This window comes from Euphorbia lathyris, chromosome 4 (assembly GCF_963576675.1).
Source record: "Euphorbia lathyris chromosome 4, ddEupLath1.1, whole genome shotgun sequence".
Classification (NCBI taxonomy): domain Eukaryota; kingdom Viridiplantae; phylum Streptophyta; class Magnoliopsida; order Malpighiales; family Euphorbiaceae; genus Euphorbia; species Euphorbia lathyris.
The window spans coordinates 43216116-43288204 of NC_088913.1; the positions used below are offsets into that span (position 1 = coordinate 43216116).

At 36.1% G+C, this 72089-nt stretch overlaps 2 protein-coding genes across 3 annotated transcripts; one reads left to right on the plus strand and one right to left on the minus strand.

Annotated features, from left to right (window-relative positions):
* Positions 1 to 18627: 18627 nt before the first annotated feature.
* On the plus strand, positions 18628 to 20457 carry LOC136226981 (serine/threonine-protein kinase-like protein At3g51990). Its single transcript, XM_066015699.1, has one exon. The coding sequence runs from the start codon at positions 18844 to 18846 to the stop codon at positions 20248 to 20250; it is 1407 nt and encodes a 468-aa protein (XP_065871771.1). The 5' UTR covers positions 18628 to 18843; the 3' UTR covers positions 20251 to 20457.
* Positions 20458 to 32008: 11551 nt separating this feature from the next.
* Positions 32009 to 46371, minus strand: LOC136226373 (protein transport protein SEC31 homolog B). Of its 2 annotated transcripts, XM_066014827.1 has the most exons (23): positions 45731 to 46371; positions 44482 to 44536; positions 44266 to 44388; positions 41714 to 41810; positions 41596 to 41632; positions 40532 to 40637; positions 40399 to 40456; positions 39309 to 39406; positions 39044 to 39163; positions 38620 to 38662; positions 37684 to 37793; positions 37482 to 37609; positions 36797 to 37352; positions 36543 to 36635; positions 35904 to 36089; positions 35607 to 35820; positions 35048 to 35157; positions 34744 to 34923; positions 34216 to 34347; positions 33865 to 34135; positions 32932 to 33164; positions 32696 to 32846; positions 32009 to 32269 (listed from the first exon to the last, which is right to left on the minus strand). In XM_066014827.1, exons 1-22 carry the CDS (start codon positions 46045 to 46047, stop codon positions 32745 to 32747), a joined length of 3369 nt encoding a protein of 1122 aa, XP_065870899.1. In that variant the 5' UTR covers positions 46048 to 46371; the 3' UTR covers positions 32009 to 32269; positions 32696 to 32744. The 2 variants fall into 2 exon arrangements, with proteins under 2 accessions (XP_065870899.1, XP_065870898.1); XM_066014826.1 differs by lacking the exon at positions 32009 to 32269 and having other exon boundaries at positions 32362 to 32846.
* Positions 46372 to 72089: the final 25718 nt, after the last annotated feature.

Here is a 72089-nt window from a genome sequence, read left to right on the forward strand (position 1 = left end):
CCATCTCCTGACAGTTGAAACATAACCTGCCCTGTTGCTAATGTATTGCTCAACAATTTGTTCTTGGCTAAGAAATGGCCCCTTAATGAAGGGCTCTATCAGCATTCCATAAATATGCCACATCAGCTAGAAAATGCATAGATAAATTAGACTCCAAACATTCATAGATAGATTAGAACCCAAACATAGACAAATGCATAGATTTATAGCAACATCTTACCGTGGCAGCAGGAAAGGAAGGGCGGGCAAGTAGATGGGGAAGAGATACCCTCCCCGAAGGACTGATATTAGGATGATAAATCCTAGTCCTGAATATGAACTAATAATAATAGTAATTTCATGAGTGTATATACATATGTATATGAAATTGTATTAATAAGTTCGTGTTCTTACAACTAGAGGTGTGAAGGGAAACTGGACAAGGAGGTTGATAACGTCTCTGTATACACCTTCTTCATAAGGGGTGTATTGAGGGCCCTTGATCATGATAGACCATTTCAGATGGTCGCCATTCTCAGAACCTGCATATATATAGCAGCAAACGTATGTGAGTTAGCAGAAATAGAGATGGAAGAAGAATAATGCACAACTTTTGGGTGAGTAAGATACATACCTGAAATATTAAGAAGCCACCTGGGTGACTCCTGTCAGATTTTGGTAAACTCCAACTCAACCCGATGATGGAGGCGCTTAAGTTTAGAAATGATCGGTATAACTAGGGTACGTATACTGCTGGGTTATGGACTTTTGAAGAATGTGGTAAAAGCTTTATTTTATACCGTGGGTGGGTAAGCGAAAGGTCTAAGTAGGGGAAAGGGTAAATGAGTTATTAGGTCTAAAGAGTTTTTGTACGTAATTAATGAAATGCATTTGGTTTTGCAGATATCAAGACTTGGGGATTGTTCATATGAGTCATTAACGAAGTAAATGTACTCAGATGAACGTGCAAACTCACAATAACTTTAAGCAAGCATAAAAGTTGAGAGTAAACACTTAGCTACCAAAATTTGTGTGGTTGAGCGAACAACCTTCGGTGAGGTGTTTATTCGGTATTTCCCTTAAGCTCGTTTAAGCTAACATGTCTCCCTTTTACTTAAAATTATGACCTTTACCAATCAGATTGCGGCTTTTGAGCATCATTTTTTATTTGCTTTCTAAATGCATGTGATTACATTTGTTTGATTTGTGTCGCTCACTTGGTTAAACCGGAATGTTTTCTAGTTCGGCTAGTTCATTTTCGGGTTTGGTTTTAGTTTACTTAGGAACAAGTAAAGTTTTAATTATGAGGAGGTTTGATAGGGGTGAAAACCCCTATCTTTTGGTACGATTTTCGGGATTATTTTATTTCATTTTGAGTAAATTAATATCAATTATGTCATCTTTATCTTACTTTCATCCACTTTTAGTTTTTAGGAAAAAGTACAAAAATAAACCTTGTGGTTTTGGTCATTTTCAAATATAAACTCTGTGGTTTAAAAATTTGTAAACTGGTACATTGATGTTGATTTTGTTAGAAAAAGGATCCAAAAAGACTAACAGTGTTAAAAAAAAGTTGATGTGGCAGTCAAAGTCAAAAGATCTGAAGGGTAATTTTGTCCTTTAATTTATTTTATATTTTATACTTTATTATATTTTTAAAATTCTAAACCTCACCCAATCCCTAACTGACACCTCATTTCTCCTTTTTCTCTCACATTTCTCTCTTCCTTACTTGTGATGCAATGGTGAAAATCTCAAAACGAATCCGACATTGATAGCCATAGTCAGAACCAGCAAATTTCTAAGTGAGAAAACAGGAAACATTCCCCTTTTCTTTGATTAAAGCATAAAAACAAGCAAAGCAAAAAAGATGGGAATGAGTAGTAGAATATTAATAATGGACAGTAACTAGCTAGATGGATCCAATAAAGAAGAGATTAGAAGCAATATCCACCATGTGTTTGTTTGAACTTCTGAACAGAAAAAAAGCAGGAAAGTTTTTTATTTGAATAGAGTGACCAGAGGTCATGGGTTCGAGTCTTAGAAGCGGCCTCTTGCCAATTAAATTGGCAAGGGAAGGCTTGCCCCCAATACACCCTTGTGGTGGGACCCCTCCCCGGACCCTCGCTCAGCGGGGACGCGTAATGCGACCGGGCCGCCCTTTTTTTTTTTTTTAGAGTGAGTGTAATTTGTTGATTTTGGATGGAGATAGGAAAAGAAACGGAGCAGCAGGAGCTTTCCAAATCGGTTCCGACATCAAGGTTTTCTCAAGAATCCAAAAATCTCCTTGGGTGAAAAAATTTGAGTTTTTTTCCTGTGCTGGATCTCAAGAAGAGAATAAATACAAAGCATTATCCTACTCTATATAGATTCATTGTTCCATTATTTTTTATTCGATAACCTACTCCTTACAGAAAAAATCTAACCATTGCTGGATAAAGTAGAAGACAAAGAAGAGGCTTGTACAAGAGAGACATGTGAGAGAAAGAGAAGAGGTGAGGTGTCAGTTGGGGATTAGATAAGTTTTAAAATTTTAAAAATATAATAAATTATAAAATATAAAATAAATGAAAATACAAAAATGCATGTTAAGCCCAAAATATACCTAAATTATCATTAGTATTTACATCAGTTTTGCTTCGAATTCATACTATTTATACCTGTTTAGAATACTTTTACTTTCGAATATGTTTCTTTCTTGTAAGGTACCTAAATATTTGGTAAAATCCAAATAGGAACGAAAAGAGGTTAAAAACAGAATAAAAACCCTACAAAAGGAGTCGAAGACGACAAAGATCAAATACACCAAAGCGAGGACGAGGACGAAGTCAAAGACAACGGAAATTACTCCGTGTCGCGACCGCGGATCTCAATTCTTGGTCGCGACACGCGTCGCCAGCTTCTCCCCTTGACATTTCGAAGGCTAAAATATTTGCTCCCCCATTCTCGGCCGAGAATTTACATTCTCGGCAAGTTCAGAAATTCCTGGAGAGCCATTCATACACATTCATTTTCGACGAAACGCGTTCGTTCGGGTGGATAGAAATGTCCCTTCACATAGGATACGACCCTTCACAACGGACACGACACTTCAATCACGACTCTTCAACATCTATAAATAAAGAGTTGATGGAGAGTTGGAGATATATAGAAAAAAGAGAAGATTAGTATAGAACTAATGCAGAAATTCTGAGTCAAGCGATTCAGAGTTAAAAGTTCGATTCTGTAAAAAGCAATATGATGTACACACATTGTTTATTAAATAATTACAAACACAGTAGCGTTTAGAATTGTTCATATTAGTTTACATTTTGGTAGTAGCCGATCGTATCTCTATTACGAAGTTACAACGAGAAGATTTAGTAGAGGATCCGCCCCGGAGTCTGACAAACTCTAACGAAACCCAAGGAAATGATTGACAACCTGTTCACTTGCAAGCCGTCGAAAGTTTCCATGCTTCTTGTTCTCTGTAAACTTGTATCAAATTCATATTCATCTAATAAAGTTCATTCTATTCGATAGATTTTTATGTAGCACTTTGGTAAATGATCCGAAGTGAGTTCTGGTGTTTTCATTAAAACGTAGTTGAATTCAAAATCTTTACAAGGAAACTTTGTTGAACACTTAGGCAAATTGATATCATCAGTAGAGTATCAATTTGGTTAAGGTAGCAATCTAACCCGACCGTAGGAGGATTGACCTCAGTTCAAAGCCTTTAAATTAGAGGAATCGACGTTTATTTCATTGTTATAATTTATACAAAGTTTAAAGTTGTTTTCTTTGCTTAATGCAAACGAATACATTTGTTTACTTTTCTAAAGAACTAAACATTTCTGTTTTGTAAATTTATCCCTAAATCAGAAGTGATTTCTAATATTTGTTATACTCTAATCTAATTCTTATTCTAGCAATTTCAAAACCAAATCCAATTAAACGATTTTCCATATTATAAACCTTAAAAGTAAATTTAACCGATTCAAAATAAGTTTGTTTTGTTAAAAAGTGTTCCCTGTGGGATCGATATCTTTTATTACTACAAGCGTATACCGTGCACTTGTGGAAATCGCTCAATAAGTTTTTGGCGCCGTTGCCAGGGAACGCCAAAATTTTTAACAAAAATTTATGTTTTTCGTATTTTATTTCGAACCTTGGTTTATAATATATTTATTTATTTATTTATTTTCTAGTTTTATTTTTATTGAGGATGGTCACTAGGACTAAATCCTCGTTGTTATTTAATGTTTGCAATTAGATGTTTGCAGATAAAAAATTCAAGTTGTTTTCAAAGATAACCTGGAGATTTGATCATCAATATAAATGCACAGAAGGAGTCTACAGAAAAGAAATTCAGTATACAGATACATCAGAGAGGAAAGCAAATTTTTGAAATAGGATGTCAGACGTGACATATGACTTTTCCAGAAAAATTTACCTCTTCCCAAACACTTTTACCTCTTTTCTATACACTTAACCCTTCACCAATATCATATCTCTTTGTTAAGAAAATATCAATTCCTACACTAAACCCAAATAATTTCCCTTTTTATCATTTCCTTAAAACACCTACATTTATCTATCTAAGAAACAACCGATCAACTCTTCTCAGACAGATGAGCAAGTAGGATGAAATTATCTTATCCACCAGAAAAGAATTGTATACTTTTAATATAGTTTTGAAAGTTTCGGTTCATGTGCGTAGTTTTTGTTCGAGACCAGAACCAGAAGTTCGGACATTCAACCGAAATCACTAGATCCTTAAATTGAGAAAACGTAAAAAAAAACATCTTATTCCCAGGTAAGTTAAATAGACAGGACCATTATTTAAAACCGGTCTAGGTAATTGATTCTGTCCATAATTTTGATTCTCCTTGAGAATTCTTAAGGATTATCACATTTTTAGTTTTTAGTTTTTTATATTTTAAATTCTTACATTTCATTTTAGTTTAGTTTATACATTAATCTTTAGTTTAGTAATAATGGTGAGATTAGAAATAAAAAATTTTGTGATCATTGAAAGATATTCAAGATATGTTATGTATCTTAAATATGTGTAATTGATTAGGAAAGTGTCTTTAGATTTAAAAATCTCAATTGAATTAAAATCACACATAATTTAAGTTTCTGATTGTATAGAGATTTTAAAACAAATCTCTATAGTGATTTTTATTTGAAGTTTTATAAATTCTGAACTTACTGAGAATTTTGATTCTCAACTGAGATTTTTGATTCTCCACTGAGATTTTCACTTTCAAAGCATTATAAAATTTCTGAACTTACCGAGAATATGAATTCTCAGTTGAGAATTCAGGATTCCAAAATTTCAAGGGAAAGAAAGGAAAAAAAAATTTCTGAACTTACCGAGAATCGAAATTCTCGGTAACTTCAGCAAAATCATGAAATTTTCAGAGAGATTTTCTCTCTGAAAATGACTTGTCGCGACCGAGAATCGCCATTCACGGTCGCGACACGGGCGGTATCAGACCATTATTCTTTCTTTTCTCCTTCAGTTCATGCACCATTGCTGACTATTTCACAAAAATTAAGATTCTTCATGTTCAAATGGTGTGAATTTGTACCTTTTCGCCACCAACAGACACATTAATTCATCCTAATATCATTATAAATAATTAGAGAAGATCAGATTTCCATATTTTCATCTCTTTCAGCCAAAATCTGATATTCTTCTCCAATTATTCAAACCTTTCAAAAAAAGTTCCAGAGACTTTTTCCTTTTCTCAAAACCATGACTTCCAAGCATAAATCTTCCAAGAAGATTACTACTGCACGCAACAAGCGTCCTGATTTATCAGAATGCTACAGTGCACCATTTCCCATTTACACACATGATGAAGAACGAAGATATTATAAAACTATTTGTTGTATATAGTTTGTATATAGATTTGTTTTTTGTGTTTGTTCTTTATGTAATTTGTATATATGTCTTCTATATTTTTAATAAAACTATCAAGTTTGATTCTTTGAATCTTTTTGCTTAATATACGTTAACCATACAAGTTATACGAATACATCCGAATCTAAGTTTAAATGAAACAGTATAACTTTTAAAATGAATCTGTAATTATTTTGGAATCTGTATTCATTTCAGAAATGTTTCTGAACATCTGACTTTTCATATATATTACATACTAATACGGTATAATCATTAATAACTATTGAACAAGTTCATGAACATTCATTTTATATGATAATTCTAAGTTTTGTTCTATACATATGTTTTTCAAATTTGATAACATATCAACTTTGATTCTTTGGTTATTTTTGATTAGTATATGTTAACTATGCAAGTTATTAGAATGAATATGTATATAATATTAAAATGAAACTGTATAACCTTCAAACATGAATGTGTATATGATGTTAAAGTGAATCTGTATATCATTTCAATAATCTGCATAAGTTTCAATGTTTCAGATTTAATATGAATAAGTGATTAATAATTTGATTTGTTTAATTTTCATTTGTTTTTTTTTTTGTATATAGGTTTGTTTTTAATCTTTCTTGTACATATGTTAATATTCATTTATGTAAATATGTGTTATGCAATAAAACTTTGTTTCATTTTCATACTTTAATCTTATGTTCTGGTTTATGTCTGTTAAAATTTATAAACTATTAGCAACTGAATCTGTTCATATATATTTTCAATGCTAATAAGTTATGATCATTATTACCTATTGAACATAATAATAAATTTTCATTTTCATGCAATCATTGAGTGTAATTTTAATTATGAAATTATGAACTTATATCGTATTGATTATTGCATATATCAGTATGAACTTATTAAAATAAAACATACAATTTTTCATATGAATCTGTATCAATTAGAATAAGGTTAATGTTTAAGGTTAAATGTTTCTTTATTTGAATGACTCTATATATATGTTCATCTGGAACAGTATCACCTTCACCATGAATTTGTCTATAATAATAAAATGAATCTGTCAATAATTTAATTAATCTGTATCAGTTTCAATGCTTCAGTTTTAATTTGCATATGTGATTATACTACTTAAAGAGTTAATATACTTATCATTCTTATTCCTTTCACTCTTAAAAAGTTCATATGCATTACATGCTTATTCATTTCACTTACAAGAATTAATGCACATTCATGTTTAAGTTCAATTCACTAACAGTGTTAATGATCATTTATGATTCATTTAATTTAGTTCGGTCATTAATCGATTCATTAATTCAATATTTATCAAGGCTAAACCTTTGGTTTTCTTTGCATTTAATGTTTTATTTTGTGTTTTTAAGTTTCAGGTATACATGTTTTCATTTATAGGCCATATTTGCACATGGATTTTATCAAAACGGAGTTTTTTTATTCGCGACACGCGACCTGTAGACAGGGGAAGATTCGAATTTTGCACGCAAATTACCCTTTTTCTTATTCCTACGCTAAACTCCTAAACACCTAAATTCATACCTATATATACCTTACACAAACCTTACATCACCTCCTATTTTTCCCAATTACACAAATCCAAACTCTTCCCAGTACAATTAATTCCACACCATATCACCTTTACTTTTACCAAATTTTTACCTACCAAATTTTTACCTACCCAATATACTTATTTCCCAACCACATCCTCCTTAGCCTAACCCTCCAAATGCCTAGACATAAGAAGATTACTCTTTCCCATGCTACAAAGGAATGAGAGGATTACATTTCGGAACTCGGTTCCAATTTATGAAGTTGGGGTTGACGAGATGCGTATTTAGTTTGGATATCATACAAAATAGTTTATTGTTAAGCCATCAATTTTCAAAGCAATCCGGTTTGGACATAATTTGCCTAGTTTGGATGGATTTAATCCTAAGAATACTACTAAGCATGCTCATTAAAGAGCGTTGGTTTTCATGGTAGTTAGCGGTGGATTACTTTTTGACAATTGAGTCCATGTTTCCGTTTCAACCAATAAGCACGTTACTATGCATACTTTGATTACGAGTTTTGTTTTGGATGCTACGAGTATTATGGAGCAGTTTTCAATCACTTACTCCTAATAATTTTCCGATGTTGGATTATGCCACAACTTTTACACATTCATTTAGTGGTTAGCCACTGTTGGCTGGTTTTGCAAGTTCGATGTTGGTATCCTGAGTTCACATTGTAATGGTATTAAAGAGGATGGTAATGCACAGACACATTTTGGTAGGAATGACGATATGCATGACGATGAAAAGGATGAAGAAGGTGCGGAGGCGGAGCATGTTGATGCCTACACTCAAGCACAAGGACATGCTGGTAACGAGCACAATGATCAAGTTAATTTGCCAAGAATTTTGAACCAAATGAATGCACACAACCGTCAAATGAATTTGCGGTTGGCTGCTATTGATGAATGCAAATCACCATATTAGTAATTACCGCGGTGGATGCAAATATACATACTTTAAGGAGGGAGCACACGTCAACATGACGCCGGTTATTATCATTTTTTCCGTCGTCACTACATTATGACCACACCGTCTCCACCGGGTTCACCTTCACAAGAATAGGTTTTATCTTATCTTTTCTCAACTCATTTATCTTTTATGTTATTTTTTATTAAGTTTGGTACAATTTCTATTTCTATTTCTATTTATGTTGGATACACTCTTTTTCATATTTATCTATTTTCTTTTCGTATGATTTATTTCGTACAATTTTTCGTGTTTTATCCATTTTTGCACCAATGAGGACATGGTCCAAATTAAGTGTGGGAGGAGATATTGCATATATCATTTTATTTTTAGTACGAATAAATGCAACGAATAATTTTTATGCAACGAATAAGAATAATTTATAAATGCAACACTTGTTTTATGCAAATGCAACATATATTGCAACACAATTTATTTAACAATATTTTTCATAACGTTACATTTTTATATGTTTAAAATATTTTAACTTATGATTATTTTTAGGTTATCATTATCATTAGAAATGATATTTCTATACGGGCAATATTTTTAAAAAATTCCATAAATCTCTGATACGATTTTAAGTAAAACGTCTCGAGTAAATGTATTTAAATAAAAAAAATTCTTTATATTCAATCTCTATTTTATATCATGCAATTCATGATAAAATAAATCTTATTTTAAATTTTCAATTAGGTTTATAGGCATTAAATTGAACTAACAATTTTTAGCTCGGTTTGATTTCGTCTTACATTAACACCAATTGAAGTTTTTAAGGAAACTTTAGCCATAATACATGTTGAATTTTAAGTCAATATAGGATGAATGTGCTATCTTTCTTTTTCCCAATTTACAATTTAAATTTTATAATTCATATTAATTAATCAATTAGTTGGATTCTTAACTTTTGGCCACGATTGAGACCAACCTTATCACAATCGAGGTATGAAAGGAAAGAAAATTAAGTACCGTTTACTTTTGGCCACGATTGCGACCACCCTTATCACAATCGAGATATGGAAGGAACGTTTAAACAAAAATTAAGCGTGTTTAAGTTTAAAGTAACGATTGCGTCCACCCATGGCATGGTCGGTACCTCTTAAGCGAACACTAAGCAATAAAATACGTATAAGGTTACGATCAAGACCACCCTTATCTCGGGCGTAACTAAGCAAATAAGATTAACCCAAGTACTTATTCATTTAATATATTTAATATATTAGTTTAGGTTTGGGAAAGGAAATTTGGTGCTTTGAAAATGCCTTGAGACAAAAGACTCAATAACATGCGTGCTTATATCGTCCCGAATACTTCAGTTTTAAAATAAAGATACAAGACGAATGATATATCGCCTTTATACTAGTTAGTTTGATATTTTACGTATAAATTTGCCATGCGAAGTTAGTCTTTTCGGCTTAACTAATTTAAAAAGTAATACAGAGATATATGTTTTATTTTTATAAAGAGATTAGTTAAAGAATAAATTCAGTGAAATTTTGCTCGGGACTAGCAAAAGATTAAGTGTGGAGATTTGTTAAGCCCAAAATATACCTAAATTATCATTAGTATTTACATCAGTTTTGCTTCAAATTCATACTATTTATACCTATTTAGAATACTTTTACTTTCGAATATGTTTCTTTCTTGTAAGGTACCTAAATATTTGGTAAAATCCAAATAGGAACGAAAAGAGGTTAAAAACAGAATAAAAACCCTACAAAAGGAGTCGAAGACGACGAATATCAAATACACCAAAGGAGGATGAGGACGAAGTCAAAGACAACAGAAATTACTCCGTGTCGCGACCGCGGATCTCAATTCTCGATCGCGACATGCGTCGCCAGCTTCTCCCCTTGACATTTCGAAGGCTAAAATATTTGCTCCCCCATTCTCGTCCGAGAATTTACATTCTCGGCAAGTTCAGAAATTCTTGGAGAGCCATTCATACACATTCGTTTTCGACGAAACGCGTTCATTCGGGTGGATAGAAACGTCCCTTCACATAGGATACGACCCTTCACAACGGACACGACACTTCAATCACGACTCTTCAACATCTATAAATAAAGAGTTGATGGAGAGTTGGAGATATATAGAAAAAAGAGAAGATTAGTATAGAACTAATGCAGAAATTCTGAGTCAAGCGATTCAGAGTTAGAAGTTCGATTCTGTAAAAAACAATATGATGTACACACATTGTTTATTAAATAATTACAAACACAGTAGCGTTTAGATTTGTTCATATTAGTTTACATTTTGGTAGTAGCCGACCTTATCTCTATTACGAAGTTACAGCGAGAAGATTTAGTAGAGGATCCGCCCCGGAGTTTGACAAACTCTAACGAAACCCAAGGAAAGGATTGACAACCCGTTCACCTGCAAGCCGTCGAAAGTTTCCATGCTTCTTGTTCTCTGTAAACTTGTATCAAATTCATATTTCATCTAATAAAGTTCATTCTATTCGATAGATTTTTATATAGCACTTTGGTAAATGATCCGAAGTGAGTTCTGGTGTTTTCATTAAAACGTAGTTGAATTCAAAATCTTTACAAGGAAACTTTGTTGAACACTTAGGCAAATTGATATCATCAGTAGAGTATCAATTTGGTTAAGGTAGCAATCTAACCCGACCGTAGGAGGATTGACTGCAGTTCAAAGCCTTTAAATTAGAGGAATCGACGTTTATTTCATTGTTATAATTTATACAAAGTTTAAAGTTGTTTTCTTTGCTTAATGCAAACGAATACATTTGTTTACTTTTCTAAAGAACTAAACGTTTCTGTTTTGTAATTTATCCCTAAATCAGAAGTGATTTCTAACATTTGTTATACTCTAATTTAATTCTTATTCTAGCAATTTCTAAACCAAATCCAATTAAACGATTTTCCATATTATAAACCTTAAAAGTAAATTTAACCGATTCAAAATAAGTTTTTTTTGTTAAAAAGCGTTCCCTGTGGGATCGATATCTTTTATTACTACAAGCGTATACCGTGCACTTGCGGAAATCGCTCAACAATGCCCCTTACTCTTTGACTGCCACCTCAACTTTTTTAACACCGTTAGTCTTTTTGGACCTTGTTTGCTAACGTAATCAACCTCAATGTACCAGTTTGTCAACTTTTAAACCACATAGTTTATGTTTAAAAATGACCTAAACCACAAGGTTTATTTTTGTAACTTTACCTAGTTTTTATTCTCTTTTGTAGCACTTTGTAACTTTTATGCCTAATTTATATCATTTTCAATAAAATATTATCAAATTAGATTAGAACTTATTTTGACCCAATTTCTACTTAATTGATTTACCAAAAGCTAATTAAATTGACTTAGTATTTAAGAGTTTTTTTTGGTGAGTTAATTAATTAGATATTGGCTTTGATCTAATGGGACTTTGATGGAGATTTTTAAGGGCATTTAAACCAAGGGCAAAGCTGACCAACCAAGAAAGAGAGCCAAACACGAGCATGAGCCACTGAAGGCCAACTGGCTAGCCCCATCTAGAAGCCATCCTTCCTTTAAAGGCCATCTCGGCGAGCTGGACTGTCACGTCCGTGTCTAAATTTCTAGAATTGATATATTGATATTAATATATTTTATAAATATTGGGTGCGTGATTTTTATTTGGTGCTATAGGAAAAGTTTGGAGTTAATTCGATGGTTTTAGGTGTAAATTAAAAGTTTAGGATAAGTTTTAAAAGATTATAGAAAGATGGAGGATCAAACTAGATATTTTCCAGATTTGAGGTATATATCTCAAATCTTTCTAGCGGTGATCTTCATCATCTTTCTTTCTTTTTCCTTCTCCTGTATCTTCAGTTTTCTCTCGACCGTTTCTCCACCGTTTCTTTGATTTACGGAGATTCGACCGTCCGAATCACTTGAAATTTACACCATAGCATCCTTACGCATAGATCTAAGTCCTAACCGAAGAGTTTTTGAGTTTCGGAAGTGTTTGGAGGAAAAACGTCTTAGACAGAATTTAGAGGAGAATTGAAGGGGTGTATTTTCTTCAATTAGCAGCCAAGGTAAGTAACTATCAACTATATTTTGAGTTTTATTTATATAAATATATATATAATCAAAGAATTTTCAGAAATTGATATTTTAGGATTCTACGGGAATTTTATAAAATTGGGGTTTTTCACGATCTTGCTTTTTATTGTGAAATTATAGTTCAAATGAACTATTGACTATGTTTATATGTGAATTACAGATTTTACTTGGTTATGTTGATTTGAGGTTTCGTTGGTTGATTAACTTTGGAATTTTATTTGATTAAGGATTGATATTTTGGAGAATTGAAAACTTGTGAGCTTGATTATGATCAAGTGAATTATATACATATATGTTTTTGGTTTCAATATATATATATATATATATATATATATATATAGAATAAAATGTTTGGTATCCATTGAGAGTAGTCCGGTTGGGTGGATTTAATTCTAAAGACCATATTTAGTGAGAAATATGGCCTGTGTACACAGTCTGAAGACCTATTGGGTATGGCAGTGAAGTGTTGGGTGTTGGTCCCTTGTAACGTGACAATATTAGTTTGAAGGGGTGTTAGGAACTATTTAAAAAATTTTACGTTAGGCTGACTTATATTTAGAACTTAGACTTTTTCAAAGTCTATTAGCGCAGTGGTACTGAGTAAGTTTTAGATGCAAGCTTAGTCAACAAGTGACTAAGACTGAATCTATCCTTGAGTCAGGAGATAGCACTTGAGTCTATTCCTGAACTCAGCTTGACAGTTCACTCAACTCAGCTTATGTTCTTTTTAGTGTTTAACTAGGCAGTATTATAGCAAGCAATATGTTAAGGAGATAAGGGTTAGAAAGATATTACTCAGCAGACGTATCCTGGTTCGGCCTCTCCGCCTATGTCCAGTCCCCGAAATTCCTTCCGAGCTTTTCAGAATCCTCTACTGAGCTCTTTAAAGGTAGAGCACAAACCTTTTACAATAGCAACTGAGTATACAAGAGTACCTTCCTCTATTCCTCTACTCAATCCTATTTCTACAGCTGAGTACTATGACCGAGTACTCAGCTTCTCCTTTCTATACTTCTAGAAATGATAAGTGTTTTCTGTTCTAAACAATAATTGCTAAGAACACTTTAGATGAACTAAAATCACTCTAGACTTTTACACAAAGATTGGAATTGGTGTAAGGTTTGTTTTGCTTTTCTAATACAGAACTTCAAGTATCAATTTGGTCAGCGTTTCGACTTAATGAAGATATGCATCGAATGAAGCGTTTGAGTGGCCTATTTATAGTGACACTTGATGCACCGGTAATTTTGAATTTCGAAATAACCGTTAGAGGGAAACGGCTTCCCGTTGCTTTCACTCAGTACATGCTCAGCGTCCTCGGCCAATCACATTCTTGTATCTTCTGTCTTCGACAGTGCTCAACAGCTTTCCATCAGGCTGGACAGAATGTTTCCACATTTCTGGCAAAGTCTTCCAGACAGCTTCCTACGTCTTCTGAACTTTACCCAAAGTAGAAATACTTTGTCTACAAGTTTGTTCAGGTCAACCGCTGACCTAACTTCCTTGTCGCACAACTCAGCAGCTTCGTCTTGAAGCTTTTGGTCGAAGGCTTCTCGATCCTTCTCCTTGCTGGGCTTGCATTTTGTTCAGCTTGAGCTGTGTTTTGATCTGCTTGGGCCGTGTGGCTTTCATTCGGTGACTTGGGCTTGACTTTCTCTTGTGGGCCTTTGGGCTTTGTAACTTAATGTCTTATGAATTAAAATACTCAACATTGAACAAACACATTAGTACAAATAAATCAAAGCATTTAAATTTAATGTGTTAGAATATTTTTATCATGGAGATTTAATTCTACTTAAATAATTTTGTCAAATCAAAATCATGTGGAAAGGTGTTTCAACATTGGGTAAGACCATATGGGATAGGCAATGTTAAGAGACGTCTCGTATATGTTGTGAATTGTGATTGAATTATAAGGGGATAAACTCAAGAATGGATACAAGATTATATATTTTTGGTTTTTGGTTTAATACCTTGACTATATTATGAACTTTAGTTTTGAGTATATTCTATAAGGTTTTGATTAAATCCTTTATAAATGTATATATGTAGCTATGTTAACTAAAGTTGGTTTTTATAGCTGATAGTTTCTTATTGAGATTTTTGTCTCATCTTTTTCCAAATGTTTTTAATGTTTTTTTTAGGCGAGGAAGTGCAAGGTACCGAGAGGGGTACTCGATCCTAGGGAGAGGTTCGGTTACAGCTACGAGGTGCAAGTCGTCTCTAGGGTATTGCATCCATTTTGTCATGTACATATATGTGGATAGTATATGTGTAAGGACGCTTGTATATCTTGTTTTTGGCAGTGTCCTTTTGTTTGGTATGTATTGTCTACATATATGTATATATAATTAGCTGAAGTTGAGAACTTGTGGAGTAGTGTGATATGGGTTATGAGTAAGTCATAACTTGTCTATATAGGTGATGCTGGAAAATCAGATTCATATCTGAACATTGTGATGCATTTTTCGACCAGATATAGGTCGTATCTGTCATGGAGTCCTAAATGAAAGTTCTTTATTTTTGTCTTATGTTTCCAGGGGTTTTTGAATCGCCTTAATCGGACTCCGTATGAAAAAATTATGCTGGAAATGATATATGTTGGTCATTTTAGCTTTAAACCAGATTTTGGGTTTTGTGTTGATTTTTCTCCTTATTTGAGAGATACTGCTATTGGTTTATATAATAAGTCAGTGGTAATGTCTCACCGTCTTATCTGATCTTATTTTAGGTCGGGTTTGACATGGACTAGCCAGCTGGCATTCTGAATCAGTCAAATGACTGATTCTTCCCCAAATCAAACATGTACCCTCACAGAGATATCTAGCTGCTGTATTTTATTTGAATTTGAGAAGTTAGGATTTGTTTCCTTTGCCTATTTAAAGACCTTGGGTGTTCATTCCCAAGGCACCATGTAAAAATCATCAACCAGCAGTCTGTAATTAGTTTTTAACCTAGTTATCTATAATTTTAGATTTCATTATTGAGCATCCATTGTTATATTTATAAACTCTAAGCCTTCGAGAATCATTCATCTTCTTCCATCCTGCCATTAACATCTGAGAAAGCTCCGCCCGCCTCTATACCACAAATTCTCAAGTCCTCATCTCCTCCAAGTTTAGAAAGATGATTGCTTGAGTTGATAGGTTTCAAAATGGATCTTTATCCTTTTATCTCTATTTACTTTTATAGATCCTTAAATGAATTCTGAAGGGGTCGTAATCTTGTGAGTTATTTAATGTCCGCATAACATATTGATTGAATCATTCAAAAGTCCCAATATCTTCAAGGTTCATATTGTGAGTCTAATCTAGTTGTCTAACCGGAGACTGTAGGTATTGGTGACACCACAGTAACAGACCCGAATTTCTGAACCCTTAGAGTTAGTTACGGCCTGTAACAAAGGAATTGTGTGCAAATTTAGTGCCCTAGGAGGATGAGTTGGTTCAATCTTTAAGTATGTGTTTGCCATATTGAATTCCTTATAATCATCAATCGAATGCTTCTTGAATACTTGTATTATCGTACCATTACCATCTACATTCTTGGGAATTTATGAATTACTTTGGATCACCTTAGGAGTAGATTAATATAAAAACAAATTCAAAAATCAATTTACCATCGCCTAAATAACGATCCAAAACCAAGTAGTCTGGTACTTGCAGTATAAATCATGTGGATTCAATACCTGGACTTTCCAGATTATTACTTGATAACGACGGGGGTACACTTATCCCTTAGTGAGTCTTTGAGCATTAGCTCGAGGTGCATCAGATGGCTTCTACGAGATTGAACCAATTTTGGCAACTAGTTTATCTGCCAAAAGGATGCAAAGCTATTGGGTTCTAAAAAAGTGAAGGGTTGATGGAAGTATCAAAATATCCAAAGCTTGTATAGTCACTAAGGGTTATAGACTTTGACGAAACCTTTTCTTCTATTCTGAGGTTCGCATCAATTAGATTGATTCTAGCCAGCATGGCAAGTTTAGATTTTGGGCTATATCAAATGGATGTAAAGACTATTTTTCTTAATAGAGAATTGGATGAAGAAATCTACATGGAACAACATGTAGGTTTCATCGAACAAAGATGCGAGAAAAATGTTTACAAATTGAATAAATCAATTTATGGCCTCGAAAAGTCTTCTAGACAATGGTACATTCGATTTCATAACGAGATAATAACAAATGACTTCTAAATTATTGAAAATTTGTCATCTTATTGTTATATGTTGATGACATTCCATATGTGAACCAGGTGAAAGCTTAGCTAAACTCAAGTTTTAAAATGAAATGCATGGGAGAAGCGATGTATATTCTCGGAGTTAAGATTTCGATAGACCGTTCAAAGAATTTGTTCACCTTGTCTTAATAAACATAAGTAAAAAAAATTCTCGATCAATTCAATATGTGAAATTTCAAGCTCATTCATAGCCCAGTGTCAAAGGACATGATCCTTATCACTAATTTGTGTCCTAAAATGCAATAAGAAGTTGATCGTATGAAAAATGTTCCATATGCTAGTGTTGTGGGTAGTCTTATGTATGTTATGTTGTGTACTTGGCCTGATATTTCTCATGTCGTTAGGATGGTAAGTAGATATTAGTCCAATCCTGGAGAAGAACATTGGAAAACTGTGAAAATGATACTAATGTCTCTTAAAGCTACTGCAGATTACTCATATGTGTTACAAAGTTTCATTCTTCTGATGCAACCAGCATAAATGGAGTCTACACTTCAAGAGGTAGCTCGTGAACCTACTTATTTATTCAAATTATTTATGTTATAATCTTGATATTTTTGTTTGAATTTTTCCTACTTTATTTTATTTGGATTTGTATTAGTTCGTTTTATTTCAACTTGTATTAATTTGTTTTATTTGAACTTTTGCTACTTTGTTTTATTTGGATTGTATTAATTTATTTTATTTGGATTATATTAGCATGTTTGTGTAAATTCTTGTATTGTATTTATTATAGTGTGTGGTTTCAATTTTTTAGTACGTGGATAGAAGTATTGCAATGAGAGGTGCAAAAGGCAAAAACAAACGCTTTTAGACTTTGAAAGAAGATAACACTCTTGCAGTTGCTTTGTGATTTAGCTACTAATCCACATTGGAAGCATGATAATGTATTTAGAAATAGTTAAATGGTTCACTTGGATGAGGTCAATGGCAAGGCCCTTCAAGGTTGTCGTTTGAAAGTTTTACCACACATTGATTCTAGTTTAAAAAAAAAACTTGTTACCAAGTTTAGAGTTATTGTTCAAATGCTAGGTACACGTGAGTTCAAGTGGGATGATGAGAAGAACATGATTTCTGTGGAAAGAATGATGCACGATGAGTATTACATGATATGATGATTATTTTGTATTAGTTATATATTTTTCCTTAACATCATAAATGTTTCTTTAAAAGTGATTATTTATATGAATTTCTTTTGTTGAATTGTTATACTTATTCTAACCGCAAAAACTTGTATAGACAAGATTTTTCTCATTTGAATTTGAATGCCGATAGAGATTTATGGCAAAAACTATGCCACTGAATATCGAATGAGGGTTTTGTTGATGTAGTTAGCAATATGGAAAAAAATCGCTTATGTTCAAGTTATGATTAATTCAAGTGATGAGAAAGATACTACTGTTAGTGGTAATGAAACCCAAACAGTGGAAAGTTCCCATTCATCAAAGAAAGTGAAGGAGAGAAAACTTCCAAACATAAAAGGGGTAAGAAAGGAAACGATAATTCTGGTAGTTTGAACCGACTAACTTACAAGGTTTCATGAAAATCATGAATATACATCTTTCTATCATTGTAATGTCTCTTTTTAATGAACGTGAGCAACAAGTGGACGATGATTAGGGGTACAATATTTTCTTTGTGAAATAGATTAAATAGAATCATTCATTTCCTTTCTCTTGCGGGATATTTTCAATTACTATATGCAAATGAAAACATCAGTTTAATGTGTTTTGTTTTGTATTTGAAAAATAAAATAAAAATGAAAACAATTTGTGAAAGTAAAGTAATCCTCATGGTCAAATATTTATTTACTAGTACTAGTAGTATGATGTAATAAAGTAAAAGAAGAGTAGAGTAAGCATATGTTAAGGCATGAAAAGAGGCATTGGGATTCCAATTAGGTGGGCTCTCTATTCGCTCGCTAACCAACGAGTGAGTATCAATTCAATTCTTCTCCCGTCCCTTTACCCCATTTCCCCGTTTCGTCAGCTGCCACACACTTCTTTCTTCTTCTTCTCCCAATTTTCCATTTCCATCTAATCAAATGTCAACCCCTTTTCACTGCTATATCTCTCCTTAATCTCCATTTCCATCTTCCAATAACCCATTACTTTACACCTCCCAATTGATGGGTTACCTTTCTTGCAAGGCAGAATCCGCTATTGCCGTCTCCAACCCATCATCTCAATCCAAACAAGATAAACCCATTAAGATCCAGCAATTTCACTACAGTGATCTCGAGGCCGCCACTAATGGTTTCTCCGACCAGAAATTGTTGGGTAAAGGCAGCCATGGCTGCGTCTACAAAGCTGTAATCCGCGGCCGTCATGTTGCCATCAAAAAACCCTCCAGATGTCTTGAATTTGGCCAGGAAGTCGACAATGAGATGGAGATCTTGTCCAAGATTCACAGTCCTAGATTGGTAAACTTGTTAGGCTTTGCTAATGATACTAAACATAGATTGCTTGTTGTTGAATTTATGAGCAACGGCACTCTTTATGATGTTCTTCATTCTAATTCAAGACCCCCTAATTGGGCCCGCAGAATTCGATTAGCTCTGCAAATTGCTAAGGCTATCGACATTTTGCACTCACTTAACCCACCAGTAATTCATAGGGATATTAAGTCTGCAAATGTTTTGATTGATAGGAATTACAATGCTAGATTGGGTGATTTTGGTTTAGCATTAAGGTGTGGAAGTGATGATGATTATAGACTTAAGTCAACCCCACCTGCTGGTACTATGGGTTATCTTGATCCTTGTTATGTCACTCCAGACAATTTGAGTACTAAAACTGATGTCTTTAGTTTTGGTATTTTGTTGTTGGAGATCATTAGTGGGAGAAAAGCTATTGATGTTGGCCATTCTCCTCCTTCTATTGTGGATTGGGCAATTCCACTTATCAAGAAGGGGAAACTCGGATTTGTTTATGATCCCCGAATTGCCCCTCTAAAGGATCTTATAACTCGAAAGCAATTGGCTTTGATTGCTGCTAAATGTGTGAGATCTTGTAGGGAGAGGCGGCCATCGATGAAGGAGGTAGCAGATTGGCTTACTTCTTTGAGTAAATTGGTTCCTCTTCATTCCTGGAACGGGTTTAACAATCCCTGTATGATGGTGGAGACAGTGGGACGTCCTGTTGAAATGAGAATTCCCCAGTTTGGTATGAAACGGGATAGTATTGGAGAAGACAATTTTGATGGTGCAGATGATGAACTTGGTGTGAAATCTGTGAAGGATTCACGCAGAGTGTACTCGGATCTGGGGTTTCGGAGCAATCTGATGGAACTCATGGCTGGTGCAGAGGGGGAGACTGATGGGGTTGAATCTAATTTGAAGTCTGGAAATAGAGCTTCCAGTTCTAGGTTTAGTAGTGCAAGATATAGTACTAAGGGAAGACCAAGATCCAAGTCTCGTGTAGACGACAAAGTTCTCATTCGAATGAGAAAAAACCAATCTGCAGATGGTGGTTCAGATTTGTTTTCGGAACAGGATGGTGCGGTTGCTCTTTCAAGATTTAATACCGGAGTATGAAATCTAGTGAATTGTTGGGCAACTTCGAAGGTCATAAGCTTCTCGCTTGTGAATTACATTGTTTTGTTTTGTGAGTAGTTCATTGATTTATGAGTTTACAATTAATCAACAATCTTCATTGAAATTGAAATGGTAATGTGTTTTTAAGTTTGACAAAGGACACATTGCTTGTCCATTTTTATATAGGCGCTGCTGTTTATCCTGTCATTCGTTGCATCTTCAGTAGGCAATACTGATGTATGATATGCTATTGCTTTTCAATTAAAAAAATGTTCATTCACAATTCTTCAATTAAATATATTCAACACATTAACTCAATCCAAATCTTCAAAGAAAGAATTTGTTACATTAATCAATTAAAGAAGTTCTCTCCTGATTTTTGGTCAAAGAAAAAGTAGAAAGATTCACGAGGATTACAACAAGGATCATCATACTTTCCTTTTCATGATAGAGAAATATAGATAATAGATACATTTATTTTGCATTCAAGAACTTGTAGCTTATATCATACTTGCTCTTTTTCCTTATGATTACTACCATTATGGTCTTCCTTTGAACATAAGCAAAAAAAAAATAAAAAAAAAATAAACATTTTGAGGCTGATTTTGGTGGACTGAGTACCTCATCATCTCAACACGTTAAGTTCCTGTTTTCTATTTTTTATTTCTGGTCACATTAAACTCTTAATGATTAACAGGGTGTTTGGTATTCTATTGGGATTGGGATAGGAATAAACAATGTTATCACAATTGGACCGGACATCAAACCGGATTGGTGACTGGGTCACGGGTCATTTGGTCGGACCGGATGGCTTAGATTGATCGAACCAGATGATGTAATAAATAAATAAATAAATAATATTTATATATATTAAATATATATAATTAATTTAAAATTATTTTTATAAATTATATATATCCAAAGCAAATTATAAACAACTTTTGGTTTGTTATTTTTTGTGAATTTGAGACTTAAATATATAACGGATAAATATAATTTAGAATAACTTGAAATATGTAAACGTATTCTATGACATGCGATCTTTTTATCGGTATATTATAAACTCAAAACGGACAAGTGATGAATGAGAAATTGATGCTTAAAGTGAACCACTTGAAATGCTTTAGAAGAAGATAAAAATAAACTAAGCATTCTTATCCCACATAGAAAAGAAATGAGAATATTAATTAGTAGAGGAAAGACTCTCTCACGTGCAGAGGGTGCAATCGATCTATCATCGGGTTAGGGGCGCACACACACGATGTGGGTGACGTGATGAATGCCACATTGGAATGAGCTCTCTTGGCCTCATTTTCCTAAATTTATATAGAGAATTTGTCTCTTTTTTTTTCTCTTAATTTTTTTTTTAAATAATAGCTCGGTGTGAACTGGGTTCACCGGTTTCCGGTTTAACCATTGGTCGAACCGATCCACTGCCGGTTCACACCAGTTTTCAGAGGGTTCATTAACCTAGTCAATGCCATATTGGAATGAGCTCTCTTAGTCTGGCCTCCTTTTCCTAAATTTATATAGAGAGTTTGTCTCTTTTTTTTCTTAATTTTTTTTTTAAATAATAGCTCGGTGTGAACTGGGTTCACCGGTTCTCGGTTTAACCACCGGTCGAACCGGTCCACTGTCGGTTCACACCAGTTTTCAGAGGGTTGATTAACCCAGTCAAGCTCGGACCGGACTTCCTACCGGTTCCCGATCGAACCGGTTCGACCAGCCGGTCCAGTCCAGGCTTGATAACATTAGGAATAAGGATAAAAATATGATAGTCGATAATTATTATTCAATATTTGGTACGTGCGATAGGGATAAAAATAATACATTTTACTATTTTAACCTTATTTAAACTACATAACATTAATTTGAGGGATAAGATTGACTTTTTCATCCTATTAAAATCGCAAGAGCTTATCCCACCTCCTTATACCACTCCCCTCTTGAGTATAGGATTTAAGCTTCTTATACCACTCGCCTCTTGGGTATAGGATTTAAAAGATAAGACTCATATCCCTCTCTTATCTCCCTAATCTATCTCTAAAACAAACATGGAATAATTCATCAAAGGTTTAATGTTTTTTCTCCCAAAAAATAAGATCACATGAACTTGTATTCTAATGGCATTAGGATAATATTTATTAAATATATATTATATTAGATATGAGATAATGTTTGATAAATACAATTATTATCTAAATAGAATACCTAAGTTGGTTAGGATTAACTAAACCTAATTGAATTGGGATTCAATTAATTGAACACTGTAAATAGACAACCTTGAGATTTTCGGCCAATACAAAATAAGAAATAAGATTTTTTCTCGTCCCTCATTCGACTAAATTATTTCCTCTATTCCATTCGTTTCTTAATTCATGTGGATACAGTTAGAGGTAATCTATACTTGATTGCTATTTGGTTTATTACTAGCTTTTGGTTTTGGTTTTTGTTTTTATTTGTGTTCATGATTGACGTGGCATCCACATGGACACTTCGTTTGCAACGGTAGATAGTTCATCAACCAAGGTACATATGTCCAATCCATCTTTATATGAAATAACGATTAACGAATATTGGGAAATGGAAATTGATAAAATAGATAAAAAAAAATTATATTTCCGCTACGTTTAGGTTTGTCTATTTTCCTTCAAAGTCAACTTGGGATTGTGTATCATGCGTCTCCAACTCGATCACATGCTCAAGTTCCACCATCACTTCTGCTTGTTCAGAATGTAATTCATTTCATTCTTGAACTTCATTAAGTTTGATCGTGTTTCTCTTATCCATTTCCAATAGAAACTCCTTTTTCTAGCAAAACATCATGTTTGGACACAAATTCTTTCTGTTCATCTGAATGATTAAAAACTAATAACCAATAGTTTCTTTTGGGTATCCAATGAATATAGGATAAATTTCATCAATGGTGTACAACGTTTGTCCCATTTCACACTTTGGTGTACAACCTTTAATTTGTCTCACTAATATGTACGAACTTATAGGTGACCTCCCACTGTGGTGTACAGCAGGTAAAAATGACCGGTCAACGCTTAGTCAACGCACCACCTCAGCTTTGACCGGTCAAAAAATCAAAAAAATTTAACCATTTAATATAAAATTACTTATATGCTCCTACCTCTCCATCTATTCATCTTCTTCCCTCCATTTCTTTCTCTCTCTTCAAATTCTCTCTCTAACTCCTCTCTTTCTCTCTCTTCAATTAAATTTAGAAACATATATATAGCTATAATTGTACCATAGAAAACACTAGTAGCTATCATCATTTCTGTTATTTTCATCTCTTTTTAGAATTTAGTTTTTAGAAAACAGTTAATGTAATGTAAGCTTTGTTTGCCTTGAAATAAATAAAAAAAAAAAGATAAAGAAGAAGAACAACTTGCCAGATCAGCTACTCTAAAAGGAAATCAATGAACAAGCTAGAGATGCATTAAATTGAAAAAAAAAAATCCAAACAACTACGCACCAAATTTTTCACTGTAAATTTAGTTTAGTTTGCTCAGGAAGCAATAGAATAAGAAAAAAAATCTTCATAGAAGGCAAAACTTTTATGTATTGTTGTTTCTTCAATTTAACTCTCACTCACCGTTAATCATCCGCCACCATTAAAAGAGGTGGAAAATTTTTTTGAGTTAAAATCGATGCAAAACAAAAACAACAAATTAGGGTTAAAAATGAAGAAGAAAATATCAGACATATATATTTATGAAATGAAGAAGAAGATAGAAAAGAGCATACCACTGGGCTTACGGGAATGGACAGGAGGACAAAAGTGCCGTTCCCCACCCTTTAATATATCTTTCTTTTTTATTCCCATTAGAGTTTGATTGAAGGGAGAGAAAGAGGTTAGAGAGAGAGGAGTTAGAGAGAGGAGTTAGAGAGAGAAATTTGAAGAGAGAGAAAGAAATTTGATGAGAGAGAAAGAAATGGAGGGAAGAAGATGAATAAATAGAGAGGTATGGATATAAAAGTAATTTTATAGTAAGTGGTTGAACTTTTTTGACTTTTTGACCGGTCAAAGCTGAGGTGGCGCGTTGACCGGTCATTTTTACCTGTTGTACACCATAGTGTGAGGTCACCTATAAGTTCGTACATATTAGTGAGACAAATTGAAGGTTGTACACCAAAGTGTGAAATTGGACAAACATTGTACACCATTGATGAAATTTACCCAATGAATATACACTCATCAAACTTAGGTTCTAGTTTGTCTAATATAACGTGTTTAACGTTTGTTGAACATCCACGAATCCTCACAAATGAGAAACTTGATTTCTTTCCTATGAACAATTCAAAGGGTGTAGGAGATGATGATTTAGTTGGAACGCAATTAAGGACAAAAAGAGCAATTTCTAAAACATAACCCCAGAATGATTTTGGGGGAGTTGTAGAGCACATCATGGATCATACCATATCTAATAAAGTGTGATTCCTCCTTTCTGAAACACCATTATGTCATGGTGTAAAAGATGGAGTCCATTGTGATAGAATCTCGTTCTCTTTTAGATAATCTAAGAACTCGCCAAATAGATATTCACCACCACGATCAGATCGTAATGTTTTGACTTTCTTTCTAGTTTATTTTTCTACTTCATTCCTAAATTTGTTTGAACTTTTCAAATGCTTCAGACTTATGTTTCATCAGATACACATATCCAAACCTTGAATAGTCTTATAAAACTAATAAAATAGCTAAAGTTGCCCCAACTTTGTGTAGGCATAGGTCCACACACATCTATATGTATTAGTCCTAATACTTCTTTCACCATTAAGCAAAATTCACATGTCCTTATTGATTCATAATCAAAATGGTCTAAGAGTCCATATGTATGTAAATTAGATATGTGCTTCTCACTAATGTGACCTCAATCATTGGGTAGCGGTTATAAAGTGACCAAATTATCCTGGTCACTGAATAGTGATCAGGATAAATAAACAATAAATAATTGGTAAATCGTAAATTGTACATTATTATGTTTTAATAAATATAATAATTTTTCCTTATTGATTCCATCAAAACTATATTTAATCAACGAACATAATAATGCATGGCTTCAGTTATCGAGTTTTGATCGCTGAATAGCAATCATATGACAGACATATAACCCCGATCACTGGATAGTGATCCTGAAAAACATATGACAAATAATTGACAAACATAGTATCATCTCGATCACTCATACACAAGTAAATTCAAACAGAAATAAGTGGACGTCACTACGCGTTTCGATCCTTTCAAACTGCCAAGTAGGGTTAATGTTATAATCCTATATATGGCTACGAGTTCGACAAACCTTACAAGCATCATCAAAAGGCTTGAATAGATACAGTTAACAACTCTTCAAAGCAATCATAAACACGAACACATGGAGCAGGCATTTAGAAGTAAAACAATACCGATTTATCGGGCTGGATAGGGTGAGATTACGTCTCTTTTCTACATGTAACCGAAAACCGAGCTTAGAATCATCGCATACCACTTTTTTTATCTGAACTAACCTAAAAGGCTCAATTTCGAATCAATTTGGTGTCTAATCAAACCGTCAAATTGATTGGTGATTATTATCTCGCACCGTCGACACACAAGTAGAGTGGGAGCCATCGAAGACGAAATGTTAGTGATATGCGGGCGTCGCGCATTGTTCCAATAGAATCATTATGTAGTTATTTAAATTATTTTTAAATTTTTATGTAGTTATTTAAATTATTATTTTTGTAATGGAATTATTTACAAATTATTATTTTTGTAATTTTTATATAGTTATTTAGATTATTTTTTATTGTTTTTAGAATTGTTTTACATATTTATTTAAAACATATCCATATTAGTACTTTTACATATTAACAGTAACATGAAGTCATGGTTTTACTGTACATTAATAATCAAATAACAAACAATAAACATCACACAACAAATCATATAGGAAATGAAAAACAATAACAGCACATAGCAGGTAAACCAAACAGACCCTCAATTTATCACATTTGATCTATGAAAAAGTGATCCAAGATCACCAGTTTACGCAAAGCACGAGAACGACATTAAATAGAATAATATCAAAAAATTATGGATATTGTTCTAAGGGTTAAGGTGTAAAAACACCCCTAACGTTTTGGGTTAGAAACAATTTTACCCCTAACAGCTAAAATTGTGCAATTTTACCCCTAACGTTGATAATTTGGGTCAATTTTACCCCTATTATAAAACACAAATATTTTTGTTCCTTATTCTGCACCAATTGCATATCAATTCGTTCTAAAAAAGGATTTCATGTTTTTTATAATTTAATAATATAATTGGAAATTAATATTTGTAGATTCGATGAATTTTTTGAATTTTTTGAATTTTTTGTCCAATTTGTACAAAAGACAGTATATTTTTATTTGTTTTTTATTTTTTCACATATTAACATATGTTTGTGCTTTGTTACTGATAAAATGACGCACGTGTGAAGTGTAGATTACAAGATTCATGACTGAGAATACAGTTTGATGAATTATTTCTCAAGTTAACCCAATTTATCAACGTTAGGGTAAAATTGTACCATTTTAAACGTTAGAAGTAACATTGTTCCTTCCCCAAAACATTAAGGGTCCGTTTGGTATGCCGTAATGTAATGTAATCAAGGTCGTAATGTAATCAAAGTTGTAATGCAATGGAATGGAATAGTGATTCTATTACCATGTTTGGTTGACAATTATGATGTAATGTAATAACCATAACAATACTTATATTTTCCTAATTAAATGCAATCATAAAATTTTATTTACATAATTAAAATCAAGGAAAAACAAGAAAAATGTGAAAAATCGAATCGAATCAAATACAAAATTAGATTAACCGAAACCAATAAATTAGTATATAGTTTTTCGCTTTTTCATATTTTTTTTTACATTTTTCTCGTTTCTTTTAATTTCCATTTTTCACCGTTTTTCTATTTTCTCAATTTTCCGGTTTTTCATTTTTTCGGTTTTTCGTTTTTTTTTTCATTTTTCTCGTTTTCAATTTTCATGTTTTTCTACTTTTTGCGTTTTTTACAAAAATGAGAGGTGAGATTGAGAGGTGAGATTTGAGAAATGAGAGGTTAGATGACAATGTAATGAGAATTCAAGTCATTTTTCTATGTAATTGGGATTACAAGATTTCTTCAACAAAATTTAACTCAAGGTTTTCTCATTCCATTACAATGAAATTGTAACATGCAACCAAACATGGTAATGAGCCTTCAATGTAATGGTCATTCTATTACGAAGGTCATTACATCTTACCAAACGGCACTTAATGGTATTTTTGAACTCTTGTTCTAATTTACCTCTAATTGTAAAAAATTATCTAGACGTGGAACAGTTTTTGACTAAGAAAATTACAAAATTAGCATTTAACTACTTATAGTGAAAAAAAAAAAAAAAAAAACTCAACTCATATAAGGTAAGGTTTTTTCTTACCATAATCTGTCCACAACAGGATTGGAGCAAAAAAAACAAAAGTTGCTCGAGCACATGAAGATGAAGGGATGAACATTGGTGGTCGTTGTAGAGAAAGAATGTTACAAAGATTTGCAGAGATAAGTTAAAAGAAAGGGCTTAACTCAACTGGTTTAAATTGGTCATTTTACCCCTTCAACTTATCAAATGTCCTATTTACCACCTTAACTCAATAAAAATGGTATTTCTCACCCCCTTAACTTGTCCAAATTGGTCATTTTACCCCTTCTCAACTCATCAAATGTCCTAATTACCCCTTTAACTCTATAAAAGTGGTATTTATCACCCCTATGATCCTATTTACCCTCTTATAAAAATGGTATTTCTTACCCATTTATAGTACAAAATTAGTAGGACTTATTCAAACGAATAAAAATTACAAATAAGAACATTAATATAAACAAGTTAAATACATTATATGTAGGGATAATGTAATAAAATAGGCCTATGATTTTTGGGGAAGTATCAATTTAGGTTCCACGTACAAAATAGCATAAATATAGGTTTAACGTTTAAAAAAGATTATCAATTTAGGCTTCGATAACAGATTGTAAGGGGTGAAAAATACCACTTTTATGGAGTTAAGGGGGTAAATAGGACATTTTATGAGTTGGAAGAGTAAATGGATAAGTTGAGGGAGTGAGAAATACCACTTTTATAGATTAAGGGGGTAAATAGGACATTCGATGAGTTGAGTGGGTAAAATGACCAATTTAGATAAGTTAAGAGGGTTGGGGGAGCATTATACCTAAAAGAAAGAAGGGTAATTAATTTATTAGTCCCTATATTTTGACAAAACACACTGTTTAGTCCCTATATTTTCAAAAACACATGGTAAGGTCCCTAACCTTTTTCTCAGTGAACCGTTTAGTCCTTCCGTCTGTTTGTTAGATTTTTTTATCGTTTATGACTTCGGAAATGACTAAATTACCATTTACTATTTACTTTCAAACTTCAGGAGATGAAATCCAATTTAGAAGAAAAAGCTATTTGTACGAAGAACAAGAAAAAGAACAGACCCAATGTTACGAATTTGAACGATTAAGAAGAAAATCAAGAAGAAGAACACTCAAAGTTGATTTCAAATGCATTAGAGTTTAAAGAAAAGGAAAATAAAGGAAAAGAAGAACGCAAATCCAAATTGACTAACAGAATCTTTATGAGAGTCTAACGGTAGGGACTAAACAGTTCACCGAGAAAAACGTTAGGGACTTTACCGTGTGTTTTTGAAAATACAGGGACTAAACAGTATGTTTTGTCAAAATATAGGGACTAATAAATTAATTACCCAAGAAAGAATGATATAAGGATTTTAACCCTAAACCAACAAAAAAAAAAAAAAAAAATCTCGAACTAAATTTAAATAATTGAAAATTTCCAATTTCAAGGTATGAACTTTATCTCTCAAATACAGAAATCTAAAAAAAAAAAAATAGATTGTTGATATGATCAAAGTTGGCTTACAATCACAAGGAGATGAAATTTATACTTCTCTAACAGTAAAGAGTAAATTACCTCAAAACAGTAACTAATTAAAGATAATGAAATAGAAATAGAAATGTTAAAAATGTGAAATATACAAAGAAATAGTACTTATACCCGTAATTCTCTCATTTACACATATGACTCACCTTGCAACTCAATTTTGAGCAGGTTCACAATCTTAAAAAATGAAAAACATAAAAGTTGAAGCAATTTGAATATCATCAATATAATCTCTTATAAAGAAATTATGCTCAAAATACAAAAGTGTTGAATATGAAAAATATCGTGAAATGATTTGTTTTGCCTCCTTCTAATATTTCGATGAGTCAAGTGATTGACTCAGCGAGTCAGGACGTATTTTGATTCATTATGCTAGTTTACAACACCTAATGCTCTACTCTGTGTCTCCCTTAACTCACTTAACTTGATGTCTCTCCATAGTCCGCTTCTCTTCTTCATCAATTTCACGAGACTAGATCTAAGCCAGGTCAAAACCCTGTGTGGCGCCGAGATTTTTCTGAATCCTTAGGCAACCAATTTTTACCGAAGGGGTCTATCCTCTATAAGCGTCTCGTTAATTCGTCTATGAGTATTCTGTCTCGGAAGGTCTCTCTGTGTATAAACCTTACCTTATAAAGGACATGCACTATGGGCTAAATGTCCATACTTTCCATCCTATGGAGACATTCATCTCCCTTCATGAAGGTCGAATGCTCGACTCTCCTAGTCCCTAGTGGACTAGGATGGATCGTTTAAACTAGTACCAACAATTGGTCTAAGGGTTGGCGGAGATCTGACGCCAAATGTAGTCCATGTCCCTCTATCACTGTTCGAAACGAAGGCTGTCTGGACCGCCTAGGCCCCACCTATCGAAATTGAGAATCCGTCTCGATTTTCTCCAATTAGTCCCTCTAAACTTTTTATTGACTCCTATGCGATTTTTAGACGTCTGGCCTCCGCCTAGACCACCTAAACAACAATGAATAAAAGCATTTTTTATTGTAAATTTATTTTTTGGTTTATTATAATTTTTTAAGTTGTTTCAATGATATTGTTGTTGAAATGTTGATGTTTGCACATTTTTAAATATACAGCAGTGCTCATCTGGACCCTGAATGACCAAATGAATTTGGTCATTCACCGTTAGATTCAGACTTATAAGTCTGAATCTAACGGTGAATGACCAAATTCATTTGGTCATTCAGGGTCCAGGTGAGCACTACTGTTTAAATATATATGTTATAAATATACATGTTTTTCTATATTAAATAATTTTATATTATTATTTTTAAATAATATGATACATATTTTAATTGAATTTATATAATTTGTTGATTAACAAATAAAAAATATAAAAATACAAATCCGATTAATCTCCGACTAATCCCCGATTAATCTTCAAGGGGCATATCCGCCCGACTAGCGCCTAACGTTTTTTACAACCTTACCCTCTATAATGTTTCTTATACCAACTCGAACTCCACAACTAGTGTAAGTTGATATGCCTCATTCACCACTCACTGTTGATGCCTCCTCGTAGCCTTTGCCAAACACTGGGTTGGCTATGTCCACGCTTGGGATTGAGTTTGCCTATGGTCAAACTTCTGACATCCCCCCCCCCCCCTTAGATGATCAACGTCCTCGTTGATCGAGCTTGCCTCCTATGAAAAGATCTTTGCTTTCCACTCGTACGCAAGGTTCCACACAAGTTGCACACTCACTTGTTTCTCGAGCTGATTCCATTCGCTCTAAACGCTGCTTGGTATTTCTAAAAAATTGTTTCGACTTCTACCATCATTCCATTGCTCCTGTTATCTGCAACTTGATTGTCTTCGAAGAACTTTTCTCACATCGCCACCGTAAGCTCATCCCTTATTAATAGCAAAATAAAAAATTTCAGGAGTTTTTGAAATTTGAAATTTTTTTCTATTATTAAAAGGTTCTTTATTTGTCATTCTTTTTTTCCATGATCTCCCATCTCATTTTTCTTCTTTATTTCATCATAAGTATACTCGCTCTTTAATATATCTATTGGATATACTCTAAAGAGGGGTCAATACGGGTCCAATTCCCCTCCCCTACTTGAGGTATCACCGTCCTCGACGATAGGGGTTAACGGGTTTGAAACTTCGACAAAGAACCCTAATATCAACTTGTCACTGTATCCATTCCCGACACACTGCATGATTCCAAAAAACCGACTGTTTGAAACATGCTCTTCGCTTGGAGCTCTTTTCAAATTGCACCTCACAAAATAAACAAAGATATACAACAGTATCCAAAAGTTTTATGAATGTTGGTACCAAATACATTTTGATTCCTTCAACTCCCAATGCTCCACTCGGCGTCTCTCTCCATGATCCGCTATCATTTCTTGTATTGTGGATAAATCCTAAAAACTGTCGAATGACTTATTAATTTGGTACTTTTGGCTCCTAATCTATTCAAATGCTATCCAATGCCACCAAGAAATGATAAACAATTGACAACGTCAGGATTTAAAAATAAATATATATAAAAAACAAAACTACAGTTTTCCAGAAAACTTAGTTCACCATTGCTTCGACCTTGCATAGGAAAACTTCTCACCTACTACAAATTTATTCTATCAGACCCAATAGATCTATCTTATTACAATTAGCATATTTGATAAGAAATTGCATATACATCACATTAAAACTTAGACAGCTGAATTGTTCAAGTCGAGAGCTTTAACTTAATTATCATTTAAATTCGTATCACAGCCAACAGTTCATTTAACGCAAAAACAACTCAGGTAAAGCATCTGAAATGTTCTGTATATGTAGATTACATTAAATTGATCATAAAATTAAAATAATATATTAACTACAAAATGGATTCAGGCTAAAATGAACTTGAATAATAAGTTCACTATTTCATTTCTAAAGGTTTGGAAAAAAAATTAAAAACGTTACACAAAAAGGCATGAGAATTGAGGTTTATCAGGATTCATTGCCTGGCAACAACAACAACGAGAGTGACGTGTCCTTCCAGTGCTCCGAGACAGGACCTTGAAAGGACAAATCATAGAGTTTTTTAGCATATAGTGAAGAGGGATTTTAAAGAATGCTGGTTCCAGTAAAAACTTTCTAAATGTTCATATTAATGACAAAAAATCTCATCTCATGGGCAATAAATACATAAAGTCTAAGGAGAAAGAATTCATAATACCAACCAAAAATGAATCTGTAAAACACTGATGGGCTAAAAGAACAAAATTCTAACTTTTCTGAATACTACAAATATCAAAGTAAAGACCATTCAGCAACAAGTTCCTTCCTTAATGTCCTTATCACTAAACTGGTTTCATATTTGATGTTGTAGGAAGAACCATAAAACTATAATCCAAAATCCTGTAGCTGCCTGCAGAATAGAACAGATGTTCTTGTGTACAATGGAGAAAGAAACAATTGGCATCCATCAAATATTATCACACCTGTAAATGACAATTGCAAACTGGAGATTGGCGTCATTGGATGATTGTTTCAACTTGATCTCGTACCCGCTCCTTGCCTTCCCTTGATCATTCTTTTCAGAGTTGCTAGCCAGAAGTTACACTCATCCCACTCACTTGTTGTAAGAAGTACCTGTTCCATACAAACAAAAAGAACATAACAAGGCTTTACTAATTTCTATCAACATAAATGACTTTTTAAAATCTAAACATCATACCTGTATTTGCAGGGCTGTACTAAAATCATTTTTATCTAATGCTTGGCACAGCTGAACAAGCTTATCAGAAGCATTTTTTGATATATCCCCACTGTTGAGCTTGGCAAACAAAACACCAATTCTCTTCGAGTTATCTTCTATCTCACGCTTCTTAGACCCACGTATTCCTCCTGAAGCCTCTGATGTCTCGTTAAACAGCCTAGTCAATGTTGTAATGACAGGTCGGTGATGAGCTGCAGAAGATCATCATGTAACAGTTTAACCTCATTAGAGATGACTACATTAGAAAAAACAGTTGCCACCCTACACGCATTACTATCAATTCAATCAAATGCAGACAGTCATCGACACTTCAACATATATTGACAAATTCTAGTTCAGCATCATTAGCTCTTTTTTAAACAAATGATAATGCACCCACAAAAATTATGTACTCTGAATTACCACTCATTGCAGGACCAATCATGTCCAAATTAAAGCACCTTATCTCGATCAATAACCAGAAGCTACCATCAGAAGTGCAACAGATACAAATTGTGCAATATCAGAAATATAAGCTCCAAGTACTATCAGAAAGCAGCAGTCATTGACACTTGCACATATATTGACAAATTCTAGTCAGCATCATTAGCTCTTTTTTAAACAAATGATAATGCATCCATAAAATTATGTACTCTGAATTTCCACGCATTGCAGGACCAATCATGTCCAAATTAAAGCACCTTATCTCGATCAATAACCAGAAGCTACCATCAGAAGTGCAACAGATACAAATTGTGCAATATCAGAAATATAAGCTCCAAGTACTATCAGAAAGCAGCAGTGTATCACAACTATATCTCTGTAGAACTAAGAGAAAAATGAAAGCCAACAAAAAGAAGGATGAATTTTCAGCGGCCACGGATGTAAAGTAACAGAAAATTCCATTGATACCAGGTACGTTTGAAGTATCAACAGTCTGTACTGTAGGTGGTGGAGCAGCAGGTGCCGCAGCTGGTTGTACTGATGCTGACTGAGTAGGGCTAGGAGGCTGCATTGAATTGACTCCAGGTCGTGGAACAATCGCTGGCCTAAATCCCATTGGTGTTACATTGGGAGCCACAACCTGTTGTTTATGGCCAGAAATTGGACCGCCTTGAGATGCAGCAGGGCCTTGTGAAACAGATGGAGGCTGTACTTGGTGATAACTAGAGTTCGTAGACCCCTGAAACAAGCAAATGAAAATTATTACATCAACAAGTTATTTGCAACACAGAATCTAAAACTCTCCACAGATGCACGCACAGGATGATATAGTTGAGCAGCCAGTGTTGCTTGATGGTACTGCTCTGCATTTTTAAGACTAGGAAGATTTGAAGGAACAAAAGTCTTGACTGCATGCTGAGCAGTGGCAGAAGGAACTGGAGGAAAACTTGCCTGAAAAAACAGGAGTAAGCAGTTATCAGTTATTATCCAACATTGTTAAATAAGATGCTTCAAAACCTTAAAAGCCGTGTCCTTCACTTAGCAATATGATGGTAATCACTCTAAATAAAAAGATAAAACTAATGTATAGAATTTATTGATCCAGATTCCTACTAAGGTCCTGAGATCAACAATAAAACCAGCTCATCTTTAGAAAGCACCTGCGAATTTTGGTCATCTTGAAAGAGAACATTGTACATATGGCCATACGCACGGGCGGGCGCGCACACACAAGCACAGAAGGTTTTTTAACAGATACAAATAAATCCAGGGCTCGAACTATTACAATAGAGTGCCCTATATAATTAGCTGCAAACAGCATCAAAATGAACACAAAAGGAAAAATACCTGAGGAACCTGAGGCACCTCATCTGGAATGAACATTCCAGGCTGTGAGCCAGGCTGATATTGGCCAGGCTGCGAGCCAGGCTGATATTGGCCAGCTCTTCCATAAGAACCAACTGGCGATTGATAATTTTCACCATAGGGATTGCAATAATTCTGATGCAGTTGTGGTTGTGTTGTTTGCTAAGCAGAAAATGCACCACGTAATTAGTGTCACTCAAAGTAAGCAGTCATATTCTGATAAGAGAGGCAACAAGAAATTTATCACATAGAAGCATAGTGATAGTGCTAGTGCTAGAGAACTCACTGGATAATAGGGCTGAGGGGCATCAGTCAAACCATAATTGGATTGATCAGCGTAACCTATTCCACTTTGATCTTGGGAATTTTCAAAAGATGTAGCCTTTGCATCTTTCTCTGTATCACAGATCAATCACACTGTTTAGTTGATATAGCTTCAAGGCAACATAGAAAATACTCAAGCGTGGAATAAGCAGAGCTCTAACTTAACAACATAAATTCGTGTAAAAAAATCAGTACCATGGTTTACCAGAAATCTCATTTCAGTTCGTACTATCCATGTCCACTTAAAGACAAAATAAACTATCAAAAGGAGGAAACATACTAATCCATTCCATTTGATACTTACTGCCAAAAGTAAGAGAATACTCACACTAGTCGCCCGACAAATGTGAATACTGATTAAAGAAACATATGAAAAGGGGAGCTATAGAGCATATTAACGAAGAGATTGAATGAGTATTGCACGCAGTAAAAACTTTAGAGGATTTCAAGTATCATGATGACACAAATTCATCCATTAATAGGACATACCAGGTATAACTTTAAAGAAAAGAAGAGCTTACCAGGCTCAGTGGATAGGGCAATTCGATCTCTTAAGATCATAATTTCCGGAGACAATTCATCGGACCCCAGAAGTTTCAAGTATTCCATTGCTGTTGTTAAAAGCCCTTGGCTGGCTAAAATTTCAGCATACTTCTCAACAAGCTTGCATAAAGATGCACTAAATCGCTTCTGACCACTTGCAAGAGCAAGTACAATGGTTTTCTCCATCAAATCCTAACAAAGGAAGAATATTGATCAAGGTACTACAGGAAGACAAAAGAAAGTAGTACGTTTCTTCCTAATTGCTGCTAGCTTACTTGAAGAAGTTCAACATATGATTTTCCTTCACATTCAGTAGTCAGGTTCTTCGACCAAATTTCAACAGTTTTGTCTATATTTCCCGCGCAAATATAACAGAGAGTTGCAGCCAGAGTATTTCCAGCAGCCATTAGTTTTGATGCTAGTGAATCACATAGGAGACTCCATTCCTCATTCTGCGCAAACTGGTTATCCATTATAATGAAAATGTCACATACACTGTAAAAATGATGTCTTCCAGGTTTATTTTTCAAAAAATGAAACAGAAAGTTTCTCTGGTTTCTCCCCTTCATAAGGTCACACAAGATCTACCCCACAACAATTGCAGCAAAGATCAAAATCAATCCAGAGCTCAATCACATCAAATGTAACTATCCACAGGAACCAATAGTCAAGTCAGAACAAAGAAACACAAAGATCTATAGTATATCTGTAACTACATGCACATTGAGGTCCCGTGTTCATGTTCAGTCCTTATTATTCTACGATACAATTTTCTATTTGCGGTTGAAAATGACATTTTTTACAGAACGGAGCAAGAAAAAATAAAAAAAAATAAACATCAAATTTAAACAAAGTTTTAAAATTAACACAAGGCATAATCTATTTAACACTGGCATAAGAGCTTAAAAACTTACTGTACAGAGAAGTGCAAGTGTTTCTTTCCAGTACTTCAGGGGTCTTGTTTTCACAAGACTCATGAGATCATTGTTCACCATTGCAGAAACAATCTGAAAGTAGAAATGGTAAACAGCAAAGTGAAATCCTCTTAAAATCATATGAAATAAAACCCATCCCAGGTAATTCCATCAATAAATGCTTTTACATAGATTCACTCGCTAAACAAACTTGTATAATGAAAAGGAACAGCAAAAGAGAAGATTTCAGCTACCTTCGAGTAAGGGGAAACACTCATCTTTAGGTATTGATCTCGAGTACTCTCCCACAAAGAAGTACCACCAACATGAGCGATAACTAAAGCATCAGCCAGTTTACCTGCAGATATACATTGTGCAACAGCACTCTTGTAGTCCCCCACAACCAAAGCACGTTGAACACTATCATCAAATGATGGATCAGCACTATCGTCCTGTCCATCTATTTCCTCCTCTATTTCTTCTGCATGTAAATCAGAGTTCCCGGTAGCATGGTTATTGCTATCACTTAATTTAGGTGTATCAGTTTTTGGGCTTGGGAGATTGTTAAAGAAATCCTCCCCATCATCTGCAGGAAAAAGGGGATTCCCCTTAGAACTCTCGTATCCAACTTTATCTGAAGCTGTATCATCAAGCCGGATGGAATCTACTTGTGTGGAGATATCATCTTGTAGATCTTTTTCTTCAACAGGTAAGTCAAAACCAAGGTGGGTTAGCATCTTTGTTCTTGCTGTCCCATCTTCTTCAAACATAACCTTTAAGAAGCCCCAAGTCTCTCGGTCATCCTCTGATCTGTTACAACAAAAATTACCAGGAGGAGGCCAGCAATAAATCAATTTGCTGAAAGAAGAAAATAGTAAACAAATATGCAAAATCGCATCTTTAGGGGAAAAAACTGATTTGTGGGAAATGAAAACGTACTCAGACTCTTGAGTTTTTTTCTCACATAATGCTTTCAGTAACGACTTCTCCCCATTTTGTATTGCAGATTCGAATTCAGATGACCGACTCACTAAGCTTTGCTCCGTAACCAAGTTATGCAGAAGGACCTGACATAAAATAGCAAAGGGCTGATCAATGAAGAAGTCCAAAAAGCAGGATGCAATCTTATGAAACAACATACCTCTGAACCATCGCCAGCAGATGACCCGGGGTGAAATGATACAAGCTTTCCTCCAAAGCCAAAAGACACCCCTCCTGGACGTTTATACCATTTTGGAGCTCCTAACGTGGCTGCAAAAACAAGGTCATCATAAATGAAGAGGTGTCCCCAAATATAATTCTTAAAAAATGACATGCATGAAAACATTTTTTTTTTTAAATGAGATTTTAGAAACAACAGAATGAGACATGAAAGGATCAGTCAATGCATGTCTGTACAAACAATAGGCAAGGTCTTTTCTTCATATCTATTTCCAGGACATGATCTATTACAAGAATACATTTTTTTTAGGAGTACAAAAACTCTGAAGGAATAGATTGCCATCTTCGAAGGCAAAAAAATTCAAAAAGAACTACTTCAAAACCCCCATGTAAAGTACGAACAGCTTTTGCATGTGCTGCAGATGAGAAAATTTAGTGATATAAATGTGATAATCATTTGAAAAGTACAAGGCAGTTTAGAACTAAGGCTCTATTCTCAGTAGAAATTAACCTCTCCCTGTCTCCCATGAATATACCAGAGAACATATGATCATTTGAAAAACCATAGTAAGTTCAGAACAATATACCACAAAACACAGATTATGACAGTGGCTGATGCTTGCTAGTAGCAACCAGCAGCTAGCTGATTACTGAGTCTGTCTACAGATAGTTTAACATTTTATTCATCTTAGTGGCAAGAAGCTAATGTCAAGACAAAAAAAAAACGTATATTATAATATGTGGGACCTTCTCAAACAAACTATTACACCCAAGTTTTGGTTATATATTTGTGTACTTTATCCAAATAAATAAAAACTACAAAGGAAAACAAATGTCAAATTTTGAAGACACAAGTTGATAATGCAAGTTTCTGCAATAAATAAATAAATCAAAATGCTTCCTAACTAAACATTACCTGTTCCAAAGTCATTCTCTGGAGAGATGTACCTATCGCAACCCTGCAGTCAGATTCATGACCAAAGCTTTTAAATATCAAGAAGATCATATTAGCATCACCTCTGGTAGCAGATTTCAAAGGGAAGCTACATGCCTTGTCAAAAGGCTTCTACTTCCAAGTTACTTTTTTTTCCATTCAATAAGAGGTATTCAAAAAAGTCCATTAACTATCCTAGCCAATCTATTGCGCCAACCTATGTTGCACGGAAACTCTTCTTCATTAGTGTTTCCGCGTTTCATGTCCGTTTTCGTTTCTTTTCCGTTTCCGTTTCATTTCCCATTTAGGCGGCAACTATTAGTTAATATTAGCCGCTGAGTGATTTTGGTTAAAGTTATCAACCTGCAATAGACTAGAAATGCAGAAAAATAGAACAAAAATATACCTCAATGTTGTAAATGCCAATCTTTCCATCAAAAGAAGATGCTGATATAACTCCGGGTATCTTTGAATACCAGTGTACATCAAAGTTCCAGTTGGTGCCTGCAGGCAATTCACGTACGATCTGCGAAAATTTTTGGTAACGTCTCAACAAAGTGCATAATATTGCAGACAAATAAACATTCAAAGAAAAGGAAATTCAGAAACAAAACAATACATATAAGAGTTTACACCAAGAGTCCCACACAAATAGCAAGAAAGTATCCTACCTCTCCAGTAATAGTGTTCCAGCATATAGTACGATTATCCTTAGCACAGGTAAGCAAATAAGTACTGTCATTTGGACACCATGACATAGCAATTACACCTGGCATAAGATAATAATAGAAATAAGAAGTCAACAAACCACAAGCATTCAATACTATGTTAGTATGTTAAATGCTTTCTGCAAAACAAACTGGTGTACCTTTGATAAAATGCCACAAAGTGATAAGAGCAGAGCAAGAATTATACAACATTACAACTGAAACTTTTTATTTAGACACCCAAAAGGCATATAAAACATAGTTACTAAAGGCACATGGCGCACTAAGTGCTAGGGGTTCTGGAGCCTTGGCGCACTAAGTGCTAGGGGTCCTGGAGCCTTGGCGCAACGGTAAACGTTGTTGTCGTGTGACCAAGAGGTCACGGGTTCGAGTCTTAGGAGCGGCCTCTTGCCAAATAAATTGGTAGGGGAAGGCTTGCTCCCGGTACACCCTTACCCCATGTTAGAAAGCTAAAGTTGAATACTAAATCCTAAGTTCTACTCCTGATCAAAACTCTCCAAATTCATCACTCCTATTGAATTCGAATTCCCCTTGGCTGATCTGTTTCTGTTTGAATTAGTTTTCTGTGTTTTGTTCTACTAAACTTCTTCCTCTTATAATAAGACTCTGTAACTGCCTCTTCTAATTGTCTCTTCCTCTTCTAATTAATTCAAACGTATAATCCAGATATGTAACTGTCAAAAAAAACCAAAAACTGCCCCTAACTCACCAAGGCGCGCCTTTGGCAACTGTCCCTTGGCTTTGCAAAATAGCGCGCCATGGCGGTTGCGCCACGCCATGGGGGTGTCGTGGACTCATGGCACTAAGGCGCGCCTGGTGCGCCAAAGGCGTGCCTTTAATAACTATGATATAAAACCAAATCCAATGAGTATTGAATGAACTAAAATCTCACAATTAGTTCAGTGGGCATTTTAGGTACTGTATGCATCTCTATCTCACAGTAAAATGCTGCATTAAATATAAGAAAGTTGGATTTTTAAAAGCACCACATCAAACATCCAGAAATTAGAGAAGGAATTGCACAGAAAAATACCTTTGGTGTGCCCCACAAACTCTTTCACAGGAGACATTGTGTTCCTCATATCCCAAAGCTGATTGCAAAAAGTTTTATGCATTATAATATATTACAATAGTTCAAAATAATCAATTGCTTTTAATGTCATTACCCTCAGAGCAGGAGAACTATCCTCATCAGATGCAACAATAAGCTGAGTGGCAACATCAGGATGCCACTGCAGAACAGAACATCGCCTTCTAATTGAATCTTCAACACTGTTAATTTTCATATACCATGTCAGCTTGCAATGCAGTATAGTCAAAAGTATTTTGGACAGTACAAAGCAAAGTCGACTTCGGCTCCATTTGCAGAAACAACTAGTCTGTAAAAATATCTTTGTTCTATTGTTTGCTTTCAATATCAGTAATCACATTAAAGTTTTTTTGTGGCACTTGTAGCGCATTGCAAAATACCATTTCTCTTTCAATAATAATAATAATAGAAAAAATAGTAGTAAAGTAGTGGCAGCATGAAATTTTACATTTCTATTTAGTGATTAAGTATAAATGGTAAATAAACATGGGGAAAAAAGTAAATTGATATGACCTTCAGTGACCTGCACTCCTTGTCGTGGTCAATTATTGATAGACATGAACAAGGGAAGTTGGTATCCTAATTGGTACTTAACTATGCAGTTCTCTTGTAAGATAAATCCGTTATTATAAGCTTGTGAAGCCCATAAAAGTGTTTTTTTTTTTTTCTAAACGAGGAAGTCGTAATCCTTGAAATTTGAAAAGGATCAGTTTTTCCTCGTACTGAGAAAATCTCTACATTGACTAGTTTTCTCAGGTCTACCAAATAATGGAGAGGGGTCGGATGAAGATAAGCTAGTGTTCCCAAATGAAAATTTAACATGGGCCGATGTTAGTAGGACTGTTGGGGCTGAAGAAAGTGCTTATCATACTAGAGTAGTAGGAAAAAATGTTATGATCGCCTCTAGTTCAAGTGCTAGGCCTAGGTAAAGTGCCATTATTTATAATTTTATATGTTTTTTTTGTGCGCCTTGTGTCGCTCGGGCGCGCACCTGACCCTTGCACCTTGCACCTAGGCTCCACGACCCCTTTGCGCCTTTCAAAACTATGCACCAAACAATAGAAAATGTTCTCTAGGAAAATATTTTCCATGGAACAAATGGAACCGAAAAGTTCAGCACAATATAAGCAAGAAACTTACGAAATCACTGGTTTCTGCTTCTTTAGGTCCCATACAACTGCAAAAGTATGAAGTATTCAGTGCTCGACTTGAGATGTAATGAGAAGATAACCAATATAAGCCTATCTAGCCTCCTCACCAGTTATTCCATTGAAGGAAGTAGACGCCAATATGTGCTGAACTTTACTATTCCAAGAGACGTACGAAATTTCACCTTGAGCAGCAGAACCACTACCCTGTAAAAGTTTGCTCAATTTTAACATAAAAATAACACTTATCAACAAGCAAAACCAAAGATTGGGAGATCCAGATTTCTAGCGAGTTGAAAAAATTTGTGAATTCTTTTTCTTTCTTATGGCTGTTTGCGGAGGTGTAGCAGTTGGAGTAGGGAAATACTGGTAGAAAAAACTCCAAAGATAATTTCATTAAGCAAGCTATACGCAACAGCAACAGCCAGGTAATAAGATTTATAATTTTGAAAATACAGAATCTTCCACTCTATCAAAGAGACACCTATAGTCCTAACACCGCCATAATTTCACCAACTCTCCATCATAAATGGGTCACAAAGTAACTACGTATTTAACTGCTCCATTTAAGATATCGAAAACAATCAGTAGTGATTTCTGTTTACAAAAGAAGACATTGAGCTTCAGTAGTGATCTAAAAAATGCAACTCTCACAAAAATTTGACACCACCATCACCTCAACCAAAGCAAATGCTGAACAGCACAAAATTATGATTTTCATGAGCAAGAAAAAACTGTTATCAGAAGAACAGCCACATACAGGGAAGTAACACAAGCCAAACAACGTCCCAAGAAAACATTTTTCAACATGCCAAACATTTTTCAGGAGATACCCTTTAATTAGGGGCTTCAAAATAGTACCAAATAACTGGAAGTAATTCTATTCTCCAATCATGAAGGCACAGAAAAAACTTAAACACTATCTCCAAGATTTGCAAAATCCATAAAAGCTCCAGACAAGATGTTCCACATGAATGTGAAACAATTTCGTGCGTTTGGGGTAAATACTGAGATTATAGCATCATGAATTCCATCCTTGTAATTTCTACAATCTAAATTTCTCCAATATGTAGTGTTTCATATCAGTCTAGCAATTTTTCATTTTAATCAAATCTTCATTCTACAGAATTTTGAGGCTAATATTGTTTGACATAAAAAAAAATGAAAGATGAAAAAAGAAACGAGGCCATCATACAGGGAAAAAACAATAAACATAACAAAACCTACTCAATGACGATTTAAAAAGAAATCTTGAAAGACCGCTTTGTTTTTCTCTTTCCTACTATTCTTTCCAAATCCATACTTCATAACGTGTATGTGTGTATACACTATGAAGCAGTAATACGTCTAAGAGGTTGAAGTACGAGTATCGGATACTCTGGGGATACGGATACGCCGAGGATAGGCAGGGATATGTACAGGATACGGAAAAATAAGTATCCCCTTTTTTCTTTTCTTTTTTAATCATGGGCATATGCCACTTCAGGGATAAGGTTCAGAACTAATGAGGTAAATTTTAGGGGTTTTTTAGATAACTTTACAAAAATAGGGGTTGATATATAAAATAACTAAATATAAATCCCTAATATAAATAATTAGTTAAACCAGCCCTAAAACCAAATTTGAGGCATTGGTGTTTGTAGATGAAGGAGAAATAGATGAAGAGCATAGACTTAGTAGTTTAAATAGTTTGAAGTATTAAATGTTTCTTTTTTATGAATTAATGACTTACGAATGTTATTTGTGGTTTTGTAATGACTTATGAATGTTATTTGTGGTTTATATACTTATGTATCTTTTAAATCTTTTGTTATATATATATAATTTGGCGCATCTCCGCCATACCCATATCTCATTTTCTTTAAATGCCATTTTCCGGACCCATACCCGAGTGCTTCATAGGTATATATATATATATTCTACGATGTCAAAATTCGAAAAGCTATCATAGCGCACAGGGAAATAAAAGTTTACTGATCGATTCCACTAGGACACGAAAAAATAGATCATGATTTTCAAATCTACCTTTTTTCTCATTGTGTGGACTTCGCCTCAAATCTACTAGTGGACGGGTTTTCCTAGTACTCTGCGTATTTCCCGTCAAAGCTCAAAACATCAATCCCCATTTCTTATGTCCAAAACTTATAGCCGGTAATCATTTGATTTCAGATCTAAACCAAACCAATATCTTTCTGAAAAAAATTATTTATGCTTTCCATAGTTGATAATAATGACTGATAAATGAATCCAAAATCAAGCCATATGACCAGCATCCAGAAACAGACACTTTTAATGCTCTCACTAATGTCTACGTCTAGGAGATGCAGATAGAATCCTCAGCCATACTCCCTTTGCAGAAAATGACATTAAGAAAGAACAGATTTTGCTGCTCTCACAACATACAAATATCTAATTTAAATGACTTGATAATCGATAACAATTTTAAGTGGTATCCATAGGTTCAACAGACTCCACAAGACTAGTTCCAACAAAATTCAATTGTAAAAGAAAAGTCAAGTCCATAGACACTTCTTTATGTTTATAAAATCTTACCTTTTTTACAAGTGATAACAGTATTTAAGCAATCTCACAATTTTGATTTACATGTATCCATTCAAAAATAAAAACTACTACGAAATTATAGGCTTCAGATTTAGCCTACCTTCAGAGCTGGGAAACGTGAAGGTTCTGCAGGTGCAGCCAAATCCCATATGCAAATTTCACCATCATCAGCACCAGATGCAAGTAAGTTGGGAGTCAAATTATTAAATTCAAGACCACGAACCTGAAATACAGAGATAAAAATTAGGCAATGCCAAATAGTCGTAGTGTGCCTGGGACGATAAACAAATAGTTGAATGCTAAAGAGGGAACTCACAGGCCCTTTATGATTTGAAAGATGTCCAACAAGAGCACTCTCACTCGCTTCAGAACTGGGAATAAATTACAAGTTGATGAGACTCAAGAAAGGGGGGGAAAAACAAATCCCATTCCATGTTATAAAATAAGGCAATCAATGAAAGATACTATTCTTTATTTTTATTTTTATTTTCAATGGCTAGCAGAAAACTGGACAACTGGCTGCAATCAACAAAGATAAATACATAACTACCAATATTTTCATTATAAAAAAGCCAAGCAAAATAATGTGAAATATTTCATTCTTTAAATGTTTTGATAACTTGAAAACAATTAGAGAACTCTTAAGCCACGGAAATGAGCAGGCAGAGATAAAAGAAATGGATCAATGTCAGTTTTGCATCTGCGTTGAATATTTAATACAATCAAGATTAGTTCAACAGAGCCACATACAAAAGCAAAAGTAGAAATCAAAAGCGACCATTAAACACAGTTTAAAAAAAAATGGAAACCCTCCCCCACTTCTTAGAAAAGCTAATGACAACACTCATCTCCATCAAGTAAAATTCCAGCTCTTCTTTCAATTCATTAGACTAGAGTCCAAAATCTTCATCATCTTGATTTTCATCCCCTAAATCAATAACTTAGATTATTAATTTCTTACAATGTATCAATGAACCAAGATGGTGAGAGTGCAAAGTCAAAATTAACAAAAATAAATAAAAATAAAAAATCAATCAACATTCAAAACAAATGACACCATAGTTCTATTTACATGTAATTGTCATTTATCCAGCTATCTTCCAACCAGGTGCAACTCCAAATTATTTTCATTCCGAACAAGGTCCTTCCCACCATATGAAACTTCACAGAAAATTCTGGAAGCAGGTACGTTTGCAGCTTATCAAAATGGCGGGAAGTTTAATTTGTAGAAATGCCTAAACTCTGAGCATTTTAAATTCCACATGCTTGATGATCAGATTTGAGAACCAACTAAATAACTCAATTAGAATAAGAGCATCAAGGTAATAGAGTGTCTTGAGGCAACAAAATACAAAAATTCAATTTCACACATAAAAATTACAATATGTCACCCAACTCGATGAATTGAGAATTCATTTCAAATCGACTGAAACTCAATACAAACTGAGTAAAATAGTTAGCACCAGATCTCAATGCAATTCCCAAAATTCTTTCGCATGCTCTTAATGTCAAGGCCAATGTAATTCATTTACAGCCATATCAGAATTATGAAAATGTTGAATTACCGGATCAAAGACAAAGGATTCCATAAATAGATATTGCCATCAACAAGACCACCGGCAAGGAGTCCAAGGGAGTATTGGTCCGAACCGGATCCATTTCTACCCCAAGCAAGACGGTTAAATCTCTCAGAACTCTGAACCTCGCCAATCAAAGGAAGATCATGATCCTCCGATTGGAAATCGAGCTTGAAGATCTCAAGAGCAGCAGACGAACTAAATGACAGATCGACTGCTCCAGCCATCGTCCCCGCTGCCATGTACGGTGCGTCTGGCGCCAGTGCCACCGACGCCGATCTATTGACGGACTTTATACACGCCATGGTAACGGAAACAAGAAATAAAATCTATCTCCTAACGATTAACCTATAAAGACGAAAAGAGAAAGCGCCAATTGGAATTAAATAAGAAAAAGAATTATAGAGTGAGAGAGAAAATGGATCTGGAATTGAGAAGATTAAGAATTGGAAAAATGGGGGATGAAATTAGGGTTTGATCTGGAAATTGTCTAGAAACTTTTATTTATTTATTTTGGAACTGAAAGTGAAATTCTTCACTCTTTCTCTCTCGGTGGCTCTGTTTCGTTGTGTGTGAGAGAGAGAGAGATTAATATCAAAATTATTTTATTTTTTTCTTTTATTTTTGCGTTTCTTACGACTTCAGAATTTCATCTCTAACCTGGTCCTAAATAGATGGGATGAGTTATTATCACCTACCTTGATTTTATTTGCATCCAGATATTATCCGATGACCAAAAAGAGAATTAAGAATTAACCAAACGACAACGAATCAGAGATACGCCATAATAATGGCGTACAAAGCAAGCTATAGACATGGCGGGTCAATGGAGTCCTGGATACGACTCAGATGGTCAAACGCAATAAAAAAAAGCTAGTAATCACCACCTCTTAGAGGATACGCCGCAAGGTATCGATAACATCCGCCAAGAGATCACGCCGCCTTTCCTTGAGGAAACCGACATCATTAAAGACAAATGAGCTTTTACTGTCGAACTTGAATGAACTCAGTAACCACCATTAATGAGGCATTAATAGGGACTCTCTCGTTACCAAATCGAGGATTACGACTAAACCTAGTATAAATAGACTTGCACCCCAACTATTGAGGTACACACTTTCCAATACCATTCCTTTGTGTTTTTGCTTTATCCATTTATACACTTTACTGACTTTATCATCGGAGTCCCCCCGACCTAACCCAACGCCGCCCCCCACAGGTGAAGCTCCAACAAGAAATCAACTTGCTAACATCAATTGGTGCAGTGAACGTGGATGCTCTGATCACAAAAGAGCTTACATCACGAACATAAGATGACAAATGAAGGGCAAAACCCTTCATCCGGGATAACGATACCTCCGCTTACTATACCAGTATCAGTGAGCAATGTCCCGATCAACCAGGCTAATCAAATGAATGACCTACCACCCCTTGTCTAGGATGCCAGAGAAATGTCGCAGAAACCTTTACGGATATATCATCTCGGAACTGGTGGAGTACAACTACGGCACAGCTGACGCGGACCGACTAAGACCGTATTTTGCTAATCCACTTGTAAGAGGACCTACAACAGGAGTTATACCCCCTGTTCGTCGTCCCCCGCCTAGATCGAGGATATCGAGTTGGCAAAACGCCATTATAAGACCAGGAGCAAGGAACGATTCGACATTCTTACACCTAGATTCCGTGGATGCAATCGTCACCAATGCAGAACTGGGAAGTGCCCTACCAATAAATAGAAGATTGTTCGAGGATCCGCCACAAGGGAGTTAGAGGAACAATCAGGTACCACCCAGAAATGTGTTGAACCCAGGGAACACCATTGGCGGACAACGTGTGCCTCTATTACCTCCATCGATGTCGGCTGGACATGAGCAGATTCATGAGGTAGTAGCTGATCGCGATTGCCAACAAGATGGACAAGCTGATCCTAGGCGTTGAAAGCGAACTCGGTCTCAAGGTCGGAGACGATCCAGATCTCATTCCCGCAGTAGAAGGCAACCACGATCACACCATCGAAGGACCCCACCACCACCTGGGAGATAAGGAGAAGGCGGCGGACGACCTCCGCCCGGTGGACATGGTAGAGGTGGCGGACATGGTCAAGCTCCTCCGAATCTCAGCGAAGTAGATCCGACAGTATGGGACGCCCGAGGATAGATCATGATTATATTAATAGGGAAATTCGAGCAGCCTTCCAAAGGCAGAACGAAGAAAACACAAGGCACAATCCACATGCCAATAGGAATCACCATTTTCAAAGCGAATACAAGAGGCAGTGCCGGATAGACGATTCAAAATCCCAAATATTCCCGGTTACATGGGAGAGGACAATCCAGAGGCTCATTCAAGAAAATACAAGGAGTTGCTTGCAATCAATGGTGCGAGTGAAGCAATCTTATGCCGAATGTTCTTAACCACGTTAAAAGGGTCGGCGTATGATTGGTTTCAGTCCCTTCCACCAGGATCGATAGATAGTTGGGATCAATCGAGCATGGAATTTTGTGCCAAGTTTGCAAGCAGCATTCCCCCAGTTGTCTTATCTCGTAAGCTTTTTGAGCTAAAGCAGAAGGAGGATGAACCCCTCAGAGATTACATCAACAAATTCAACAAACTATGTATCCAAGTGGTTGATGTGGATGTTCCTACATCTGTTGAGGGAGTGATAAAGAATACCACATGCAAAAGCTTACAAGAGAAGTTGGTGAGGCACAAACCTAGGAACATTGCGGAGCTAATGGAAAGATGCAAGGATTTCATGGAGATTTATGACATTCGGAGGGAATCTACATCCCCTCCTAAACGTGGAAAAAATGAATACAGGCGGAAAGATAAAGATAAAGAAAAAGAGAAAGGGAAAGCTTCTGAACCATCCGCTAGGGGTAGACGCAGGAGTTCAAGGAACAGACCAGCGTACACGCTGTTGAATGCCTCCAAAAGCGAGGTATTGATGTGGTTGGAGAACAGCCAACATATGCGGCACATTTCATATCCCGAACCAAAAGGGGGGGAATACACCAATGTTGGAAAGAACCCCAAAAATTATTACAGATACCATAGAAGGAATGGTCAAGACACGGACGCATGTTGGGAGTTGGTAAAGAAATCGAAAGGCTAATCGAAAAAGGGAAGCTAGATAGATTCGTCCAAGATGACAAAAAGCAAAATAATGACAAACAAAAGAATGATCCAAAGAAGAAGGAGAAAGGCGCTATCAACGTCATTGTCGGCGGACCGGGATATCAGCCCCCAGCTAAGAAATCTCGAACGTCCGCCCTTGATAGGTCATCGCTCAATCGGCCATTCGCAGAGATTGGCCCAATGATTCCCCCACATGCAGATGCTCTAGCCATTACCATGGTAGTGGGAGGATGGGAAATGAAGCGAGTAATGGTAAATACAGGCAGTTCATGCAATGTCATCACTAGAGGAGCATTTGCCAAGCTTAAAGTTGATCTGATCCAGATAGAAACGACCATTGTTGATATTTTAGGAGTGACGGGTCACACTTTCAGACCAAAGGTCATGTGACTTTGGAATGTGAACTGGAGGATGACGATTAGGCGTGGATTGGCGACCTTGAATTCTCTATTATGGATGGACAATTGGCTTATAACATCATTCTGGGGCGACCCTTTATCTCAGAGGTTGCAACTCTAATTTTCGTACGCCACTTAGCAATGTACATCCCCACTAGTAAAGGAGGAGTGATGATTAGTGGAAATCAAAAAATGGCTCAGGAAACCTACTCGATGTCTTTGTCAATCCATCCTCAATCCAACGATGATGAAGGGGAAGAAGATGAGCTTGTCACTACAGCTTTAGGCGACACCGAGATGTTCCTTATTGCTGATGGAAAACGGGTACGAATTGCCAAAGGATTGAAACCAGGAATCAAGGAAGATGTTACGAAGGTTCTCATAGAATCGAAGGAAGTGTTTGCATGGGAAAATGAGATCCTCACAGGAGTAAGCCCATATGTAATCACTCATAAGTTAAACATCACTGAGGATGCGGTCCTAGTGGCTCAAAAAAGAAGAAACCATGGCCCAGAGAGAAAAAGGGCAATTGAGGAAGAGATGGTCAAATTGAAAAAGGCAGATGCAATCGAGGAAGTTATCTATACCCAATGGTTAGCGAACGTGGTTCTAGTCATAAAAGCTGGCGGATCGTACAGAATGTGCATAGATTTCACAGATCTTAACAAGGCGTGTCCTAAGGATAACTATCCCTTACCTTGTATTGATATTCTTGTAGATGGAACGGTTGGGTATGCGGTATATTCATTTACAGATATAAAGTCAAGCTATCATCAGATCCTGATGGAGCCCTTGGACAGAATCAAAACCTCATTCGTGACGCATCAAACAAGCTACTGTTTTAAAGTCATGCCTTTTGGGCTTAAAAATGTTAGAGCCACTTACCAACGTATGATGAATAAGATCTTCAAAGGCAAGGATGGAAGTAACTTCTCCGTTTATGTTGATGACATGATCATCAAAAGCACTACAGTGGAGAAGCATGCTGGAGATATAAGAGAGGTCTTATAAGTCCTTCGCAAACATAACATCAAGCTGAATCCAGAAAAATGTACCTTTGGAGCGACATACGGGAACTTTCTCGAATATATGATCAGTCAGAAGGGAGTAGGCGCAAATCCAGATAAAATCAAAGTTGTGCTAGACATGAAAGCTCCCCAGAACATCAGAGAAGTACAACGCCTCAATGGTCGGATCATAGCCCTTGGAAGATTTATCTCATGCTCCACCCATAGATGCCAACCATTCTATGATGTGATCAAAAAGCAAAAAACATTTGAGTGGAACGAAGATTGCAAGCTGGCCTTCGAAGGCATCAAACGTTTCCTCACGGAACCACATCTGATGAGTAGACCCCTTAAAGGGGAAGATTTGTATATTTATGTTTCTGTTACTGAAAAAGCTGTATGTACGGTGATGATCAGGGAAGAAGGAGGCCAACAATATCTGATCTACTATGTTAGCAAAGTTCTGAAGGATGCTGAAACTCGATACTCAAGATTAGATAAAATGGCATTAGCAGTGGTTACCACCTCCATCCTCCTCAGACCCTATTTCCAAGCCCATACGGTCATTGTCAAAACCAACATACCAATGAGAAAGGTATTACAGAAGCTGAAAACTTCTAGAAGATTGATGGAGTGGTCCATCCGCCTTGGCGAGTTCGATGTCCCATATGAAGGTAGATCCGCTCTAAAAAGTCAAGTACTGGCAGATTTTGTAAATGAATTCACGGAGGAAGACATCAACCCCCCAAGGCAAAACAGGAAGAATGGACAATGTATATTGATGGAGCATCATCAACCCAAGGTGCAGGGATAGGCGTTGTGATCAAAGGACCCCAGTATATCAAGATACATTATGCGGCCAAACTAGAATTCCCAGCAACGAACAACGACGCGGAGTATGAAGCCCCGATCCTTGGGCTATGCCTATTGAAAGAGATTGTACCAGAGTGAGTTGTAACTTACAATGACTCAAAGCTGATGGTCAATCAGATGATCAAGAATTTTAGTGCCAAAGATGAAACACTGGTTAAATATGTAGAAGAGGCTAAGAGGATGCTGAACCACCTGGAAATCAAAGAGATGAAATGGGAAATGGTCCATGTGCTCCGAGGATAGAATATGGAAGCAGACCACCTGGCTAAGCTAGCTTCAAGCAGAGACCAGTGGACGGATCTTGAATGTCCATTCGAAGGTAAAACTAAACCAGCATTCGCCCCGGAATTTATAGCTGTTGTGACATCCGCTCCTGGTGATTGGCGTTTACCGATTCGTCAATTCCTTACTGACGGATCCTTGGCTTAAGACAAGGAATAAGCTAGACGGATGGTGAGGAAAGTGGTATATTTTTCGCTAGTCAATGATCACTTGTATCGCAGGTCTTTTAGTTAGCCCTGACTAAAATGCGTCTCATCAGAAAAAGGTCAGGAGATCCTGAAAGAGTTGCATGAAGGCGCATGTGGAGACCACGAGGCATCCACCGTTATCTTCAAGAAATCCAAGCTATCAGGGTTCTATTGTCCTACTGCGGAGATGCTCAGAAACTTGTAGAATCATGCCATAACTGCCAGCTCCATGCGAATGAGAGTCATGTAGCTAAAGCTTTACAGAAACCCATCATCAAAGGTTGGCCATTTTCCACATGGGGCATCGACATAGTCTGTCCCTTTCCGCCAACAAGGAAACAAAGAAAGTACGTGGTAGTAGCTGTCGATCATTTTACAAAATGGGTAGAAGCAGAAGTTGTTTCAACTATCAGCGCCGAACGAATGGTGGAGTTCGTAAGAGATAACATTGTCGTAAGAGATAACATTGTAGTAACAGATAATGGAACACAGTTTAACTGTGAGGAATTCAAATCATTTTGTGAAAACCAGGGCATCCAGAACAAATTCGCCTCGGTATATTACCCACAATCAAATGGGATGACTGAAGTCACTAATAGAACTGTTGTGAAGGGCATAAAGAAGAGGTTAGGCGAACATGATAAGAAATGGGCGGATCAGTTAATGAATGTCCTATGGGCGTATAGAACCACTCCGCGAACCGCCACTGGCGAAATGCCATTTGCTCTCACTTATGGAGTAGAAGCTGTCATTCCAATAGAAATTCAAATACCAAGTGACAGGGTTTCGTTCTATTGTGAAGACCAGAATAAAAAGAGATTACAAGAGAGTCTTGATCATTTGGAGGAAAGAAGAGAGAAGGTATATGTCCGGATCGCAGCTTACAAACAGCGGATTGCTGCCTATCATGATAGGAATGCCAAGCTCGTAGAACTAAATCAAGGGGATTTGGTACTGAGGAAAGCAAAAAAAAAAATCAATCCACAGAAGGCAAAGGCAAGCTTGGAGTCACTTGGACAGGGCCATATAAGATAGTCGCCAAAATCGGACCCGCCACTTTCAAAATTCAAGACATAGATGGGAACACTCTGCCGCGGACATGGAATATCCAAAATCTCCGCAAATACTTTCTTAAAGAATAGATTGTAATAAGGGTTTGAGTACTCTTTTTCCTTTAGTAAAGTTTTTCCCACTGGGTTTGTCTTATTAAAGGTTTTAATGAGGCTCACATAAAAGACCGATCTGTTGTAATAAGGTGAATTGCCATTCAATAAAAGTTATATTTATCTTGAATTGTTTTTAAGTATCTTTTGCATAACATAAATATTCCCGATTCAAAGGTGGGAGGCAACAAATGCTACCCATTAAAAAATTCTCAAAGATAGGAGAATGAAAAGTCCCACCGACGGACCAATTTACCTCAAAGATAGGAAAAAGATTAGTCGCCACTAAGGGCGGGTTAAAATTATTCCAAAATAATTACACCCTAAAACTCTCCTCAAAGATAGGAGAAGGAAAGTCCCACCGGCGGATCAATATACCTCAAAGATAGGAAAAAGATTGATCGCCATCAAGGGCAGTCTTAACTTAGGACTTAAAACTAAAAGAACCTCTCAAGGTTTATTCGTCGGGGTCTGGTTGGCCACCTTACCCCAAGCATATTCCTACTAAGTAAATCTGTGATGCAAAACATGATTTGTTTAAGGGATTATATTAATAAAAAGTTAGAAGTAAAATTGTACTTGGTTACAATTACATTAAAAATAAACTACACTATGGCGGCTATGTTCCCAGCCTTGGCGGAAGATACTTCCTTCTGAGGAACATCATCTATCTTTTTAGTAGCCTTCACTTCTGAACCGCCAGTTTTCGCCCCTATAAGCCTAGTTTGCTCACTCTTCTCCCCTGATGCTTCACTCGGATGATCCGCCTCTTCCTCCAGGTTGACGAAGGGCTTAGCATCCTCCCTAGTGTTCTTTTTCATCTCTGTCATGACCTGCCCATAGATGAAGTCACGAGCATTCTCCATCTGGTCATATTTCCTGGCCTTTTTGGCACTAGGGATGCACAGCTCGGGGTCGACAAAACCTATCTCAAGGTGATTAATCTTGACGACGGCCATGATCCTCTCGCCGTAGTAGAAGGCACGGCTACCACATAAGGTATCCATACCTTTCAGTTTAGCTTTGGCGGCCTTAAGATCATTGGTGGCCGTCGTCAACTTCTCTTCCAGCTCTGTATTTTGGCGTCTTTGCTCTTATTAAGAGTCGCTGCCACAACTACATTGGAGTTGGCAATAAAAACTTCAAACTCCAAACTTTTTATGGTGGCCTTATCAGCAACACCTTAGAGAACATCCGCCTCTATTGCACAGATATGGGTACTGATGCGCCTCACGGCGTCGGTACCGCAAGGCTCATTGAGGGATACCCCGTCGTTATCCGAGGCTAAATTGACCTGCCGATCGCTCATTTTGAGTACACACTCCGTTTGGTGCGACTTTTGGCGGATCAATTAGCTATAAAAGATAATGGAAATTTAACGTACATGCTAATTTGGCCATATTTGCCTAAAATAATCAGAAAACGAGCCTAAACAACGAAAAGTAAATAGAACATATATAATTTCTAAATAACTCACACAAAAGCATATTGATGCGTGCTTTACGTATACGTGCATGTGAAGGCAAGTGTACCTTAGTCGTGTATCAAGTAATAAAGTGAAAGTAGAGTATCGTTCCCACGAGGATAGTGATTATAAGTACTAACTTTTTGCTTACTATCTATTATTTAAACAACCAAAATGTAGAGTTTGTTGGACAACCAAGCTAAGACACTTAAGCAAGAAATGAAATGAAAATTACACAAATTAGATGAGAAAATACTTATAATGAAAGAAACTAAGGCTTCTAGCTTCACTTAACCTTTTTGCTTAGTAATAACACTTAGCTCCTTTTAAGTTGTTTTATCCTTTTTAAGATGGTGATTTTTCTTATTAACTAATAGTTCTCGAGATTGGTTCTAAACTCTCGATTAGTTATTTTCCCTTGGTCCGGCTCAAGTAATTAATCAAGAGAAGCATTAAGTTTTATTAATCTAAACCTTTTTAACCTACTTTACCTTGGTCCGGCTAAAGTGATTACTTAAGATTCAAGAAAAAACCGCTCGAGTAATTAATTCTAAACTTTCGATTAATTACTTTCCCTTGGTCCGGCTCAAGTAATTAATCCAAAGAAGCATTAAGTTTTCTTAGTTCCAAACCTTCGATTTATTACTTTCCCTTGGTCCGGCTCAAGTAACAAATCGAAGATTTGCAATAAGATTTATGAAAAAAAACATTGGAAAACCAATAAGCCACACTAAATGGTCATTAGGTCCAACTTATGAATTTCGATTAATCAATTTAATCACGGTCAATATAAACGATTAATTATCTTCAAGTAGAGAGTTGGCCCATCTCCTACAAGCATTAAGAATCATAAGTTAGTTCTTAAAAATGATAAACACAACTTAAAGAGGTTAAATGTAATTACCACATAATTAAGGTTAAGATCCGCTTTTAGCCTTAGTTAAGGAGGTTTTAGCCCATGGTTAGATTAAAACACACCTTTAAAAGATAGATAATGGAGTTCATAGTAATAAAAGAGGTTAAAGTTTAGAAGAAACCGTAATGACGATTGTCGAATAAACTTCTTCGATGACTTAAAACTTACTTTTATTGAATGAACTCTTGCACAAACAACAACTTGAACACAATAACACAATTACAACAACACAACCAACTGATTTTTGAAGAGAAAAATCAGCATAGTAACATTATAGAGGGAGAAATTAAGCCTAAGCTTGGTGTGTCCTCAAATGGCACCCAAGGCCTCCTTTTATAGTAAAATGGCACACATAATTCCAAAGACCAAGTCATCCTTATGGCCTCCCACTCCTTATCATCTGAATTTAGCATTTAAGAGAGCATGGGGGAAGATTTTAATAATTTAGGAGTTGAAATGTGTAAAGGTGTGAAAGGAATCTTAGGCTTCAACATATTCATCAACTTGGGATAATTTTCTAGGCCTGATGCACTTCGAATTTGAAGATGATTATTATTAGTCATTTGTTCATCTTTCTCTTAGCTTTCCAACGCATTTTGAATCGCCTCAATCCGAGTCTGTATGAGGGAGATAAGTTGAAAATACGAAAATGTGTCAAATCTGTCCTAGTGTGAACAATTGGACTTTATCTTGCAGCACTTATCCGCGAAGAAGTGCACGCTGGGTGTCACTAAAACTCCTTTTTTCTGGTTCCTTTTACTCCCGAGTTGCCGCCTTAAGCCCCGACTTGTCTATTTGTGCCGAAAACCTTGCGAAAGTGCCTAGAAAACACACAAATTGGCTTAGATACATAAAATGAAGAAAATATACGAAAACCATTATTAAAATTTATTAAAATGGTACAAAATAACTAGTAATTAAATACTAAAAATGCTATAAATTATGACGATAACAACACCCCCAAACTTAAGCTTTGCTTGTCCTCAAGCAAAGAAAAGCTGAAAACAAAATTTATCGTCGAATAAGTTAACGTAAAGACATGAATTATTTTAATCGAAAATGAGCAAAAATTCTATATTCAAATCTCGGACTATTTCTTTGGATAAAATGATTTGTTTTTACACTCTTATTTTCCAAACCGACATTTTTCATTATGTTGAATAAAATTGAACCAATTTAAACACCTCACATGGAAGTCACTCTTACGCTCAAGTGTTTAGGGCATTAAATTTTCGCTCAAATCCGATAAAAACACTAACTATTAAAAATTTGCATGGTCATCCAAATCTTCACCAAACACGGCCGACTATAAACACGATCAAAAGGTCTTTAACGGGTTGTAATGTTGGTTGAAGGTAAAGGTATGGAGGAGAGGAGATTTTGTGGGTAAATAAATTCACGGGTAATTATTTGATAGATTCACAAGGGAGATTTTGTCTTTCGGAAATTCAGAATTTTTATAACGGAAATTTCTCTTTTATTTTTATTCATATCTTTAACCCTCTAACCACATTACAACCCCAATTCGAGGCTGTTTTTGATATCATCGGAGTCATATAGCATAGTAGAGGAACTTGGATGAACGTACAAAATCAACATAATCCTAAGCAAGAACATAAGCCGAGAGTAAACACTTTAGCCACTAAAATTGTGTGAATTGAGTGAACTACCTATGGTGAGGTGTTTTACTTAGTTATCCCCTTAAACTCGTTTAATTGAACATGTGTCCTTTTTCTTAAACATATGACATGTGATAATTGAAATGCGGCTTTTTGATATCGTGTCTCTACTTTGTAATTCCAAATGCATGTAACTACAGATGCTGGAAATTGTGTCAAGCACCTAGTAAAACCAGGAGGTTTCCTAGCTTGCTTGTGATTGCGGGTTTAGTTTTTTTAGTTTACTTGGGGACAAGTAAAGTTTTAAGTGCGAGGAGGTTTGATAGGGGTCAAAAACCCCTATCTTTGGGTAACCCACAAAACTATCCCTGAATTTTCCATAAACCTGCAATTATACCCTAATCTAACAGAGCTGCTAAACGACGATGACATCAAACCTTCTTGTCTCCAAAAAAATTGGATGACGACAATCAAAATTCATTTGGTTTCTTATTGTTTTCTATTACTATTGCTTTTGGATTAATTATGAGGTTTAGACGCCGTTTTATTAGGTTGATTGAGCTTTTATGAAAATGAATTTTGACCAATCTGTTCTTCTAACTTGCTTTTAATCGAAATTGAATGTGCATATTTTTTCTGTTTGTGATTGGTTGTTCTTTTCTGAAGTTTTTCTAGAGACAACCAGGTTTGATGTGAACGTCGTTTAACAACTCTGTTAGATAAGGGTATAATTGTAGGTTTGTGAAAAATTCAAGGATAGTTTTGTTGGTTTATTTGATTTAAGGGCAAATCTGTTTTTCCGAGAAAACACATGGGCAAATATGTGTATTAACCCTTTATTAAAATGGTACAAAATAACTAGTAATTAAATACTAAAAATGCTATAAATTATGACGATAACACATATAAATGCGAGAATTGCTCGCTTATTCATAAAATAACGCTAAAAACCGTCCTAAAATCGTACCCAAAGATAGGGGTTTTTGACCCCTATCAAACCTCCTCGCACTTAAAACTTTACTTGTCCCCAAGTAAACTAAAAAAACTAAACCCGCAATCACAAGCAAGCTAGGAAACCTCCTGGTTTTACTAGGTGCTTGACACAATTTCCAGCATCTGTAGTTACATGCATTTGGAATTACAAAGTAGAGACACGATATCAAAAAGCCGCATTTCAATTATCACAGGTCATATGTTTAAGAAAAAGGACACATGTTCAATTAAACGAGCTTAAGGGGATAACTAAGTAAAACACCTCACCATAGGTAGTTCACTCAATTCACACAATTTTAGTGGCTAAAGTGTTTACTCTCGGCTTATGTTCTTGCTTAGGATTATGTTGATTTTGTACGTTCATCCAAGTTCCTCTACTATGCTATATGACTCCGATGATATCAAAAACAGCCTCGAATTGGGGTTGTAATGTGGTTAGAGGGTTAAAGGTACAATAAAGGTTAGGAGTTCTAGCGCTAGAAAAACAAAGTTCAGAATGGCTTTAGCAAAATGTGAAGTGACTGAGATTTTTATTCATCATTTTTTCTGAGACGTTCTGATTTTAAGAACTGGGGGATGGAGTTCTCCTCTTTTTGTTCGTCTCTTTTTCTTTTTCTTTTGGATAGTGATGCTCATTCACTCATTAGCCTTTTGGCTTGCTACTATAATGCCATAAACAAAGAGAAAGCGCTAGAAGGAAACAAAGACTCAATGTGAGCTTTGCAAAAACTCGGGTTAGGTAACAAACTAAGTGATAATTTGCAAAAACTGGGTTAGAACGAAAGAAAAAACTACAAGCTACAAAAATACAGGCTCAAAGGGGCTTCCTAGAGTGGATGAAAAAGAAAAATAAGGTAAAGAAAAAGGTTAGTTCTAATGAGGCTGATTCATCGTTTAACATCTCAAATCATTGCATGTAGGTTCAACTCAGTATTAGGTGCAAAATCTGTAATCTTTCCACAAGTCAAAGCATTCACACAAAAGAAAAAGAGCTTTTTGATGTTCGCTCTTGGGCTCAAATTCAAGTCACAGTTCTTGGGTTTCAAATTTATACTTACTAGTTCTCCCCAAACTCGAATTCAATATCACATGCCTTCAATTCTTAAGTTATCTACATAAGTACTGATTTTATCTTTTCTTCAAAAGTAGGGTCTAAATGCAAACTTTAGCTCGTGTTTTTACAGATACAGGGATTGTGTCCTACACCTAAACTAGTTGTCATGCAATTTTAGATTCGGTTCTCAGCCCTCAAAAACAAATAACGAAGTTTAGATTCGAAGGAGGTTTACGGTTTTAGGTCCTAAACATGCAAAAACATAAATAAAGCATAAATAAAACCCGAAAACGCTAAACTAAACTAGACACGATGCAACAAAAATTTAAAAATTTATACAAATTTTTGTAAGTTTGTCTACCCCTCCTCACACTTAAATTATGCAATAAGTTCCAACATTACATCTAAAACCATAAAACACATGTGCAAAAAGTTAGGGTGGAGAAGACAACTTACTGATCGGCCGGGGGATATGGCCATGTCATGTTATAGCGCTCGCAGTAGTCTGCCGCTATGTACTCGAGACCGGTGAGCCTCCGATCCATATTCTGCTCAAAGTTGGTGAACCGTTGGTCCATCTGCTGAACAGTGTTGTAGGTTCGAAGTTGAGATCCCGCATCTCTGCCATCGTGTTCATAGCTTTGAATTGAGCCTGTACCCCCGGCTCTTAGTACTCTGCTTGGTACCTTTCTACTGCAGCTGCAGCTCCTTCCTCCTCAGCTTCCACTTGCTCTTCCTCTCTTTGCTGTGGTGGTCTCCGTGCTCGTTTCTGCGTCTGGCCGCTTGAGCTTGCTCCTTCTGATGGATCTCTATGCAGAACTGCCTGAAAAGTAGATCTTCATAGAAAAACGGAGTTAAGCAGTGTAGGATGGAAACCTTATTCGTTAATGACCAAGTCTTTGAACTGGTCGTTAAGGAAGTTGGTCACTAGATAACCAAGCCCAATGGAGCCGTGTTTTTTACTTGTTTGGCTCCGGAAACCCTCAAAAATGGCCTTGACACTGTCAACATGTTTATTATTTGCAACACATCACAGTATAAGCACTTCAGTGTTAGAGACCTTGTTACTCTCGTGCTTGCCTAATAGGTTATGTGCTATAAATTTGTGGGTAAGATTTAAGAGTGGATCTCGTAGAGATCTTGGGCTAGAAGTGTTGGGATTATAATCCGACGTCCCGATCAATTGGTACCAGGCTTCTTTCATAGTCATGAGTTTTTCAAAACTCGAGACTGCATCACTTGGGCTATAACCTCCCATACAAACCGCTATCTGTGCCTCACCGAGGCGATAAGGTTTCTCGTTCAGTCGAAAGGAGTATTTGTCAGTACCTATAGGTGGTTCTTTCTTTAAGGTGCTTAGAAACTCCACTGTATAGTTGTCGTAAGCGACAGTCTTTTTCGTGGCTAGGTGGAGCCAGCCTTGGAACTTTAGGATTTCCTTGAAATCCTTGTCCAACCCTATAGATGCTAAGTAGTGTTGGTCGATGATAATTCGGGGGGAATGGTCTTGCTTGGCAAAACGATCATATCTTTCCCCCTCTTCCTCACTAATTAACCCGAAATGAGAACCATACTTATCTTGTAAGGCGTCAATGAATTCGACACCGGAATCGGCCTTGTTTTCTATGACAACTGTAGCCTTGCCTTTCCTGCCCATAGTTCTTGAGAATAAGAAGGGAAACCAAAACGGACTAGTCAGAACACGCCTATATACATAATTATGCCAAACCACCCAAATAATCAACCCATAGACATGATTAAATACAAGATTAGAAACTTAGGGACCAAAATGTAAGGTTTTGGTCCCTAAAATAGGTAATTGACCCGTAACTCTCAATGCATGCAAAATTAGCGATGCCCAGCGACCAAAATATGTTAAGAATGTGAAAAGGGGTCCTATTGACAAGTTTTCAGCTATAAACTGAAATAGTTGAATTTTCGAGCTGAAATGGAGGATTTACCCAAATTGAGTAATTTCTCCAAAAATCACAAATTAGGAACTCAACTCATACCCAAAGCACATATTAATCAACAATAGGTCATAAATTTGCAAAGGAACCAAGAGAAACAAGTAAACAAGTGAAAATTAAAAAAGAGGCAAAAATCCTAAAAACCTAGGTTTACCTAATAATCAAAAACCAATGTTCTAACCTAAAATCTAACCTTAGAATCATGCATGAAATCGAAAATAGGTAAGAATCCATACCTTGTTTGTCGATTTCGGGTTAGAAACGAAGATTTGGGGGTTAGGGTTATGAAAAGGAAAAAGAGAGAAAAAAGGAAGAAGATGAAGAAGGAGATATATATATATATATATATATATATATATATATATATATATATATATAGGGGTGAGATCCAGCGTGAAAAAGGTTTAAGTTGTGACAAGGAGCTTATTGTGTGACATAACAAAACTACGTAGTTTTGATGATAATTAAAAAGGGCAAGGTGGCAAATTGGTAAATAAATGAAAGAGATGATAGATAAAATTATTTTATTTCTTTCCTTTAAAATACATTTTCCCGACATCTCTAACATCGTTTTTCGAAAATTTTTATACTATTAGACTCGTCTAAATTAGACGGTCATTTTAAGATCCCTGAAGCTCAAGTAAAAAAATTTCCGGTGAACGGAATCCGAGTGGGCGTTTTCCGGTGAGAAAAGAAAATTCTGAAAAAATTCCAAACAATGTAAAATATTATTCTAAGAAACTTTAATTCTTTGGTCGAAATAGAATTTCTTACAGTTTAGTCCCAATAAAACTTTTTCCTTAATTTTATCAATTTTACATGCTTCAACAATTTGTTGGGACTATACCGTAAGAAATACCGATTCGACCCAAGAATTAAAGTTTCTTAGAATAATGTTTTACATTTTTTGGAATTGTTTAAGAATTTTCTGGGCACTTTGTTTCTCGCCAGAAAACGCCCACCCGGATTCCGTTCACCGGAATTTTTTTTACTTGAGCTTCAGGGATCTTAAAATGACCGTCTAATTTAGACGAGTCTAATAGTATAAAAATTTTCGAAAAACAAGGTTAGAAATGTCGGGAAAATGTATTTTAAAGAAAAAAAATAAAACATTTTTCTGTTGGAACAATGCAAGTATTATGTTGGAACAAATGGTACACTGATTTGGAACAATATAAGTAGGATAAAAAACGTGTCCAGAAAATTATCAAAAAATTCGAAAATATGTAAAACATCATTTTAAGAAACTTTAATTCTTGGCTCAAAGCGAAATTCCTTACAGTTTTGACCCAATAAATTGTTGAAGCATGTAAAATAGATAAAATTAAGGAACAAGTTTTATTGGGACTAAACCGTAAGAAATCCCGCTTCGACCCAAGAATTAAAGTTTCTTAGAATAATGTTTTACATTTTTTGAAATTTTTTTAGAATTTTCTGGGCACTTGTTTTCTTGCCAGAAAACACCAACTCGGATTCCGTTCACCGGAATTTTTTTTACTTGAGCTTCAGGGATCTTAAAATGACTGTCTAATTTAGACGAGTCTAATAGTATATAATTTTTCGAAAAACGAGGTTAGAAATGTCAGAAAAATGTATTTTAAAGAAAAGAAATAAAACAATTTTCTGTTGGAACAATATAAGTATTATGTTGGAACAAATGATACATTGTTTTGGAACAACGTAAGTAGGACAAAAAAACGTATCCAGAAAATTATCAAAAAATTCCAAAACATGTAAAACATTATTTTAAGAAACTTTAATTTTTGGCTCAAAACGAGATTCCTTACAGTTTTTACCCAACAAATTATTAAAGCATGTAAAATGGATAAAATTAAGGAAAAAGTTTTATTGGGACTAAACCGTAAGAAATCTCGCTTCGACCCAATAATTAAAGTTTCTTAGAATAATGTTTTACATGTTCTGGAATTTTTTGAGAATTTTCTGGACACTTTTTGCTTGCCGGAAAACGCCCACCCGGATTCCGTTCACCGAATTTTTTTACTTGAGCTTCATGGATCTTAAAATGACCGTTTAATTAAGACGAGTCCAACGGTATAAATTTTTTGAAAAACGAGGTTGGAAAAGTCGGGAAAATGCATTTTAAAGAAAAAAATAAAACAATTTTCTCTTTCCTTTTATTTACAAATTTGCCACCTCCTTTTGGTTAATTACAAAATTGGTCCTTGTCACACAATAAGGTTTGTCACACCATAAGAGATGTGTCACACACACATATATATATATATATATATATATATATATATATATTAGTTCGGGATTTTGGAAATCTCGAACTTTGCCCATCTCGGCCGAGCTGGGCCTCTCGGGGCGAAAATTCGCCTTTTTTTTCAAACAAAGAAAAAGTGAAAAGCATATACGAGGGTTCAAAAATTGACAATCGAAAAGAATATGAAGAAGATAAAACAAAAATTCATAAAGGAAAAATAAAAATTGAAAGCTTAAATGATTGTTCAACTTTTGAATTAAACCCGGGGAAAATTCGATTTTTCCACATTACTCAATCCTTTCTCAGGATCTTTGGATTCTTCTCCGTTGTGCTTGGGAGAGAGAACTCTGCGGCCTTTCCTGTCTATCCCTATTGATCTGAGCTACCTGATTGGTCAGATCCTTGCAGAAGGCTTCATTATTAGCAAGCCTAGCCTAGATCTCTTTCAGGAGAGTCACCACTTCGTCAGATTCCTTGGAAGGTGGCATGGGCCCTTGGTTCTGCTGCTGATATGGGGGCATGCCAAGCCCCTGCTCTTTATGCTCTTGGACAAAGCCGTTGGGAGGTCTAAGCACATTCTGATTCGAGTTCCCATAGGATAAGTTCGGGTGCTGAGGCCTCCTGTAGTTGTTGTTGTTGTAGGAGTTGTAGTTATTGTTGGGGTTGTAGTTGTTATAGTTCTGGTTGTACGTCGGTTGTCCCCCAACGTAATTGACCATCTCCACCCCATCACCACTGTTGTCCTCAAAAGAGACTCTAGCAAGTGCATTAGATACAAGTAATAAAATGATAAGTAGAGTATCGTCTCCACAGGGATTGATGACCAAATTTTACTAGAAAAACCTTGCAGAACAAGGTGTTTGTGGTGTGTGATTTCCTTTAGTTGAGAAATATTGTGATGTGGTAACCGCAATGCTAATTAAGAGATTCAAAGTAGTAAAATGAGTTTTGATAATGATAAAAGATAGAACAGGCTAGGCCACAGCGGAACAGGTTACTTTCAGTCTCTAAACATCCTATTTATTCATGAATGACATAAAGTGAAGTCAAGGTCTCTGCTTTAAGGCTCACTTAAGTCAACTCCCATGTGTTCTTAAGATTCTAAGATGTACTACAACCTTAAGCGTCCTTAATGTTGGTTCTTTCTTGGATTACGAGCGAAACAACATTTCAATTAAGAAAACCCTTGATACAACCCCCTAACATTCTTGTGTCGGGGTTTGGACGTTTGATAAAAGGTTCCATGAAGATGAAAGCAGTTCCCTATCATTCATCTAACACTAAGATACATGCATTTAGCAATGGAGTAAAAGCTTTATCAAACACAACAACATATAGCATCATTCATTCATAAAAAGAAAATAGAAGACTTACATAACCAGCCCTTGCTGGCAGAACCCGTTCAAAACGACTACTCACTCATGCTAAAGAGTGAATAGCCTGAGTTGTATATACAGAACTCCATGGAAGGAGTCATAATGTTTCTTAGAGAGCTTCTCTCTCTAAACTTGCTTCCAAAATTATCTATCTTCTTCCCCAAAAAGTATATCTTACTTTCCCTCCACTACCGATATAAATAGGAGGGAAAAAGATTACAAGTACAAAAAATAAACTAAATTATTACAAAAACAGAAAGATTGTTCAAGAGATTGGGGATTGCTAGAAGTGGTTAAAATGTTTTGACCGTTGAACACTCAAGGGTCGATTTGTCTTGTCATCATGTTGCATTCTGCTGCCCATTTCTGCCTATTCCTACCCGCTTGTAAAGTCACTGTCCGTCATTAGGTACGCAGCATTATCCGCTGGATCAAAGGGTGCAGTTCTCCTCTTGGTTGTTGCAAAACAGGCTACATAACAACCTTTTTTACTTTATCTTTTCAAATCTGCATAAAACACTCATTAGTCCTTCTTTTAAGTAATCTTAGGCGTAAAACACCCCAAATTTATCACAAATAGTATGTTTTATTGTAGTCATTTTCATGCCTAACAACCAGCGAAAGGGCTACCTGCTTGACAGTCCTTTTCATGGTGGTCACCGCCACAATGGACACAGGTGGGAGGTTGGCTGAACCTAGCCAACAGGACATCCATTATTCTACTCAGCTCCGCACCAACTGGGCTTTGTTCCTGATCTTCCACAGCAAATACCCACTGCCTTGAGGGGCCAGCGAGATTCTCCTCTTGCCATTGCACACTCTTCCTTGCCAGCTCATTGATAATATCATATGCTTCTGTTGCAGTCTTCCTAAACAAATCTCCACCCGCAGCGGAGTCCACAGTAGCTCGGTTAGTGGGCGTCAAGCCGTGATAGAAGACACTCACCAACTGATGTTTAGGTATGTAATGATGAGGGAACATGCGCAACATTTTTCTGAATCGGGTCCAAGCTGCATGGAGTGCTTCGTGCTCGAGTTGGTGGAATGAAGTAATTTCACCGCACAGCATCACTGTCTTCTAGGGAGGAAAGTAGTAGGACAAGAACTCCTTCTCCAATCCTGCCCATGTGGTGATTGACCCGGGCTCTAGTGTTCTCAGCCATTCCAAAGCTTGCCCAGATAGTGAGAATGGGAACAGCTTCAATCTAACAGCATCTTGGGGAACCCCGTTCGTTCTTGCAGTGTCTGCACACATTAGGAAGCAATCCAGATGATCATTCGGGCTTTCATGCACTTCTACTCCAAACAATCCCGTATGTTGAATCAAGTGAATTATGCCTGACTTGATTTTATAAGAGTTAGCTGAGATATTTGGGGCGACAATCCCATCCAGGTGCTGGTGTCGGTGTGGTGCTAAGATTTCGCTCATCGAGCGGGTATCAGCTCTCGGTTCATTATTCTCATTGTTCTTGTTATTGTTGGGAATGTTGGTCTCAGGATCAGTCATCTTGATAGGCTCAGTGATCTCGTCTGGCTTGGTAGTCCTGTTTTGCTTGCTCCTGCGAAGAGTACGTTTAAGTTCAAGGTTAAGAGGGACACACGGTATTTCTGTTGATCGAGTATGCATATGCTGAAAAGAAAAGATAAATAAAATAAAAATGATTTCCTTAAAGAAGGAAAGTATAACTATCTAATATACAATTTCACCATACAGTTTTATTATACAATACTACATGAATATTTCAATTTGTTTTTGGCGAAACAAGTAATATAAATTTTTACATGACAACATGCCACATTCGTATGGCATATATACAAAAATCGAAAAGGTATAACCTAGTTTACTCAACATATGAACAAGTATGGAAAGGTATAAAAGATTATATATCAACAAGTATAGAGAATTATATATAAACAAGTATAAACGATATTAACAAAGGATATTCACAAAAAGAATGCCTAAACTAACAAATCGACCTTTGGTTCGATATTGCAGAAGAAATAAATCCCCGACAACGGCGCCAAAAACTTGATGCGCCTCACGGTTGTTAGACGAGGTGCCGCGGCCTAATCTCCCGGGCGGACCGGGGGGTGGACAACCTCATGGCGACATAAGCGGTGATTGGCGCCGAAAGCAACCAATCGCGGAATCAAGCTGCTCGGCAGGACCGGAGCTCGGAGATATGGAAGAGTCGCCATCCACGAATGGGAAAATGAACACCGATCCCTTGCGGGAGACCGGTGTGGGTTCGGGAAACTTAGGTACGAGCCGAGAAGGCTAGCTCCTTTCCGGAGAAAGGCTACTAGGCACCCCGACATCGCCCGGTTATGAACCACCGGCCTCCTACTCAGCATGTTAGGCGATAACGGACTAATCGTATACTTCTTTAAGTTTAAAATTCATTTGAAATCCTTTTCTTTCTCTTTTTGGAAACCATTTTGAGCATATGATATTGAAAAGCCACACCAGTAAAGAATCACCCATTTACGTTTATACATACACAGAGAGGGGGGAAGAAAGAAGTGATTTATTTACAACCGTATTTAAATGTTATGTTGTGTGTCTATTCTACATTAACTTATTTCCCCAAAACGATGTTTATGACATGGTTCGCACCTTAATCGCCGTTGGAACGATTTAGGTGCGTTTTAAAACCCCGTTTGATGAAGCTTACCCGAATCGCCGTTGGAACGACTCGAGTAATTGAAAACGTTAAAGTAAAAGCCTTTTAATAAGAAAACGTGGTTAAACATACAAGTCAATTTTATTTTGTACAAATTCATTAAGAAAGCGATTCAAAATCTCCATTATTAACAAAGAAAACGATTTTGATTACAATGTTCGCTTAATCCGTCGTTGGAACGGACTAAGGTTTTAAAACGTGGTGTTTTGAAGACGATTTGAAATATCAACCAAAATGACTCTATTTATCTACATTAGAGATCTAAGAAAGCTCATTAGCTTAAATAATTTAATTGAAAACTCTCTTTTTGTGACTTATTTTCCCCACTTATTTAATGGACTCTCTAACTATTATAATTACATCAATAAACACATTTAGGCCCAAAAATTAATTTTTCCAAGTGAAGCCCATTTGAAACATGGACTTATAAATGACCAAAAGAAATAAAGAAAATAATATAGATATATATTTACACATTTTAGCCCAAAAGACATAAAATAAGAGTAAAAGAAAATATACTATCTAATACATATATAAGAAAGAATAATGAAAATAATATATTTATACTTTAAACATAAGAAAGTAGTGAATGAAATTCATAAATAAGAAAATAGCATTTATCACTCAAAATAATTTTATTTAACAATAATTAAGATAACCCAAATATACCCCAAAACTATATATATACATAACTAATATAATCCTAATGTCAAAAAGACTATATGTTCATCCCCCAATATCTACTAATTATCTCCCAAAATGTCCAAGTAAATAACATTTAAAATAGAATTTAATGTAATTTAAATGAATAATAATAAAAAAGAAAGTAATATGTACATATACCAAAAATTAGAATAAAAATGGAATACCAATCTCCTAAAATAATTATATATGTTAAAGTTTTAAAACAATTTGAAAAGAATATATTACGTAATTATATATATATATACTAAGAATTAAAAGTCTAAAAGTTAAGAAAAAGGGACTGAAATGGCATTTTTTACATTTTGGCAGATTTACCGACGGAAAATCCGTCGGTAAACAGCATTTAGTGACAGAATTGGCAAATTACAGCAGCACTCTAATATTTTCCAGATTTATTCAAAAGCTTTAAATTAAATCTGATTCAATCGTTTTGGACTTCCGAACTACCAAAGATGGATCATAGTCGAACACGGAAGTTCCTAAAACGATGTTTTTATTTTAAAACGTTATTTGGAAACCTCTTTTAAATAAAAAAAAACTTATAATTACAACATTTTCGATACCCGAACTACATTTTTATCGGATCACGGTTCGTATTGGGATATCCAGAACGAGGTTTTTATTTTAAAACAAAACCGAATTTTATTTAACACGAAACGAAAATTAAATAAATACGTTAATTAAATAAAACGTGACAAAATAAATAAATAACTAAAGGAATAAAAACTATAGCATAAAAAAAAAATAGAAGGAGAGAATAAATTAAATAAAATAAAGAGTCTAGTCCTCGGATAATACCTTTAATTCGGTATCTGACAGTCGAAGCCGATTGATTCCACGAACCGCGTGCTCCCGTTTTTTATGAAAAATTTAGTAAAAATTGAACTTAGGAAATTTAGAGATTTTCAATTTTAGGAAAAAAAAATGTTTTTTTCCCAAAAAATCCACTTTCTCTCTCTAGAAAAATATCTAGTGTGAGAAAGCTCTCCCAAAAGTCCTCCCCTTCACCTTGGGAACCGTGCCCTTATATAGGGAAACGGATGCCGGAACAATGGGCGACGCCGAAAAAAAATTGGGCGTCGCCCATTGTGGTTGGGCGGCCGCCCAACATGAGTTGGGCGAGCGCCCAACGCGAGGTTGGGCGCCGGCGCCCAACCCTCGTCGGGCGTCCGCCCGACGCGTTGGGCGTTCGCCTGACGTGGTTGGGTGCCCGCCCGGCGACCCTCGGGGCGTGCCCCGCACCGTCGAACGCGTGCACTCCGTGGCCGCCGAGCGCGCGTTCCACGCAGCTAGACGCTCGTACGTCGCGGCCGCCGAACGCGCGCCTCGCGCTGCCAGGCACGTGTGCTCAACGGCCCACGAGGGCACGCACCGCCAGCGGTCCCAGGCATTGCTCGGGCGTCGAGAGCATGCCACTCGCGGTGCGTCCGACGGACGCCGTGCGCACGTCTCGAGCCGTCAAGCGGGCGTTCGACCATCGTCGTCCGCGTGCGGGATACCGTTGTGTGCCCGCGCCGTGCCGTTAATTTTCCTCAGCTTATTATTCTTTATATATTTTTCAAAACTTCCGGAATCAATCGCTTCGACCGTCTTGTTTCAGGTTTTCGTCACAGGTCCTCCGACTCGGTGTCTATAGTTGCCCCTACTTTTCTATTTTGACAGTGATGTGTGTGGTTCGAAAACGTTTTTGCTAACGTAACACATGCAATGTAAAACATATAAAAGTAAAAGATACGTAACGAGTAGGAGGAAACATACCTGACCTTTGCGCTGCGCGCTCCGGCGTTGCTCTCTAACTGCATCAGACTCTGCTTCGGGCTGCACCCTAGTTCACGACCTCGGGGATAATGGCTAAATAGCTACCCTAGTTTATGATCGCGGGGATAATGGCTAAACAGCTACCCGATTTCAAGATTGCGGGGATAATGGCTAAATAGCTACCCTGATTTACGACTGCGGGGATAATGGCTAAATAGCTACCCTATTTCAAGATTGCAGGGATAATGGCTAAACAGCTACCCTATTTCAAGATTACGGGGATAATGGCTAAACAGCTACCCTGATTTACGACTGTGGGGATAATGGCTAAACAGCTACCCTATTTCAAGATTGCAGGGATAATGGCTAAACAGCTACCCTATTTCAAGATCACGGGGATAATGGCTAAACAGCTACCCTGATTTACGACTGTGGGGATAATGGCTAAACAGCTACCCTATTTCAAGATTGCAGAGATAATGGCTAAACAGCTACCCTATTTCAAGATCACGGGGATAATGGCTAAACAGCTACCCTGATTTACGACTGTGGGGATAATGGCTAAACAGCTACCCTATTTCAAGATCGCGGGGATAATGGCTAAACAGCTACCCTGATTTACGACTGTGGGGATAATGGCTAAACAGCTACCCTATTTCAAGATTGCGGGGATAATGGCTAAACAGCTACCCTATTTCAAGATCACGGGGATAATGGCTAAACAGCTACCCCATTTCAAGATTGCGGGGATAATGGCTAAACAGCTACCCTAGTCTACGATCTTAGGTAAATATGGCTCAAAAGCAACTCCGGTCTGCGACCACGAGTCAGATGGCTCAAAAGCAACTCCGATCTGCGACCGTGAGTCAGATGGCTCAAAAGCAACTCCGATCTGCGACCGTGAGTCAGATGGCTCAAAAGCAACTCCGGTCTGCGACCGTGAGTCAGATGGCTCAAAAGCAACTCCGGTCTGCGACCGTGAGTCAGATGGCTCAAAAGCAACTCCGGTCTGCGACCGAGAGTCACATGGCTCAAAAGCAACTCCGGTCTGCGACCGAGAGTTAAATGGCTCAAAAGCAACTCCGGTCTGCGACCGTGAGTCAGATGGCTCAAAAGCAACTCCGGTCTGCGACCGTGAGTCAAATGGCTCAAAAGCAACTCCGGTCTGTGATCGTGAGTCAGATGGCTCAAAAGCAACTCCGGTCTGCGACCGTGAGTCAGATGGCTAAAAAGCCACTTCGGTCTGCGACCGTGAGTCAAATGGCTAAAAAGCGAGGGCTGTTTCTGGATTTTCTTATCACACTATTGTCTGTATTTTCTCACTGGAGCTATCATCTCGAAGATTCGACGGGCCCACGTCTTAGTCCGAAATGACATAGACTACTGATTGTTTTTCTGTTGACTGTCGTCTGTATTTTGACTGGTGTCACTGTTCTGTAAAAATTAGCGGTTGTCTGGAATTGATGTTTTGACGATGTTGGTTACTGTCTGGGAGAAACGCAGGCTGAAACGGACTGCAAATCGGAGGTCTGTGCACCTGGTAATTAATTATTTACTTTTTACCTTTATGTCAAATCGTACTTTTTTCACTATTTACGGGAATGTCATTCCCTTTTCCTATATAAGGTGGTGGGGTTTCATTTCAACCCCACACCTTCTCTCTCCTCTTTCTCTCACTAGACTTCAATTTGGATTATTCTCGGGATGGATTTAGACGAATGGGATGGCACCAGAGGCATGGACGAGGTTTATGTGAACCTGGATAGAGTGAATACCTTCCACGACCCTACGACACACTTGAGCAGGACACGCTGCAACGAGGTAAGTGGTTTCTCACTTTTATTTGATTTGAACTCTAGGCTTTAGCATTCCTATACGAACATGATTTGCATGCTAACTCTTAGACTGCCTTAGAGGACTTTAGCTAGAAAACGTGAATTCCTTTATTTACACGTAACACCTGTTTGTTTTTGTAAGAATGCGCGCTATATGCATGTGAATAGTACACTACGAATTTATGCATGTTAACAGTAAAAACGATGTGAATAGTAAAAACGTGAATAGTGCACGTGAATAGTAAAAACGCGAATAGTGACAACGTGAATAGTAAAAAACTTAGCTAATGCACGTGAATAGTAGAACCGTGAATAGTACACGTGAATAGTGACAACGTGAATAGTAAAAACTTAGCTAACGCACGTGAATAGTAGAACGTGAATAGTGACAACGTGAATAGTAAAAACTTAGCTAATGCACGTGAATAGTAGAACGTGAATAGTAAAAAACTTAGCTAATGCACGTGAATAGTAGAATGTGAATAGTAAAAACGTGAATAGTAAAAATTTAGCTAATGCACGTGAATAGTAGAACCTAATCTATGCTCCTCGTCACCGCAGACGAGGGTGGATTAAAGAATTGACTAAACCTTACGTGAATGACCCTACAGGAGAGATTTTTACAGAAAATTGGTCCTAACTGACCGGATGTCTCTAGGTTAGATAATGAAAGAATACCCGTTCTTGACGCGT

Excerpts from the sequence above, each read along its gene's own strand:
- LOC136226981 (XM_066015699.1), top strand. The coding sequence starts at position 18,844 with ATGGGTTACCTTTCTTGCAAGGCAGAATCCGCTATTGCCGTCTCCAAC.
- LOC136226373 (XM_066014827.1), bottom strand. The coding sequence starts at position 46,047 with ATGGCGTGTATAAAGTCCGTCAATAGATCGGCGTCGGTGGCACTGGCG. Across the intron at positions 44,389-44,481 it reads TTTCAAATCATAAAGGGCCT|GTTCGTGGTCTTGAATTTAA; the intron begins GTGAGTTCCCTC and ends TCTGTATTTCAG. Across the intron at positions 39,407-40,398 it reads GTTTGTGGGGCACACCAAAG|GTGTAATTGCTATGTCATGG; the intron begins GTATTTTTCTGT and ends ATCTTATGCCAG.